At 37.6% G+C, this 72,089-nt stretch overlaps 4 protein-coding genes across 4 annotated transcripts in view; all 4 read left to right on the top strand.

Annotated features, from left to right (window-relative positions):
- The first annotated feature begins 34,507 nt into the window (after positions 1-34,507).
- On the top strand, positions 34,508-40,878 carry LOC104116594 (26S proteasome non-ATPase regulatory subunit 11 homolog). The gene is made up of 2 exons (XM_009627479.4): positions 34,508-34,643; positions 39,280-40,878. The coding sequence occupies exon 2, from the start codon at positions 39,305-39,307 to the stop codon at positions 40,628-40,630; it is 1,326 nt and encodes a 441-aa protein (XP_009625774.1). The 5' UTR covers positions 34,508-34,643; positions 39,280-39,304; the 3' UTR covers positions 40,631-40,878.
- A 9,209-nt stretch (positions 40,879-50,087) lies between these two features.
- LOC104116593 (ARF guanine-nucleotide exchange factor GNOM) lies at positions 50,088-57,783 on the top strand. Its single transcript, XM_009627478.4, has 3 exons — positions 50,088-50,238; positions 52,064-52,895; positions 53,711-57,783. The coding sequence occupies exons 2-3, from the start codon at positions 52,164-52,166 to the stop codon at positions 57,320-57,322; spliced, it is 4,344 nt and encodes a 1,447-aa protein (XP_009625773.1). The 5' UTR covers positions 50,088-50,238; positions 52,064-52,163; the 3' UTR covers positions 57,323-57,783.
- Positions 57,784-65,850: 8,067 nt separating this feature from the next.
- Positions 65,851-69,396, top strand: LOC104116592 (vesicle transport v-SNARE 12-like). Its single transcript, XM_009627477.3, has 6 exons — positions 65,851-66,028; positions 66,253-66,387; positions 67,730-67,788; positions 67,873-68,055; positions 68,720-68,890; positions 69,069-69,396. The coding sequence occupies exons 2-6, from the start codon at positions 66,291-66,293 to the stop codon at positions 69,222-69,224; spliced, it is 666 nt and encodes a 221-aa protein (XP_009625772.1). The 5' UTR covers positions 65,851-66,028; positions 66,253-66,290; the 3' UTR covers positions 69,225-69,396.
- Positions 69,397-70,405: 1,009 nt separating this feature from the next.
- The window catches only part of LOC104116591 (uncharacterized), a 7,004-nt gene continuing 5,320 nt past the window's right edge, over positions 70,406-72,089 (top strand). The window contains exon 1 of the mRNA XM_009627476.4: positions 70,406-70,946. Within this exon, the coding sequence (XP_009625771.1) occupies positions 70,580-70,946 (367 nt within the window). The 5' untranslated portion in view covers positions 70,406-70,579. The remainder of the gene's footprint in view (positions 70,947-72,089) is intronic.

The following is a 72,089-nucleotide window of genomic DNA, read 5'->3' as shown; positions in this document are numbered from 1 at the left end:
AGTTTAATGCTTTTCGATATTACTATGATTAGTTAAACTTTCTCATCTAGTTTTTGATGGAACATCTTGCAGGATGACTTTTAATTACATTTAATATAATTTCGCCTTTGAATTTCTCTACTTATTTAACTACATGCTTATTTCAGTTGATTGAATGGGCATCGATTGATTGTGCCTATTTGGTGTGTATTGCTTGAGAAAGGATACATCTTTAGGTAGTTGTTGAATAACATCACTCCTAACGTATGTGAGAAATCAATATGGAGGGTTTAAAGGTGGATTAGAGATAACGAAATATTAGTGTGATCTTAGTGAGCGATGAACTAGTGCCAACTAGCGTAGTTCGAGAGAATAGAGTATCGTTCCCACGAGGACTTATGATTAACTTTTGACTAATTCAAACTCAAATAGCTTATCGATTCAAGCAATTTCTTATAAAATAGATAATTGTCTAATTTACTACCTAAAGACTATCAAGTAATGGAATACCAGAAATCAACGCAACACTTAAATAGTTTTAAATAACAATCAATGGGAGATAATATTCCAGGGTCACGGGTTATTTAACAATCATGTTGCATTCTTAGCTTAAAATAACTAATTGATTTATCTGGATTATTGGTTCACAGGGTTGATATTACTCATAAGAGTCTGTCGAGCCCTTACTAGCCTATTCAAGCTAACTTAATACCTATATGTCTATGGAATTAAACTTAACAAGAACGCATTTACAATTCCTGTATTGCAACCGAGCAAGGTAATTAGGTATATGTCTATCCCAATTGCAAATCCTTTCCCCGATGCCCGGGTTTAAGAACTTGCTCTATTTAATTCTATATGCAATCTAGAGTTCCCACTTTCGAGTTCAACTCTAGATTCGTAAATAGTATTTCACTGTTAGCTACTCAGCAAAATAATTAAAAACAAAATTAAATAAACAACCCAATATGATAAAATCAACTTCGTCAAATTAAACTTCAAACATCAACATTCATGTATACCCATGACCCTAGAATAATAGAGTTCTTAGCCACTCATATTCAGGCAATCATCAACGATTTACAAGAGTGCATAAGAATCAATAAAAGAAAGAGAGAATAGGAACTCAAGACGAATTCTGTGGTTTTTGAACTTTTTCGTGTCTTTTTTCCTCTTTTCTAATATGTTCCCTGACCTAAAGGAGGCGTTTTTGGCTTATATATTGCGTATAAAAGTCGTGGGCCAAAGCTCTCCTATTCCTAGTCCAAATCGGCTTCAGGGATTGATGCTAAGGTGGATGCGACACATCCACCTCGTCCTCCATTTCAATTTTTCCTGCGAAGGTGGATGCGACGCATCCACCTTGTCCTCTATTTCTCAGCTTTGCATGCGAGGCGCATCCACCTCTAGTTCCTCCATCTCAGCTTTTTCCAGGTGCGGATGCTATGGGATGCCTTCACTGCTAAGGGTGCGCGAAATCTGATCTTTTTTTCTAGATTGGATGCGACGCATCCAATCTCCCTTCCTCTACCTAGAGCACCTTTTCTTCATATTTTTGCACTCCACACACCCTAATTCACCACACACAACTCAATTAGTCATAAAACCAATAATTAAATCATGTTGGGCATTTTAAAGATCAAATAACATCAAGAAGCGGTTAAAATATGGGTAAAGTCACATCAACACATATCGAAATATGCCAAACATCATAGTTGCTTGAGAGAGAATTACGACACCTGAAGTGCTCACGATCAGTAGAGGATAATTGGACGAAATTATAGAAAACGTAGCATGAATGATTCCGACAATTGGGGAAATCATAGCTCTAGATCTCCTTAATCTTGTCTCCAAAACCTTAGTATCTTTAGTTGTAAATGTACTATTTTAATTTGTTAGTTAATTAGTTAGACATAAGAATCTTAATATTTATAACTTTGAAATTGTTCGAGCTTGTATTTTTAGTGATATTGAACAGTTATAGCAAAACCGTAGTTCTCTGTGAAATTTAACTCCGGACTTTTAGACCAGATTATATTTGTAGCGACCGCTTATCCTTTTTAGGACTAGAGTTGGGCGTGATCACTTTATAAAGATAGGGTCTGACCAAAAACCTTCCCACTTATAAAGTTCAATTTTATCCCAAAAACGAGCTCTTGGCAGCTGCTCTATAAATTTGTTTATTTTTTCTTCATCATCTAATGGAGGGTTCGAATTGTTGAGAAATGGTCTGTTTTGTCGGTCATTTAGGAATGGAATATAAAATAGAGGGCTAGGGGGAGGGAAATAAAGGAGAGAATTTGTAGTGATTGTTCAAATGGTGTAATTGGCCAATGATAGATGTATATAGGAAGGGTTTATGTAACAACGCAGTCCACTAGTGATATTGTCCATTTTGGAGTTAGGTCAGTACGTCTTTAAAACACGTTATTAGGGTCCAAAACTTGTTTATTTATACACCCAACATCTATATGGAATTCGCCAGGAGTGTGTCACAATTTAAATTTTATATACCCAACATCTATATGGAATTTGCCGCGGGTGTCCCAGTTTAAATTTTGTGCACTATCACGGTAAAAATATTTACACAATTAGGTTACTTATTAGATAATTATAGACAAATCTTTATGTTCCGCATCAATAATAGTGTAAAAAGATTTATATTGACAATATATTGTATATAACTTATAACTCTTTGAACATAAAGTGATACCTAACGTTAGGGCGGTCTTTTGTTTTTGAACATAAAGAAAAGTAAAGAAATTAATAGATTTTGCCAATGCGCCAGTTAAAGTATTAATATACGATATTAAAAAGTATATTAAATTTACACAAGTAGAGTTGCTGAATCAACGCAATAATAACAGATCTATGCTCCCTGCTAGCTTAAGTATTTTTGCATTTTCCAACGTGCACCATTGGGTAAACAAAAAGATATGATATTATTGTTTGTTCATTAAATTTATTAAATTTACACAAATAGTTGTTAAAGCGACGCAATAAGAGATATATGCTACCTACTTAAGTATATATATATTTCATTTATTGATTCTAGCATACACGATAGGATAATCAAAAAGATAGTGTTTATAAAGACTTGAAAAATACTCCATCACGAGTAAATTTATGCTACAATTAGCAATTTTCCCCTGATGTAAATAATGCCATCCTAATTAATGTCCAATTGTAGCTCTACTCAAATAGGCATTTTATTCATCTTCAACAGATGAGGGAGTGCCAAAATCTACCAAACTCCCTAAGAAAGGTCTGACAGATAGACAACTCTATCTTTGATACAAGAGAAGAAGTGAATGCCATTGACACTATCATAGTTGAGACAAAATTCAGCAGACTATTTCACTAAGTAAAATCCTATCTTAAAGATTACCGCCAGAACACAATACGTTCAATCACGGCGGATCATAAACAATGTCTGTTTTTTTCTTGTTTGACATACGAAAATTAAGCAGATTCCATCTATCAACATTAAGGATCCCTCTAATGTGACTTGGGAGGGATGTAAAGCTCTGGAAGATTTAATTTTGAGACAAATTATAGCTCAAGGCAGCCATCCTGTCAGCAGCATGGTTAGCTTCCCTGAAGCAGTGTGTCAAGGTAAAGCCATTCTGTTCTTTATGTCTTCTTAATTCTTCCACATCTTGAGATATTCGCCAACGACTTCTGTACAATCCATTCACATAGTCTACTAACAATTTTGAATCACTTTCAGCTATACAATGATTCAACCTGTTAGTCATGCACCAATTAATACCAAATAACAGAGCTTGAACTTCTGCCCAGTTACTAGTTTCAGGCCCCAAAGGAAATCAGATGGCCATCATTGTTTCTAATCACACCTCCCCCTCCACAAATGCCATCTTTGCAACTTCTATCAGAGTTGATTTTCACATAACTACCTGTAGGTTTTATCCAGTTCACTAGGGTGATTTTCTTGAACAAAATGTTGCTTCCAAGTAAGTGAGATATGTTATCCCAAGTTGTATTCAAATGTACTCTGCTAAACTGAGCCATCACTAGATGAGAAATAGTAAAGGCTATTAAGGACAAGGATCTCTTAATACTAGTCCTTTCAATATTGTATTTTGCATTGCATCTGGACCTCCATATTTCCCAAGAAGCCACGGGTGGTAAACACTTAGCAATCATAGCTGAGACAGGATTTAAACATATTCTGCTCCACCAATTGATCAAAACTTGTCTATAGGATATGTTAGTATAAGAAATACCTAGAGGGCTACATAGAATTTTTCATAGTTCTTGTGCAAAGGTGCCACCACAAAACATATGTTCTACATCTTCAATACCAGGTATTTTGCAATATGAGCAACTGGATGGAATGGCAAAACGAAATCTGGTTACTCTGTTATCAGTAGGTATCCTGTCCCTGAGAGCTCTCCACAATATAAAGTTCATCTTGAATGGTACCTTTTCCTGCCAAGTCATAGTATCCACCCAAGTTCTGCTCTTCTTGTTCCTGAGGATTTGCCAAGCTGAGGAAATGGAGAAAATGCCTTTAGTATCTTCTGTCCACAGTGGCATGTCTACCCCTTCCGTGCTTAATTGAATTTGTAGGCTACTTATGGTATTCTTAACACTCTCTGGTAGGTAAATGTCCCAACCATTCTAACACCATTGTCCTTCAATTAAAATCTCCGATATCTTGAGGTTCTTTGGCTTAATTCCTTCAGGTAGAAAATTACTTAGCGGTCCTAAGTTGGTCCAATTGTCATACCACAATGATATATCACCTTTTTGCACTTTTCATAAAATATAATGATCCACTCTCCTTTTAATCTTGCACATAGTATTCCAAGATTGTGATTGCCCTGAATACCATTGCTTCACTAGAGGGTGCGACCTTTGACAGTATTTGGCCATAAGGAATTCCTTCCACAGTGACTGACTTGTTCTCAAATTCTACCATACTTTAGTAGTGAAAGCATTACATGTATCTTCTAATTTCCTGAAACCGACACCTCCTTCAGAGTATGGAAGGCATAATTTATCCCATGCTACCCAATGACATTTTTTCTTCTCAGTTGAGCCGCTCCAGAAAAATCTCGCCATCATTCTCTCAATTTGGTGGAGGACTCCTTTTGGTGGGTGAATGGCCGCTAACATGTGAGTTGGGAGTATTGTTAATACATGTTTGATCAAAATAGCCCTGCCACCAATAGAAAGAAGTTTAGCATGCCAACCGTTTATCCTATTTAGTACTTTAGTAATCATATCAGAAAAGATGAAAATTTTCTTCCTTCTAACATATATGGGACATCCTAGATATTTAAAAGGAAGAGTTTTATTTTCTATGACAGTAATTTCTTCCACTCTAGATATTTCTTCAGGTTGTTGGAGCTAGTATCACACAAGACTTGTTTTTGTTGATCAATTATCCAGACACCGCCTCATATATAGCTAGAGTCTCCATGAGCATCTTTAGAGAATTCCTGCATCTACTAGAAAATAAAATAATATCATCAGCAAATGCTAGGTGGTTAATCAAAGGACCTCTTTTATTCATATAGAAGCCTTTGAAATCCTCTCTACTAGCAATAGAATTCAGCTTTTAAGATAAAAACTCAAACAGATAAAACAAAGAGAGACGGAGATAAGGGATCCCCTTGTCTAAGACCTCTCTTTGATTTAAAGAACCCATGCCTTGTACCATTGACTATCAAAGAATACCAATTTTCTGATATGTTCCTGAAGATCATATCGATCTACCTTTCCTTAAACCCCATCTTCCTCATTAAAATACATAAATATGGCCATGAAACTCTATCATAGGCTTTGGCCATATCTAATTTCATAACCACATTACCATTGATATTTGGTTTACCAATGTCTTGAATAATCTCTTGAGTTAAAAGGATATTTTCAGTAATGGACCTTCCTTTTACAAATCCACTATGGTTCCTACTGATAAGATTGGGAAGCACTTTATTTAGCCTAGAGCTCAATAGTTTAGCAAAACTTTTGCTAATAATATTACACAAAATAATAGGTCTTATATCAGTGAAGTATTGTGGTGAATTGACATTGGGAAGCATCACTATGCATGTATGAAAAAAGTATTTAGGAATATTAGCTCCACAGAAGAAAGCTTGTATGGCTCTAGTCACATTGGAACCTATAAAGGTCCAAGTGGCTTGGAAGAACTTCGCTGTGTAACCATCGGGACCTGGAGCACTATTAGGATCCATAAAGAAGACACACTCCTTCATCTCTTCTTCAGATGGCATATTCTCTAAAAACTCATTGTTATCCGCCGAGACAACAGGAGCAACACTTTTCAGATCATAAAAATCATTGTATTCTGGAGTCTGGCAAAAAATGCCTTTGAAATATCTAATTGCAGCTTCAGAGACTTCTTTAGTGCCTTCCACCCATTGGTTAAACTCATTCTGAATCTTATTGATGCTCAACCTTCTTCTCCTATCTTTAATAACCCCATGAAAAAATGAAGTATTAGAGTCTCCATCGGTCAGCAAGTCTACTCTAGCTTTCTGCCTCAAGATATTGTCTTGAAACTTCAGATATTGAGTATATTCAGCCTTGGCTTTATTAAGATTGATTCGATTGTCCTCATTATTATCTTCCACCAGCAATTGTTCTAGGACATCAATTCTCTTTCCAGTCTTTTAGGATCCTCAAAAATATCCCCATAAGTTTTCCGTGACCAAGAACTTAATCTAGTAGAAACCTTCTTAAGTTTCTGATGCAGGGTCCACATAGGGTTTCCTAGATATTCCTCTTCCCAAATATTTTTGACCACATCCTGAAATTTTGCATGTTCAGTCCAGAAGTTTAAAAATTTAAAGTACTTAATATTGCTCTCATTGCCATTACCAAATTGGATGAGAAGTAGGTTATGGTCAGAACATGCCCTTGCCAAATGTGTGACAGTGGTTCTGCTATACTGATCAAACCATTCACAATTATGCAGAAATTTGTCCAGCCTCTTCCAAATAGTATTAGGGGCACCTCTATTATTACACCATGTAAAAATGTTTCCAGTAAAGCCAGCATCCTGCATACCCCAATCTCTCATACAAGAAATAAAGTCAAAAGTTTTATCAATTCTATAGGGTGTTCCTCCATTTTTCTCTTCGGGATCAGCTATAACATTAAAAAAATTTCCACCGACGGGACCGTGATGGTACCTAATATTTCACTTGCCAGGCAAGCCAACGTTAGAGAATCATTAAACTAATTCCTTATTTCCATTCATTAAATTACAATAATTAATTAAGATAAAATATAATAAGCGCAGAATATCATAAAACTGTATTAATTACTACCACCCAGATCTGGAGTCACAATTCACGAGCATTCTAGAATTTGCTACAAGTAATAGTCAAAAAGAAATACAACTGTCTGAATGAAAGAAATAGTAGAAGAGAAAAGATAGACGGGGACTTCAAGGTCTGTGAACGCTGACAGATCTACCTTGAGTCTCCTAACAGCGGACCAATAGCAAAATCTCGATCAACCCGAGCCGATATCAAAATTTGCATAGAAAATACAAAGTGCAGTATCAGTACAATCGACCTCATGTACTGGTAAGTATCGAGTCTAACCTCGACGAAGTAGTGACGAGGCTAAGGCAAGGCACCTACAAATTAACTTGTACAATTTAACAGTATATATGCAAATAACAGAAATGAAGAACTAAACAGGAAATGTCAGGAGGGGAACATACTGAGGGGAATACAAGATAAAGAACTACAACAAAATGATCACCGGAGCAGTCAATATACCATGAATCAACAGGAATACTGAATACAGTAAGGAAAAATGCACGGCATCACCCTTCGTGCTTTTACTCTCAATCTCACCATAAAATTAATAGAAATGGCACGGCATCACCCTTCGTGCATTAACTCTTATATCATGGCAGAACATCACCCTTCGTGCATTAACACTCACAATATGGCACGGCATCACCCTTCGTGCATTAACACTCATAATATGGCACGACATCACCCTTCGTGCATTAACACTCACAATATGGCACGGCATCACCCTTCGTGTATTAACACTGACAATATGGCACGACATCACCCTTCGTGCACTAACACTCTCCCTTACAATAATGCAATGCATAAATAACAACAGGAAGATAGAATAACAAGTACAAACCTTACTTCAATATTTGGTTCCAGAATATCAATCTCAACTTTGAAATAAAAACTCAACTATCACCAGAAAATTCGTAAACATGATAAGAATGATAAATTCAACAACATTAGTATAACACATAACAATTTGGCATAGGACTGAGACAATATAAGAAAAACAGAGAAACATGGAAAACAGGTAAATTGGCGGCACATAAGTACTCGTCACCTCACATATATGCCGCTCACATGAATTTCACTTAGCAAGTAATCTAAGGTTTCTAATTCCCTCAAGTTAGGGTTAGACACAACACTTACTAGTACATGGGGTCGGTTATACTGATACTGCACTCTACACTTTCTATGCAAATTTTGATACCAGCTCGGGTTGATCGAGATTTTACTATTGGTCTGCTGCCCGGAGACTCAAGGTAGATCTGTCGGCGTTCACAGACCTTGAAGTCCCCGTCTATCTTTTCTGTTCTACTGATTCTTTCATTCACATAGTTGTATTTCTTTCAGACTAACTTGTAGCAAATTCTAGAATGCTCATGAATTGTGACTCCAGATCCGGGTGGTAGTAATTAATACAGTTTTATGATATTCTGCGCTTATTATATTTCATCTTAGTTAATTATTGTTATTTACTGAATGGAAATAAGGAATTGGTTTAATGATTCTCTAACGTTGGCTTGCCTGGCAAGTGAAATGTTAGGCGACATCACGGTTCCGTCGGTGGGAAATTTTGGGTCGTGACAGTTGATATCAGAGCACTAGGTTACATAGGTCTCACAAGTCACGAGCAAGCTTAGTAGAGTCTGAAGAATCGGTACAGAGACGTCTGTACTTATCTCTCAGAGGCTATGAAGTTTAGGAACAATATCACCTCTTTCATTCCTTATCGTGCGGCATTGATTTTGCTTGAAACCTATATCTCACATTCCTTTGTATCTACTCGTGTATGACATTGCGCACTCGGTATCAGTTGTGCGTCGACGGTTCGTGATGTCGCAGATGAACTACGAGGGAGCCAGAGATGCGTAAACATTGCCTCAACGTGTGATTCTGACTGAAGATGCGGACGTATAAAGAGATCACCCAGTGAATAATGTGGGGGGGGGGGATGCAATATACCTTGGCATCTAGTTGATTTATACGAGTTGTGAAGGTTAATATTATGGACCATCGGATGTGGTGAACTATGACTTTGCGCCGAGTGGGGGAGTCCACTATCAATGAATGGATTGCGAGTCATGTGTTATATCAGTTTTGGCTTGAAATGTATATGTGTTACATGTGTTTAAGGCCTGAGATTTTGTAAAGGATAAGGTTGGGACTTGCGGTATGTCCGCCTCCGTAATAATTCTATACTTCAGTACCAAAGGAGTTAGAGAAATAACTTTAAATTTACAGAAGATCTACTCAGCGTGGACGTCATGGTTATGGATTTTGGGATGCATCGGAGGAAGTACAGTGGTTGACTAGATTCTGGACTATGTGGTTTGTGCCAAGATTTGTCTGTATGGAGCTATACTTTTGTGATCGTTGTGTATAAATAGGGGTAAAGGTTACATATGAGAAGAATCGAAGAGTATGTTAAGAAATGGGTCAGCTCAACAGTGTCGAGACAGCATAACAAAAGAATAAATTGGCCTTGGGAGAGATAATTCTCCATAGGTGTCTGTGGCAAGCCTATGAAGAGGGCAGACCAGCCAATACAACACTGCCCACTTGGCTCGGTTCTCAAAAATGCTTTTGAAAGAGTTTGTTTCGTGGACTCTCCGTAATGCATGGCGCATATGGTTTGAACGATTGCGTCAGGTCACCATGACGGTGTCATAATATGCCATCAGGTTCAATAAGTTAGCCCGTCATATTCCTACTTTGCTTCCTACATTCAGAGAGCGAGTCCACAGACTCATTAAAGGACTTATTATGATCGTAAAATTTTGTATGACTCGGGAGCTACAGGCTGATACTTCATTTCCACTAGGGGTAGAAATTGCCAAGATATTAGAACATGTTCGGGGTAAGGAAAAAAGGAAACTAAGGAGACCAAGACGTCTCGAGGTTCTGGGGGATTCAGTAGATTCTACTCTGCGAGTATAAATCATTATGGCGGGGGCTCGGGTAGTCGTCCAGCCCAGTTTGCACATTGGATTAATCGAGGTGCTCCAGTAAGTTCTTTTAATGTACCACTGACATAAGTGTCCTACAATGGTTATTCTAGTTATCTGGCACATACTCAGTATGAGCAGCCAAACTCGCAGATGGGTTGTTATGAATATGGAGATACTAGGCACATCATGAGAAAATTATCCCAAACTTGGGAGAGGAATATTTCATCAAAGCACTCAGGCTACGTGCCCCATTGCAGTTACTACACCACCCACACGATCAGTTAATGGTGGAGGACAAGCGGGTAGAAGGCGTCCTAGAGGTGGAGACCCAGCCATTGTTATATTTTTTTTATGGTATGATGGAGGTCGTTACATCAGATGGTGTCGTTATAGGTACGACCTCGATTTAAAATAAAGGAATAATTTCCTTAACTTGATTCAGTTATGAGAATTAAGACGAGTCCTCCTATTGTGCTCCACTTACGAGTGGGCTTCGTAATTCTATAATCTACTTATATGTTTACTTCTGTTGGGAGGTTTTATGGAGATAACTAAACCTATCATTCCATGATGGACTCTAATAAGATCTGTGAGGCTAAAGGTGCCTTTCTGGTACTTATTTCGGTATGTTTTGATGTATTTCCGGATAATTTATTTATAAATTGTGAATTATATGTCCTACCGGTGTGGGGTTCATTATGTGATGTGATTTTGTTTAACGAAAGTTACTTAAACGGAGAAAATGGAAAGTTTCAATTGACAAGATGTGCATATTACTTATGATTCAGAACGGAGGCCGAGGTCCTCATATTTTAAAATAATTGATATGTTTAAACCGGGCTATGAGCTACGGTGAAAGTTATATAAGGACAAGATCCTTGTAAAAAAAAATCTTGTGTTTAAATTCTCCCTTGTGAAATTTAATTTGTACGATAGTACTAATAGGGAGTCATGCCTGCTAGGCTTATTTAAAAATATTTGTATGAAATTCTCTGTGCATACTTGTCAAATTCGTGTTGTAATATTGAGTTGTAACCTACGAGGTAGGTGCCCGCCCAGGTGGCGTTAAATGCAACTCGTTAATTCGGGTAATAATTATGAGGTCTTCATGTCTCGCATCTCGTTATTAGTATTGTGAAGGTTTGAAATGAGATTTTTCTAACATGAAGTTAATTGACGATTCTGTAATTGATTATGGATAACTATTAAGACCAGATTGACCCAGAAGGGTGCCCCATTTAGATGGTCAGACGAGTGTGAGTTGAGCTTTCAGAAGCTCAAGACCGCTTTGACTACAATGCTAGTGTTGGTATTACCCACAGGTTCAGGATCGTATACGGTATATTGTGACGCCTCTCACATTGGGCTTGGTGCAGTATTAATGCAAGATGGTAAGGTAATTGCATATGCGTCGCGGCAATTGAAAGTTCACGAGAAGAATTATCTTATTCATGACTTAGAACTGGCAGCCATTGTTCATGCGCTGAAGATTTGGAGGTATTACCTCTACGGTATCTCGTGTGAGGTATTTACTGATCATCAATGCCTTCAGTACCTGTTAAAAAAAAAGATCTTAATTTGAGGCAGAGAAGATGGTTGGAGTTGTTGAAAGACTATGATATCACCATTTTGTATCACCCCAGAAAGGCCAATGTGGTGGCCGATGCTTTGAGTAGAAAGACTGTGAGTATGGGAAGTCTTGCGAATATTTCGGTTGGCGAGAGGCCATTAGCTGCATATGTTCAGACTTTGGCTAACCAATTCGTGAGGTTAGATGTTTCAGAACCCAGTCGAGATCTAGCTTGCACAGTGACTCGGTCTTCTTTATATGAGCGCATCAGAGAGAGGCAGTATAATGATCCTCGTTTACTTGTCCTTAAGGATACGGTGCGGAACGGTGATACCAAACAAGTTATTGTGGGGGAAGATGGAGTTCTGCGAATGCAGGGTCGTATTTGTGTGCCTAATGTGGATGTGCTTCGTGAATTAATTCTTGAAGAGGCACACAGTTTTAGGTATTCTATTCATCCATGTATCGCCAAAATGTATCAAGATTTGTGGCAACATTATTAGTGGAGGAGAATGAAAAAGGATATAGTTGCATATGTAGCTCGGTGTCTGAATTGTCAGCAAGTTAAGTACAAGCATCATAGATCTGGTAGGTTGCTTCAGAAGTTAGAAATTCCTGAATGGAAATGGGAGCGTATCTGTCACGACCCAAAACTAATCCCTTTCGTGATGGCGCATATCATGGAACTAGGCAAGCCGACTCATTTCCAAAACAAACCGATATTTTCAATTTAAAGATAATTTCAAGGTTATTTAACATAAACCTTTATTTAAAGAGTTCAAATCAAAGAAAAATAGAAGTGCGGAAAAGAAAAGCCCGACATCGGGATGTCACTAGTCATGAGCATCTACTATAATCTGTCTAACAATATCAAGGCTAACTCAGCCTGAAAAATAGCTAAATACTACTAGAGGAAGATAAGAGGGAGAAGAGCAGGGGCTGCGATCGCCAAACAGCTACCTTGCTATCTCCAAGAAAATCTGCAACCAGAACACTCAATAACCGCTACTGTATCCAGCTACACCTGGATCTGCACACAAGGTGCAAGGAGTAATGTGAGTACGCCAACTCAGTAAGTAACAACAATAAAAAAAAGACTGAGTAGTAGTGACGAGCAATAAAGCATATAACATTCATATCAGGAAATCTCAGTAAAATACCACATGCTTTTAAAAATCAGGATTTGAATCAAACATCTCGTTTAAACCCAGTTCCAGTAAAAATTATTTAAAGATATTTTTTCAACAATTTTTCAAACAAAGGCTCAATGCAAAGGTGAGCAAAAATGATGAAATCATAATGAGAAAATAAAAATGGCTCAGATAGCATCGTCGGCGCGGGGCATTGTCAGAGACACCAACATTACTCCGTGGGGCACTGTCAGAGGTGCCAACATTTTTCCGCGAGGCACTATCAGAGATGCCAATGACAGTGCCCTGGACAAAGCCGTGCACTGTCTATGGCCATGACTTTTCATTGCCTTGCACGTCTTCTTTTATTGCTCCATTTTGTAGTTTTGAGATACCATTTAGTAAAACTTTTCTCCACTTCATGTCCAAGCATTCATACTCATAAAATAAACTCTATTAAGCTCAATTGTCGCATAAATTAGCATCCAAACAATAAGTAATTAGGGTAAATAACGTCAAAATATATGAAATTATAGCACGACATCACAAAAGCAACCACGAATTTTGAGGCAACCTTCAAATCATATCCTAATGATATTCTCTTGGCATCTTCTATGAAAACAGATTTTAATTAATTTGTGTTTTACTTCATGCAAAATAGGATATATCACAAGGAATTAAGTTGCTTCATTTAAATATTTTTATAGCAATGGAGCAACAATTGTAATGTGTTGAAATTTTGGCATCCGACTCTTTTCTTTCGTGCTTCAGTTGTCGAGTATGATTTGGTATAGTTTTAATGGTTTGGTATAATTTTAAACTTTTAAGCTGAAACCTCACGTCATAGAATGAATATTTTGTTTACAAATCAGCTTCAAAGAATTGCCGGAAATTATCTTCATAAAAAAGAAAAGTCTTTGCTTGAAAATATATGATTTTCAATTGACTTGGCTTTAAGATCACAAGTTTCAAACCGGTCAGATCGGCAAGCGCGGTAATGTATTGATTAAAGTATTTTATGTTCTTGTGGAAAATTATTTGATAGATCATATTATATTATAAGTGTGAAAACTTTTGGGTGAAGTTATTTTACTAAAAATCCTTCAAAGCTTGAATGACCAAATTACCCAAATAAAATTACTTCTCATTAAATAATTATTTGCCACTATCAGTCATTTCCAAACTATTCTAAATCATGTACTTAATGGAAAGAGCATTTCACATGCTAATTAATTATTTTCAACCTCTTGAGATGTCAATTTCGTTTCCACCAATATAGTCATTAATTATTTTGCATAAATGCACAGAAAAGTAAGTTGGTTATTAAATTGGGAATCCTATTAAATGCTAAATAATAATTGTGGTAAACTATTAATTGAAAAAAATATTTTACCACAATCTAAGCCTTTTGACCTCCCAGCATTAACCAAATTAATAACTCTCCAGCCTCTCAAAATGTAAAGATTTTTTAGAAAATGAATAAGTATCCAACACACAAGGTTCATCTTCAAGATAGAATAATTTTATATTATCAATACCTTTTGTCATTAACTTTGAATAAATAAAAGGCACTGTAAATTCTTTGTGGCAGCTCACATCCAATGTAATTGCTCAAGAAGATGACAAGGACAGTCAACAGCTTGGTCCTTATTACAGACATGCGGTAAGATCATTGCATCAACTTTACTAATTTGATAGTTTTTTTAATTTAGCACAGAAAGGAATTATCATTGTGCTTGACGTATATGCAAAATGTAGGACACTGTTGTTGTTGCTATACTCGATTTTAAATGTCGCTTTTGTTGTTATGAAGTTGACAAGCCATCGCTCTGGAAAGATTTAGTCAAGTATCAGAAAAATGATTCTTAATTAGTATTTTTTGCGTAATGGTTACTCCGACTATTTGGAAGTAAAATGATCTCTTATTTTTCAGTTTTCTAGTTTTGCATTTTCTTTGATAGATTTGAGGACATCTAGAAATCATATGCTATGTTCCTTGTACTTGCAAAAAGATATGTGATTCATCAAGTCTCTTCAACCTCTTTGCAATTTGTTAATGAAGAAGTGCATCCCTAAAAGCATATTTTTCTTGATTCATTACTGTACACTGAGGCATGATTGCGCTTAATTCTTCTTTGGATTGTTTTCTTTCAATCTCGTAGTATGGCTATAAACTAGAAGATTCCTAATTAATTTATGCATATATTTTCGTGTGAACTGAACTTATGTAATAAGCTAAGAAAGTTGACGCAATAGAGATTAATAAGCACCCGGCCTGAGATTTCTTACGAAATATAATCTTTTCATAGATACTCAAGGAAAGAAATCACTACTTGAAAGCGAATGTGTTAGTGTAACGACCCGATCGGTCGTTTTGAGCTCTAGCGCATCGCCCGATGGTTTGAGGCCTTGAGTAACTTCACTTTATGCATTATGACTTGTATGTATGGTCGGAATTAAATTTTGGGAAGTTCGGAGTTATTTCGGAAGAAAAATTATTAATACGAAAGCCTTAAGTTGGAAGAGTTGACTAAGGTTTGACTTTTGAGTAAACGACCTCGGAATCGTAATTTGAAGGTTCCAATATGTTTGTATGATGATTTCGGACTTGGGTGTCTGTTCGGGTTGAGTATTGGGTTGTCCGAAAATATTTCGACGCTTAATATGGAAATTTGGCATTTTGAAAGTTTTAGAATTTTCTAAGTTTGGTTTGAAGTGGACTTTAATGTTATCGATATCCGTTTGGGGTTTCGAGCCTTGGAATAGGTTCGTATCATGATTTGTGACTTGTGCATAAAGTTTAGCGTCATTCCGGGATGTTTAAGTATGAATCGGATGCGTTCGTCGAAGTTTGAATGTTTGAAAGTTTGAAATTTTTCATAAGTTTGACCATGGTTTGACTTTAAGGCTATCGGGTTCGGATTTTGGGTTCGGGACTTGGAATATGTCTATTTTATCATTTGGAACTTGCCTGCAAAATTTGGTGTCATTCGGAGTTGATTTGATGTGGAGGAGTTTGTAGAGATTCAGCTGGTTCTAGCCCACTGTTCTCGCATTTACAAGGTTTTTATCGCATTTGAGATAGCCGCATTTGCGAGATAATTCTCGCTTTTGCGAAGATGTGTTGGGGCAAGGGAGTTCGCATTTGCGAACAAACTGTCGCTTTTGCAAAGTCACTGAGCTCGCATTTGCGACGCATACAGTGTTGGTCGGGCTTTGCATTTGTGACGCCAATTTCGCATTTGCGACCATCACATTTGCTAGCCTCTTGTCACAAATACGACATCTGAGGCTGTTATTAAGACTTCATTTCAGAACTTAGCCCATTGCTCTCATATTTTCATTTGGTTGGGCGATTTTTGGAGCTCTTGGAGGCAAGATTTTTATCATCTATTGCAAGGTAAGTAATTCCAAAATATTCTAAGTTAATTACAGGGATTCTATAAGGATTTAACATGAAAATTGTGGAAAATTATGAAATTTTTGAAGAAAAACCTAGAAATCGTATTTTTGGATTTTGAACGCGTCCAAAACTCATGCGTGCCCTCGGGGCTCCAAACCGAACATCCACACAAGTCTAAAACATAATGCGAACTTGCTCGCGCGCTCAAAATATCAAAATAACCTCTAGAATCATGAATCGGACGCCAAAACACATAAAAATCACAATGAACTTCAATAACTTCTAGAATTGCAACCACTAAATTAGACATGGAATTCGTAATGAATTATATATTTGAGTTCGTGGTATTATGTGTGATGTTTATCTTCGAAAATATTCGGAATCCGGGCATATAGGCCCGAGGGTTGACTTTGTTGACTTTTCGAGCGGAGTTAGAAATTGTTATAAATTTAGTTATGAGTATTAGAGTATATTTTTATTGGTTTGCACATTATTTGACTAGTTTCGGATCGATGGGCATCAGTTTGAGGTGTTAGAAAGGAGCTGGAGCCGGTTATGGAACTTCGGAGCGAGATAAGTCTCTTGTCTAACCTTGTGAGAGGGAATTGACCCCGTAGGTGTTATTCCTGTTATATGCTACATGTTGTGGTAGTTGCGCACGTATGAGGTGACGAGTGTCCGTACGTATGCTAGAATTTCTGATTATGTCCGGATACACCTATGTTCACGCCATGCTTTAATTGTAATAATTGAGTTATTCTTGCTTGTTTCATTCCTTTATTTCCCGTTACGACCTGAGACTAGGCTTGCGTAGAGTGACGGACACGCTATTGTAGAGATTTGACGAGCTACTTGATTAGCCGCGGAATAATTGTGTTTTTCCCTATGAATTTCTCCCGCGTTGTGCGTTTTCATCGATAGGCTTCCTTAAATTTCATAACTCACACGTATATTTATGAGTTGGGTCAAGGACCCGTTAAAGTATCATATTCTTATTGGATCGGGCCGTTCGCCTCGGCAGCATCATATTCTGGCCGTTCGCCTCAGCAGCATCATATTCTTATGGGATCGGACCGTTCTCCTCGGTAGTATCATATTCTTATGGGATCGGATCGTTTGCCTCGCTAGTATCATATTCTTATGGGATCGGGTCGTTCGCCTCGGCAGAATCAAGTATCATATTCTTATGGGATCGGGTCGTTCGCCTCGGTATTTTTATAAAATACTCTTATGGGATCGGGCTGTTCGCCTCGGTAGAATCGTGCGTAATATTTGACAAGAAGTCAGTGTATCCGTGAGTTTTTCTGATTTGAATTGTGACGATCTATCTGGTGGGGACTGTTTTATATATATACTCCATTTGAGAAGGTAATCGATAAATGGAGAGCTTGAGTTTACTGTTCAGAGGAGGATCGTACCACGTACCTATACTTGTTTACGTTATTTATTTACCATGCCTCATGCTTGTTTACTTTCTATTGTACTTGATTTATTAGACCACTCTCATCACTACTTCGCCTGGGTTAGGCTAGATACTTACTGGGTATGCGTTGATTTACGTACTCATGCTACACTTATGTACTTATTGTGCATGTATATATATTCCTGGTGGTCTTTTGGCGCAAAGACGCGGCTATTGCGGGGACTTTACGGTGAGCTGCATCCCATGTTATGATCCGCAGCATACAGAGTCTCCATCAGAATTATTTACATTTTTCCTGTCTAACTTGTAGTCCAGACAGATGTTGTATTGTTATTGTACCTTCTAGTAGATACTCATGCACTTGTGACACCGGGTTTTAGGGGTGTTCTAGAATTTGTTTATGGATTGTTTACATTGTTACACTTTTACTCACTATTTCAATTAAATTGAACGTAACTACGATTTATTTTAATGCACTGGCCTCTCTATCTAAATAGGATTCATGATTTTAAAAATAATAAAAATGAATAGTTAAGTGTTGGCTTGCTTAACAGTGATACTAATCGATTAGAAAAAAATATTAATAAAGAAAGATTTCTCCCTAGAATTTAACTTTCACAAACATGAGAATGAAAGATAATTCACATTTATTTGAAAATAGTTTCTAGATTCGTGCTTTGCAATTATAATAAATACCGATTGCTTAGGATCACTATTTATTAGTTTGAGCTTACATTTTGTCCTTTCAATTTTACATAACTCATTACATACATATGTTAATATTGTTTATACTATTTTAAAATATTTTTACTGATTAGCATGGGATTTACGTGCAAGGCACGTGTCCAGAAATTAGTATAGTAAATAGTTGGAAAATATTTATATATATTGTGCTCTTTCCTAAGAAGGGGTAAGATCTAGCAAAGACAGAAAAAGGGACTACTACTAGTCAAACTTTAACGGGTAACACAATGGAATTTCTATAACTCAAACAATTTTACATAATAAAGAATGTCAGATGACAATATTTCATAAATTAACTTAACTGAATGGGAGCAAATCCAAAAATGAAAAACTTTGAATAGCGTTGCCATCAAAGAAATTCTTTTTTCAATGTGTTCCCAAGTTTTTCACCAACCAATCGGAGATTTTTGAATAATTTCTTATAGTAGTTACGATAAGTTTGATATGTGATAAAATGCACTAAACAAATGAAGTTTAAAATTTTGCCTTGTACTTGGATCTGGGATTTATTAGACCACGATGTGCTCTGACAATGTCATTCTTATGGAAAAAACACAAATTAAATCTTAATCAGGCAAAGCTATGATTTTGATGAGGGAAAGCGGAAGGCTACAAACTTCTAGTATAAGATTGTAAATATATTACTAACATGTTTGTAGTTTACATAACATAACAATAAATGTCAAGTTGGTACGCTAAGCTCCTATTATATGCGGAATTAAGGGCAGAGCTAAACCACAATGGATCTATTGTGCAGAGTTTAATTACCTTGCATTTCAATAAAAGATTGTTTCCACACGTAATTTCTTGGTCATACAATATTACAATGTCAACTCCTATTAATGTGTCAAAGTTCCCTTTTAGAGTACTCCTAGTCAAGCTTAGCTTTCGGAAACACATAAAGAGAATTTTACATAACTCATGCATTGGAAAAACTTAAATGAATAGGAGCAAACATAATCTCCATTTTGTTAAAGTCTATAAAGAATGGAGTAAAAGATTTACAATAACAACAACCACGCTTTGGTCTCAAACAAAATTGAGATCATTTGAATTCTTTCTGACCATCTTCATCACAAACAATTACTCTACAATATTGATATAGAAGATTTACAATATTGAGGACAAATTTTCCACACAAAATAAACAACTACCCAAGCAAAAAAAAAAATTCTAAGTAGTTTTTTTTCATAGACTGCCTATAAGTGCAGAATGTCTAATATCAAACTCACCAACAAAATCCAAAGGCCTAAAAGTATCATTTCTAATCCTTTTGATATTAGGACTTGACAATCCTCTATGCCTAAAACTGTGATGACCCAAAAGGGTCATCTTATGTTTTACAACTCGAATCTGTGCTCTTAAGCCTTAAAATCTCATTTTTACCCTCCTCGATTTGCGTGCGCAGTCCGGGCAGGTTTCCGGAAAGCTTTTATGTTGAAAACTAATGAAAATAAGAATTTTTGTCTTAATCTTAATTTTAGTTGACTTCGTTCAACATTTTTGGTAAACGGGCCCGGATCCATATTTTGACGGTATCGGTGGGTCCGCATCGAATTATGGGACCTGGGCGTAAGCCTGGAATCGAATTCGGAGGTCCCTAACTCAAGTTATGAATTTTTGATAAAAATTAAAAGTCTAAAAATTAATCGTTTTTAAGAATTGATTGATGTTTGGCATTGTTAGTACCGGGTCCGTATTTTAGTTTCGAAACTCGGTACAGGTTCATTATGATATTTAAGACCTGTCTGAGAAATTTGGTGAGAAACGGAGTTGATTTGACGTGATTCGGATCTTCGGTTGAGAAAATAGAAATTTTAAAGTGTTCTTGAGAATTTTATTTGATTTGGTGCTAAATTCGTAGTTCTAGGTGTTATTTTGGCGATTTGATCGCGCGAGCAAATTCGTATGATATTTTTAGACTTGTGTGCATGTTTGGTTTGGAGCCCCGAGGGCTGGGTGAGTTTCAGATAGGCCACGGGATGTTTTGAACTTTGGAAACCTGGTTTTTCTGCAGAGTCTGTGATCTGGCATGTCCTTCTTCGCGTTCGTGATGGTACTCTCGCGAACACGAGATATGTCTCGCGAACACGAAGGCCAGGGGGAGTAATCATCGCGAGCGCGAGCTGGGTCTCGCGAACGCGAAGGCTTGGTGGCCAGTACCCTTGGTGAACGCGATAGTGCTCTCGCGAACGCGATGAACACTGTCGCCCAGCACTTAACAGAATCCAAAAACGGGATTTTAGCAAAAAAACTCATTTTCTCAAAAACCAAACGGTGAGAGGCGATTTTTCAAGAGTCATTTCTTCCCCAAATTGTTGGTAAGTGATTCTAAACCATTTTCTTTCAATTACCCATTATATTTCTTGAATTTTTAACCAAAAATCTAGAGTTTTCATGGTAGAATTAGGGATTAGGGTAGAAACTAGGAATTTCGGGAATTTGGGAATTTAGACCTCAATTTGGGGTCGAATTCCAAAATCAATTATATTCGGGCTCAGGGATGAATGGATAAAAGGATTTTGGTCTGAATCTCGAGTTTTGACCAAGCGGGCCCGGGGGTCGATTTTTAGACTTTTGGAGGAAAATTTGAGAAATTTAATTTATGAAATATAATTGATTCCTTTAGTAATATTTGATATCATTGAGTCATTTTTGAATAGATACGAGTGGTTTAGAGGTAAATTCTAAAGGAAAAGCTGTAATTGAGAATTAAGTGGCCTTCGAAGCGAGGTAAATGTTGTGTCTAACCTTGGCTTGAGGGAATAGGTATTGTGTGAGTATTTGCTAAGTGTTTTGTTGTTGAATACGACGTATAGTTGAGGTGACGAGCATTTATACGTTGTGGTCGAGTCATAGCATGCGAGTGAAATTCCATTTCTTGCAAATTTGTAGTCTTAAATCTTGTTATCCATGCTTATTGTTGTTGTTGAAATATTGAGAGACTTGTATCCGGCTCCACCAAGGTCGATAAAATTGTGAATATTAATTTGAGGTTGAGATGTTAAAGTGTGAAAGTAATCATTTATGAAATTTTGATTTCTTGTGAAACTTCTCTTTATCCGTTGTTATTGATTCTGTGAATTGTGAGAAAGAGTGTAAAGCACGAAGGGTGATGCCGTGCATGATTTATTTATATTCTAAGGAAGAGTGTAAAGCGCGGAGAGTGATACCGTGCATAATTTAATTATAATGTGAGGAAGAGTGTAAAGCATGAAGGGTGATGCCGTACATAATTTATTTATATTGTGAGGAAGAGTGTAAAGCACGAAGGTGATGCCGTGCATGAATTATTTATATTGTGAGGAAGAGAGTAAAAGCACGAAGGGTGATGCCGTGCAATCTTATTTGTTATTTGGTGAGGTTGAGAGTAAAAGCACGAAGGGTGATGCCGTGCAGTTTTCCTTTGCTGTCTTAATTGCTCAATTCATTTAAGGATTTTCTGTTTAATTCTGTCTTTTCATTATTCTCACTCTTCATGTTATATTCCTCCACTGTATGCCCCCTTCCCATTATTTCTGCGTTATTTCTTTATTTACTGTTGTTGCCACTAGCATGATTATATTGTTCATGTTATATGTGGGTGTCTTGTCCTAGCCTCGTCACTACTTCGCAAAGGTTAGGTTCGACACTTAGCAGTACATGGGGTCGGTTGTACTGATGCTGCACTCTGCACTTTCTGTGCAGATTTTGATACCGGCTCAGGTTGATCGAGATTTGCTACTGATATGCTGTTCGGAGACTTAAGGTAGATCTGTCGGTGTTCACAGACCTTGAAGTCCGTGTCTATCTTTATGTCCTACTGTTTTCTTTCATTCAGACAGTTGTATTTCTTTCAGACTATTACTAGTCGTAAATTCTAGAATGCTCGTGAATTGTGACTCCAGATCCAGGTGGTAGCAGTTAATATAGTTTTATGATATTCCGCACTTATTATATTTCATCTTAGTTAATTATTGTTAATTACTGAATGAAAATAAGGAATTGGTTAATGATTCTCTAACGTTGGCTTGCCTAGCAAGTGAAATGTTATGCGTCATCACGGTCCCGTCGGTGAAAAATTTCGGATCGTGACAAAAACCATACAACTTAAGCACTTGATTATCTGCAAAATTAAAAGCTCTCTCCATACTCTTCAAATACTTCTCAACCGGATAATCCCCATAACTCCCACAAGGCTTACAACTAACAAAATGTGACACAAATGGCCATCTCTCATCACCAAAACCTGGTTTGTATTTCTCGATCGTTTCCTCGTATCGATCAACTAAACCTGCCCAATATCCATGTAAATAATAAGACCTCTCAATAAACACCTTATCAATCTACTTATTGTTCCGCGAAATCAAAAGGCATATCAGTGCTGATTGATCATCTGCTTCAAAATTAGGCCTACCCTTTAAATTTGCTGTTAACATTTTTCCAGCATCGTCGCGAATTGTACCTTTTGGTCCCATTGGTGCCCAAGAATCAAGCAAATCTAAAGACCATTGACAATTTCTAAGTAGAAAACTCCCAGTCTCAACCCAAGATTTCTCATTTAACAATTCAGGGTATCCATGAATAATTAAATTTTTGCCATCATATTTAGATAATGGAATTTCAAATGTCATGTCTGTGAACATTGCATCACTATCCATCCACCAAATCCAACTGTGTGAGAAATCATTAGTTTCCTAATTAATGGCAATTTTGACCAGTATAGCTGATTATCCAAATGAGCTATGTTGTACACAATTTCTATGTTGTGAATTCTGCAATAATCAATCTTGTTCTTTATTGACTTTAACAAATAATGATCACCAATTGGATTGTCACAGGGATTTGGAGGTGAACCTGTTACCTGTTAGAAAATTAGAATAACAGAAAATAAGAAGAAAGACTTATGAGACGTGAGAACAACTTTTCTTAGTGATACCAACCAGGGTTGTGGTAGAGTGGTAAGTACTCTTTCATTCTTAACCAGATGTCTCGGGTTTGAGCTCTGGATACGGAGTCGCATTTGTTGGGGAGCGCTTTACCCCAATGTGAGACTTCCCGGCGCGAATCCGAATTTAGTCGGATCCCAATGCGAATACCGGACACCGGGCGACGAACCAAAAAAAAATCTTAGCGAGACTTTTAAGAAAAGTTCTTTCCGAATACAATTAAGCCACTATATACTGCAAATTAACTATTCAAAATAGTCATCAATTTCATGAACATACATGTTCTCTTAAAGTTAGTTAAAACTTAGATTTATGGTTATAATTCAATTCAAGTTTTAAATAAAATAGAAAATATACCAAGTCTTTTAACAAATAAAGACTTATATATTACTAATAATTAAGTGTCGAACATTACCAGCAAAACACGATGGGTGCCATTAACATAGCTAGGAAATCTTGGATTTTCATGGAGCCAAGCTTTTTGTAATATATGTGGCCTAGTTTTGGCCAATGATTATTAGCCTTGTTGGCTTCTTCATGGCTTTTCCTTAGTGACCCTCGTTGGACATATTATGTCCTCTCGTTCTAGGTCTTGTTGGCCAATTGTATACCAAGCAATTCCAATTCTTTTGACTATAAATTGAGCTGATTCTACCTCATTCCAAATACACCAACAAGATTTGAGTTCTTCATTTCTTGTTTCTTCTCCTCTTTTAGCAATTGAGAGTATTTGGCAAGAGAATTGAGTGTCGGAAAATACTTGTGTGAACCCTTCTTTGGAGTGATCTTGTGATGATATTCTCTAGGAATTTTTTGGGTTGATTAGAGTATTTACTATAATTTTGTACTCTCTTTTGTAATCTTGCTACTATAGTGAAATTGCTTTTCTCCGCTTGTGGACGTAGGTCATACTGACCGAACCACGTTAAATTGGTGCCTTCTTTATATGCTTTAATTCTCGTTGTTATCAACTTGCATTGTCTTTGTTATTATCATTATAACATTGTTTGGCTAAATTTCGCACTACCCGGGTTCCCGATCCTAAAAAATTAGTATTAGAGCCAGATCTAACCGGGTTAGTTTAAATAGCCAAAAATGACTCTAACAAAGTCTTATGTTGAGAAATTTGACCGGAATGCAAACTTCAGAATGTGGCAATCAAAGATGGAAGCTATCCTAATTCAGGATGGCTTAGATTTGGCACTCCAAGGAAATGAGAAGAAGCCGGATAAAATGACGGACGGGGAGTTTGCCGTCATAGACAAAAAGGCAAAAACAGGTATTATTTTAAATCTCTCAAATAAAGTTTTGCGTGAAGTTACAGCAGAAAGCTCAACCAAAGGCATATGGGAAAAGTTGAAAACCTTATATATGAAAAGAACAGTAGAAAACAGGTTTTACCTAAAGCAAAAACTCTACACTTTTCGTATGGATAAAGGTACATCTATACTTTCACATTTTGATACTTTTGAATCTCTTCTTATGGATTTAAGTAACATAGATGCTGAAATTAAATGAGGATTAAGTTGTGTTATTGCTTGTTTCCTTAACTACCCCCAGCCGTTTAAATATATAAGAGATACTATGCTTTATACAAAGGATAATATCGCTTACAAAGATATCAAATCTATTTTGAAATCAAAAAAACAAATAGATAGAGATATTACTGGAAAAATTAGTGTGAACCAAGGGGAAGGCTTATTCATAAGAGGTAGATCCAATAAGAAAGATTCAAGTAGTGAGAGACCTAAATCAAGGTCAAAATCCAGATACAGAAATGTCATGTGAAATATTGTCATAAGAAAGGTCACAGTATTTCTGAATGCTTTAAATTGAAAAACAAAGAAAAGCATACAGAAAAGAAAAATGAGCACAAAAATACTGACACTGCCGAAGCAAGTGTAGCCGCTGATGAGATTGAGGAAACTATTTTTTTAGCAACTAATAATAGTTTCAAATCTAACAATTAGTGGATTTTAGATTCGGATTGTTCTTATCATATGTATCTCAATCGGAATTTATTTACCACACATGAATCTATTGGAGGTGGTGTTGTTTTGATGGGCAACAATGTTGCCTGCAAAGTTATTGGAAAAGGTATAGTCCGAATCAAAATGCACGATGGTGTGATGAGAACTCTCACCGATGTTAGACATGTTCCTGACTTGAAGAAAAATCTCATCTCTTTGGGCACTCTAGAATCTCTTGGGTGCAAGTATACATGTGAAGGTGGAGTTCTAAAAGTTTCTCATGGTGCTCTTGTGATCATAAAAGCATGCAGATCTGGTACGTTGTATACTCTATTGGGATTTACTGTTACAGGTACTGCTGCAATTTCAACATCAGATAAATCAAATTCTAACATCACCAAATTGTGACATATGCGATTGGGGCATATTAGTGAAAAAGGTCTTTCCATCCTGAGCAAAAGAGGTCTCTTATGTGGCCAAAGTACCGGAAATATGGAGTTCTGTGAACATTGTGTGTTCGGGAAGCAGAAAAGAGTCAGCTTCAAATTTTCAATGATTCATAGAACAAAAGATACTTTGGATTACATTCATTCAGATCTTTGGGGTCCTTCACGTACCCCATCAAAAGGTGGTGTCAGGTATATGTTAACTTTCATTGATGATTATTCAAGGAAAGTTTGGGTTTATTTCCTGAAAAATAAAAGTGATGTTTTCTTAAATTTCAAACAATGGAAAGTTTTGATTGAGAAACAAACAGAAAAACAGGTTAAGCGGCTTAGAACAGATAATGACTTGAAATTTTGTAATGATGAATTCAACGAATTTTGCAAGAATGAAGGAATCGGTCGACATCGTACTGTGAGAATGACACCTCCGCAAAATGGTGTGGCAGAAAGGATGAATAGAACTCTTTTGGAAATGGCTCGTTGCATGATTTCAAATACTGGGTTGACAAATGCCTTTTGGGCAGAAGCTATCTCTACAACTTGTTATATTGTTAACCGAGCTCCTTCTGCATCTTTGAACTTTAAGACTCCAGAGGAAATATGATCAGGTACTCCTACTAATTATTGCGATTTAAAGTTATTTGGTTGCCCTGCATATATGCATGTAAATGATGAAAAATTAGAGTCAAGGGCTAAAAAGTGCATTTTCCTTGGGTATGTATCTATGGTGAAAGGATACCGACTATGGTATCCTGATCCCACGACACCCATGCCATGCAAGTGGAAGTTAGATAGAGTGCTATAATAGGAAATATAACCAGCTCATTTTACTTTTTTCTTTTCTTATTCCTTTCTATTTTCATCACATTGCTTGTGAATCGTGTCATTTTTTTTTTTTGTAGTTTTATTTTTAATGAGTTTCTATAAATACGATTATGAATTTAATTTATATATCTACTTATAATGTAAAAACAATTGCGCAATAGAAAATTATCTGTTTATTTTTCAGGCCGAGTTACTAATTTTACTAATTATCGGTAGTTAGGTGATATTACAGTGTAAAACAAGACTTTATATATACGCCATTGTATAGAAATTAGATCACCAACCTTTATTACACCATAGTTTTTAGGCATAAGTGTAATTTTTGTACGCGACTAATGCAGAAAAGTTCTTACAATATTATGTTGTAACTGCGTGACATAAGAGGGAGTGACTTCATGGTCAATGAAGTGATCATTTGAGAATTATGAGATTTCAGACTCAAATCTCATTTCTTTCTATTTGTCCAAATCTTGATGAACATAATTAATTACTTGATACATGTTTCTATTATAACATGTTAGAATACATTACTAATGTAATTTCTTTTTACACCATTAGTGTTTATAAGTTAAAACCTTTAGGCATTACTCTCTTTAGCATTTAATTTTCTCACACTAAAATATAATACTGTTGATCAGTTCTTCCACACAAACACCCACCCACCAAAGTACTCTTTGATATGAATCAAAATTTAACCCCAAAAAAAAAGCACCAAAATAACAATGTATGATCTTTAAGGGCAAGATTGGTCAAATTTTTAAAGAAAATTGACAATGAAGCATGAATTACAATAACTAAAAATGCAATAAAACATATGTGATGTGAATAAGGCAAGAGATACGATCTTAGTGTCACCAACAAAAAAAAATTGTGGTATTAATTGATTGAAGTGTAGCATAAAAAATCTGAGTCTCAATTTCGTAAAATAAAATATGAAGTTAAAAGCAGCTAAGCGTAAATGCAGTGAACTTCAGACATTTGTGTTTGAAGTTAGGCTTGGCTAGTTTTCAGCGTTAGACTTTTGGTTGAATGTTTTCATACGGCGGACATATGAAGTTGGGGATTGGAAGCCTAACTTCATACCCAAACTAATAGTTCCAACTTCAAACTAGTATGTCTAAATTTGAAACTTCAAACTTAAAATTTTTAACTTAGTCTCACGAGTTTGCAGTTGATTCTAAGGCGACTTAACTTTAAAAACTTTATAAATTTCAACTCTTCTTTAAATAGGGGTTTTAAAACGTGCTATTTTTGCACTTATATAAGAAGCTTAAAATTGTTAAAAATTTAAAAACATACTATTAAGGGGTCGTTTGGTAGGAAGTATAAGAATAATGTTGAATAAGGTGTATTAGTAATGCTGAAATTATTAATGCTGGCCTTAGTTATGCCGAGATTATTTTTTATCCACTATTTGGTTTAGTGTATTAAAGGGATTACATAATTTCTAAAAAAAATATTTGTTTATAAAAATACCCTCCACATTCTTAACTTTGTACACTATTTTTATTGCAGCTGTTTTATTACCCTACAAAATACTGATTATTTGCACAAGAAAAGCGAATTGTCAGCCGTTATGGATCAGGATTCTTACATAGAAGTCAATAATAGAAAATAAAAAGAAAATTGATTTTCTAAATAATAGTACTATAAGATAATTTTAATTAATGTTATCTTTAACCGTTTCGATTTAACATTTTCTTATGAGTTATTATGTATTGAAGAAGAATACATCTTCACCATATTTCATTAATGTTATCTGTTATGGATAGTATTTGGAATAGATTTTGAGGGATTTGAGGGGCAATTATGTCTTTAATCATATTTATGTAAGTTTTAAAAATATTTGCATTGTTAATATTATAGTTTGCTATGTATTAATTATATATAGCATAATACCAAATATGATATAGCTAGTATATGTATTAATTATACAAAGATTTAATGCACAAAACTAATTCTTGCATTATTTTTTCTAATACCTCGTGCCAAATGAACCCCAATTTTTCACCATACCTCCCAAGTCCAATTCGGAAAGAAAGAAAAAAAGTTACATACAAGTAAAAGAAATGTTATAAAATAAAGACAGTAAAGTAAAAACAAGTATAGAGAGAAACTAATATATTATTCAAACTTCAAATTTATGTACATAATGAACTGAATTCTCCTCTATTTATAGAAGAAAGGAAGTTGTTGTGTAAGCTGCTACTGCAAGTTGCTGTGTAAGCTAATACTACAAGCTGCTGTGTAAGCTGCTTGTAAGTTGTTGTGTAAGCTGCTTGTAAGCTACTACTCTAAGCTGTTGTGCCAGATATAGATAATCTTCTACCATGGGTAATATTTATCCATAACGGAGCACCGAAAGGATAAGCTTCTCCAGGAGGCTTATTTCCAATGGAGTACTAAATAGATAAACATATTTACGGCGGGGTCTCATATGGATAAGCTTCTTCAGGAAGCTTATTTACAACAGAGTACTAAATGAACATCCATAATATAATATATTTATAACACTTCCCCTTGGATATTCATTAAAAGATAATGTGCCTCATTAAAACCTTATAAGGAAAACCCTGTGGAAAAAATATTAGTAAGGAAAAAAGAGTACATCGCGTATTTTACTCCCCCTAATAAAAACCTTGTTTCAAATATTTGAGTCTCCGCATTCCAATCTTGTATACCATCTTCTCAAAAGTTGAAGTTGGTAAAGATTTAGTGAATAAATCTGCCAGATTACCACTTGAACGGATTTGTTGCACATCAATGCCACCATTTTTCTGAAGATCGTGTCTGTAGAATAATTTTGGTGAAATGTGTTTCGTTCTATCTCCTTTTATAAATCCTCCCTTCAATTGGGCTATGCATGCAGCATTGTCTTCGTATAAAATTATGGGTCTTTTCTCACATTTCAAACCATATTTTTCTCGAATAAAATGAATTATTGATCTCAACCATACGCATTCCCTACTTGCTTCATGAATAGCTATTATTTCAGCATGATTTGAAGAAGTAGCAATAATAGATTGCTTTGTGGAGCGTCATGATATGATAGTACCTCCACATGTAAAAACGTACTCGGTTTGAGATCTAGCTTTATGGGGATCAGATAAATAACCTGCACCTGTATAACCAACAAGATCTACACTATCTTTGTTAGCATACAACAAACCCATATCAAGAGTTCCCTTTAAATATCGCAATATATGTTTAATCCCGTTCCAATGTCTCCGTGTATGAGAAGAACTATATCTTGCTAGTAAACTAACAGAAAATGTTATGTCAGGCCTTGTAGCATTAGCAAGATACATTAGTGCACCAATTGCACTGAGATAGGGTACTTCGGGACCAAGGAGCTACTCATCCTCTTCTGGAGGTCGGAATAAATCTTTATTCACTTCAAGTGATCGAACAACCATTGGTGTACTCAATGGGTGCGCTTTGTCTATGTAAAAGCGTTTTAAGACCCTTTCTGTATAGGCAGAATGATGGATAAAGATCACGTCTGCTAAATGTTCAATTTGCAGACCAAGACAAAGTTTTGTCTTTCCAAGATCTTTCATCTTAAATTCTTTCTTAAGATATTCAATTGCTTTTTGAAGCTCTTCTGAAGTTCCAACAAGATTTATGCCATCAACATAAACAGCAAGTATAACAAATTCTGAAGCCATTTTCTTTATAAAAATATATGGACAAATAACATCATTTATGTAACCCTCTTTCAGCAAATATTCACTGAGGCGATTATACCACATGCGCCCAGATTGCTTTAAACCGTACAAAGATCTTTGTAATCTGATTGAGTACATTTACCGAGATTTTGAATATGCTTCAGGCATTTTAAATCCTTCAGGGATTTTCATATAAATTTCATTATCAAGTGACCCGTACAGATAAGTTGTAACCACATCCATTAGATGTATTTCAAGCCTTTCACGTAAGGCTAAACTGATGAGATATCGAAATATTATGGCATTTATAATTGGTGAATATGTTTCTTCATAATCGACTCCAGGTCGTTGTGAGAATCCTTGTGCAACAAGGCGAGCCTTGTATCTTTCAACTTTATTTTTATCATTCATTTTTCGCACAAAAACCCATTTATGACCAACTGGCTTTATACCAGCTGGTGTTTGGACTACTTGTCCAAAGACCTCTCTTTTAGCAAGTGACTTCAATTTCGATTGAATTGACTCTTGCCATTTTGGCCAATCAGATCTTTGTCGACATTCTTCGACAGATCAAGGTTCAAGATTCTCACTATCTTGCATAATGTTAAGTGCAACATTATATGCAAAAATTTTATCCACCACTATTTCAGATCGATTTAAATTAATCCCATCACCAGTAGAACTTATTAAAAGTTCCTCACTCACTTGAGTCTCGGGTTCATTGATTTCTTCAGGAATCTAAGAACTAATCATATCTTGGGTCTTTTCAGGAGATCCCTTCATAATATCATTTTGATCATTTGTCGATTTTCTTTTTCTAGGACTTCAAACCTTAGAACCCAAAGGTCTACCACGCTTCAGGCGTGCTTTAGGTTCACTAGCTCTCATGCTAGTAGATGGTCCTGCTAGGACATCAATTCGGATAGGCACATTCTCTGCAGGGATATGCGACTTAGTTATCCTTTTCAAATCAGTAAATGCATATGGCATTTGATTTGCTATATTCTGTAAATGGATGTTCTTCTGGACCTCCTGATTACATATAGGGGTACGTGGATCAAAGTGAGATAATGATAAAACTTTTCACACAATTTCTCTTTTGATTTCCTTTTTCTCTCCCCCTAATTATGGGAAATTTATTTCATCAAATCGACAATCTGCAAATCGAGTAGTAAATAAATCTCCCGTCAATGGTTCAAGATAGCGAATAATAGAGGGTGATTCAAACCTAATATATATTCATAACCTTCTTTGGAGGCCCATCTTACTGCGCTGTGGTGGTGCTACTGGCACATATACAACACATCCAAAAATTCATAGATGGGCAATATTTGGTTCATGACCAAAAATTAATTGTGAAGGAGAATATTTATTATAATGTATTGGTCTGAGACGGATAAGTGATGTTGCGTGCAAGATAGCATGGCCCCAAACAGTAGTGGGCAATTTTGTTTTCATAAGTAGTGGTCTTGCTATCAATTACAGTCGTTTAATAAATGACTTTGCAAGGCCATTTTGAGTATGAACATAAGCTACAAGATGTTCAACTTTTATTCCAACTGATAGACAGTAATTATCAAAAGCTTGAGATGAAAATTCTCCAGCATTATCAAGGCGAATAGACTTTATAGGATAATCTGAGAATTGTGCCCTTAATCGAATTATTTGGGCTAATAACTTTGCAAACGCCAGGTTGCGAGATGATAGTAGGCACACATGAGACCATCTTGAAGATGCATCTATTAGGACCATAAAATATCTAAACAGCCCACTTGGTGGGTGAATAGGTCCACATATATCCCCATGTATACGTTCTAAAAAGGCAGGGGACTCAATGCCAGCCTTCATTGGTGATGGTCTAGTGATCATTTTGCCTTGATAACAAGCATTACAAGAAAAATCATCATTTGTAAGCATCTTCAGGTTCTTTAATGGAAGCCCACTCGAATTTTCAGTAATTCGTTTCATCATTATTGATCCAGGATGGCCCAAACGGCCATGCCAAAGCACAAAAGTATTTGAATCAGTAAACTTCTGGTTTACGATGGAGTGTGCTTCAACTGTACTAATCTTTGAATAGTATAAGTCAGAAGATAAAGTTGGTAACTTTTCTACAATGCATTTCTGGCCAGAAATATTCATTGTAATACAAAGATATTCCACGTTCATTTCATCTATTGTCTCAACATGATACCCATTTCGGCGGATATCTATAAAACTCAACAAGTTTCTTCAGGACTTTGAGGAGAACAATGCATTGTCGATAATAAGTTTTGTTCCCTTAGACAGAAATACAGTAGCTCTTTCGGAGCCTTCAATCAAACTTATATTATTAGAAATTGTTGAAACATTTACTTTTTTCTTATGTAAATAAGAAAAGTATTTTTTATCTTTGAATATGGCATGAGTTGTTCCACTATCAATTACACAAATATCTTCATGATTGGTCTTTGATCCAAACATAATTTGAGGATTATCCATATTCTTCAGAATGACATAAACAAAATAAATATGATAGTAAACATTATTTTCAAAGAATAACTTTTATTTATGTACAACAATTACATAACCATACTATCTACTGCAAGCAACAAAAATTAAAATATTTATATTTCTACAGATTCACTACCGATCACATGACTTGTTTCTCCTTCTGGGAGTGCAAAGTAATTAGCTACATCCAAATGCATGAAGTCTAAATTATCTTCAGAAATAAAATTTGCTTCAGCATTTTTCTCTGTCTTCTTCAGGGAGGCTTGATATAGCTCAACCAGGTGCTTTGGTGTAGACATGTACGTGACTAGGGCCCTTTTCCTCCACATCTATAGCATGCATTTTTTGGCTTTGCTGCTTGCATCACTTCATGCTTTTGTTCCTTCCTTTTCTATTGCTGGTGGTGAAGAGGGTTCTTTGGTGCATTGTTATTACCACGATTAGAGTTTCCTCCCCGACCACGGCCATGACCATGACTGGGGCCACGTCCTCTTCCACACTTAGCTTGGTGGAAGTTCGTCTCATTCACTTCAGGGAATGGACAAGAACCAGTAGGTCGGCTTTCATGGTTTTTCATTAATAGCTCATTATGTTGCTCGGCTACAAGAAGATGTGAGATAAGTTCAGAATACTTTTTGAATCCCATCTCTCGATATTGCTGTTGCAGGAGCATATTCGGGGCATGAAAAGTGGTGAAAGTTTTCTCTAACATATCATGATCAGTAATATTATCACCATCACCACATAGTTTCAATTGGAAAATAATTCTGAACATAGCAGAATTATACTCACTGATAAATTTAAAATCTTGTAGCCTTAGATGAGTCCAATCATAGCGTGCATGTGGAAGAATGACCATCTTCAGGTGGTCATATCTATCTTTCAAATTATTCCACAATATGACTGGATCTTTAGCAGTAAGATATTCCATTTTCAGGCCTCATCAAGGTGATGGCGTAATAATATCATTGCTTTGGAACAGTCTTGGTTTGATGTCTGATTTTTATCTTTGATGGTGTCTGCCAGACCCATCGCATCAAGATGAATTTCGGCATCAAGCACCCAAGACATGTAGCTTTTGCCCGATATATCCAGGGCTACAAACTCAAGTTTAGAAAGATTTGAGATTATTTAGAAAAAGAAAGTTCGTACCTCTGATACTTTCAAAGTATTTTCTCGAGATGGCAGAGTCTCATGCTGATAACGTGTTATAAAATAAAGAGAGTAAAGTAAAGACAAGTATAGAGAGAAACTGATATATTATTCAAACTTCAAACTTATGTACATAATGAATTGAATTCTCCTCTATTTATAGAAGAAAGGAAGCTGCTGTGTAAGCTGCTACTACAAGCTGCTGTGTAAACTACTACTGCAAGCTGCTGCTGCAAGCTGCTATGTAAGCTGCTTGTAAGCTGTTGTGTTAACTGCTTGTAAGCTGCTACTCTAAGCTGTTGTGCCAGATATAGATAATCTTCTACTATGGATAATATTTATCCATAACGGAGTACCGAAAAGATAAGCTTTTTCATAAAACTTATTTCCAATTGAGTATTAAATAGATAAACATATTTACGGCATAATCTCATATGGATAAGCTTCTTTAGGAAGCTCAACATCCATTATATAATATATTTATAACAAGAAAAAGAATTTAAAAAAAAAAAATGTATACAAACAAAAATCTGCACTTATTAATTCGCACAGCTCTATCAAAGGTTTAATTACTGTGCACGCCAACTACGATTCCCAGCTCCATTCCCCATCTCCTTCGCCGGCGATCTCTTCCTTCAGCAAAATCTCTGTGTAAGTTCTTTTTTTTGTCTTTTTCTTATGCTCTCTCCCTCCTTTTACTTCATCCTCTTTAAGAAGTGAAAAAAACCCTAACCCCTTTTCGCAGCAAGTTAAAAAAATAAGAACTTTGTTGTGGGTTTTACAATGCCTTTGTGAATTATGTCTGTTCACACTACATACATGTGTGTTGCGATATTGGAATTAAGTTTAGTCATAAGGTCCAGTTATTGCCCGTAGTTTTTTTTAGTTTTTTTAGAGATCTGTATGTCCTTAGAGAATGTAGAGAAAACCCCATTAGTGTTGAAGTAATTTGTGAATGGGATGGATATTGAGGATTCATAAGGCGGACTCCAACTAATTTAGGGTTGAGGAGTTATTGTTGTTTTTATTAGTAGAATAATTTTACCGAGTGTGAATGGAATGGATATTGAGGATTCATAAGGCCAACTTTAACTAGTTTAGGATTGATGAGTTATTATTGTTTTTAGGATGATGGCAGTGTTCGAGCACACTAACTTGACCACACCTCGACTATTCCTCTGGGTACCTGCTGCCTCCCATCAACATAGGTACTGGGTAACTCTGCATACCAATTCTTAGGTAGATGGGAGGAAATCACCTAGTGTTTTTTGTTCCACTAGGACTTGAGCCAGAGGCCACATGGTTCTCCTCCAACTTTAATGATCACTAGGACACAACCTTATATGCCAAGGACTTATTGTTATTCTTTTGTATAACAAGGAAAAAAGAGAAAGGGACGAAAAAGATATAGAACTTTTGTCATCAGATTCTGCTTCTCAACACTGGGATGTTAGGTTTAGTTAACGGGGTTCAATTTCAAGAATTTCATGAATGCTTGAATATGTTGACTGCCTATTATACGGTCTTATGAAACCTCAAGTTTTCATCAGTGTAGGTGGTCATTTCCCATTTACTCTCTGGAAGTTGTGAAACTTTTATTCAGCTGATGGAATTGTTGATTGTTTGCGATGCTTAATTTTAGTCTGATTTTGTTGAAGTCGTGCTTGAAGTCCTTGACTAGGTGTAGAATGTAGATGGTTAGTGCTTATTATAATCTTAGTAGAATACATAGACAACAATGCTATCAAAGGCGAAAAGCGCAAAAAAGCTCTAAGCTCCTTTGGGGCTTTAACCGCAAAGCGCAAATAAAGCATGAGCTTTAATGAAAAAAGGCACAACTGGAGAAAAAGTAAAAATATGCATATTTAGTCTAAGAACAATAATTATAAGCATGAATAACAAATATATGAACAAAGAAACTGAAAAAAAAAAAGATTACGATAAAGTGAAATATCAATTATTTAGTGTCGCCTTTTCAGGATTACGCTCATTGGCAAGTAAAAGTATGACTTAGAGCCTTAATGCGACACTGAAGCGCCCACAAAGCGAGGCGAAACGCTCAACATGTTTTGAGCCTCGCTTCAGGGCTTAAGCGCGCCTTTGACAACACTGATAGACAAACATCTAAACTTGCTAAAAAAATTCATTTAGGCACCTCAACTAAACGTGTGACATGATGAACACCTGAGTTGGTACAAAATGTGCCAATTGAACACAACAAGCTGACATAGCACAACGCGTCATCCTCACTTGAATTTAAGCGCGTGAATTGACTAATTTCTACTGACATGACGAAGATAACACCCAACATCATCATCTCTCTCACACCACCGTCTTCCTGTCTCAAGTGGCCATTTTTGGCCATGCTCATACACTGCTTCTTCTCCATTTTTGGCCTTGTTCCCTAATGTAGCAGCTCATTATCTTTTTCCACCAACCAGACAACACCTACATAGATCAACCGATTCACCCATCGCCACAGCTATACAGTAGAGACTCCTTCACACGCTAGAATCACACGACTCCATTCTCATAAAGAACTCTGGTGAGGCGTTGAGTGTGTACCTCAGGATTCGGCTTGTATGTATGTTTGTTGTGGGGGGGGGGGGGGGGGAGGATTGGAGTTCGAGGGATATAAGGATCCTTGGCAATGTAGTGGTGGCTGTTTGGAGGATGAGGAAAGTGACTAAGGAGGTGCTGATGGTGTTTGGGCGGTAGTTGAATGACTGAAGGTGATGCTGCATGTATGGTTATGGTGGTTTGTGGTGAATTTTTTGGAGCTTGGCAGTGTATGTTTGTGTGTAGGAAATGAGGCTTGAAGGTGAGGTTTAATGGTTTATCTGCTGAGACTGGTCTGATTCGTTCATGGAGGAGAGGTAATTTGCTCTTGGTGGCTGCCATGGTTATGGAGTTATTATAGATGGTATCTGTGTAATTAATGATGAGGGCCTGTATGAGTGTTTGGTAGAGATGGTTATCCTTAGAGTTCTATATTTTAAATGGTCTGAAAAGGCCAGCTAGGATAGTTTTTTTTTTGGGGGGGGGTGTCATCATCTCATTTGCTCAATTGTCATGTGTCATCATCTCATTTTCTCAATTGCCACGTCTTCCACGTTTTTGGGTTTCACACTCTTGGTGATGGTTGATGCTGTGTTTAGTAGGAACATTTTGCACGTGCATCAGATGCTCAATAGATTACATACTTAGTCGAGGTGTCTAAATAAGAAATTTTGGCAAGTTTTTATTTTTCGGGACCGGTAAGTAAGAATTTCATTGATGAAGCAACAAAGCACCAGGATGGTGCTTTTGTGGAAAGATAGTGTGGCAACCCACTATACAAAAAGAAAGAAAGAAGAGTTCTCAGCTGCGCAGATCACTGATACGAGTTAATAAAATCTGACATGCTATCTTCATCCTTTACATTTGTACTTCAGCTGCTGTACAGGAATCACTTCCCATCTGAACCACCTGGAATTTCTGCGCCCCCCCCCCCCCCCCAAAAAAAAAAACAAATTCAAATTCCAACAGACACTCTCTGGGATAGTGTTCCACCATCTTTTTTTCTATAAGGTAATGAATTTCATTGAAGGCATCAGAAGATGCAAATTCACATTGTTCCACAATATTAATCCTGGCAAGTTCAGATGGCCATCTATGTGTTATGCCTACTATCTTTCTCCTTCTGTCCATCAGTGTGTGCGTTGAGTATTTTGCAGAAATCGAGGCGTCCTCTAGAATTTTAGTTATAACCCTAGGGATTGCGTCGATGATCAATTTCCCTTGCCATCTGAAAAGGATTTTTTTATCTGTGCCATTTCAAAGAGATTTTTACATGTGATATTTATATGAACAAATGAGGGTTTTATGTTGATCTCATGAATCTTGGTCTCTGTTTTTGCTCTTATTTTATTCAGCTTTACTTCTCACATATTGCTTTAGTACTTCAATGCATTTGGTGGATATTGGCTATAATAGACAATGGGTAATCACTTGTCACCAATGATGACTCACCATTCTGAGTTTTCAAGAACGCTGAGGATGGTGTTGTTATATTGCTTTTTAAATGTGTTGGTGTCGGAGCTTTTAAAGTTTCGTGCTGGTTTTACGTCCGTGTCCAGTGCTTTGTCGGGATTTTGATTCACAAATATATCTGTACTGTTTTCATCCCAGCTCAATGGATGTGGGGGGCCGTGGATTAACAACACCATCCTTAGCCGATTCTGCCCCTGCAGCAGCGGCCATCGTAGAGGGGCACATGTCACTAGAGCTCGGTGAAGGAGTGCCACTGTGTGAAGCACCATGGCCAGAGGAAGGAGGAACGATTGTTCCCATATGCTTAGGAGCCTTATCATGCGCAGCTTGAAATAAACCGGGCCCCTTAGGATCAATTCTAATGGAATTGGGGAAAGTTGCTGGGCCCATGTGAGGAGGCCCAGGCCTATACTTGCTGAAAACTTGCCCGGCCCTATGATAAGTAGAAGAGGATCGTCCCATTCTGCCTTTTCAGCCCCATCACTGACCCATTCACGTCTTCTCCTCCTGTTAAAATTTTGTCTTCCTCCCCCAATTTCAAACCTCCCGTCTCTTCTCGATCTAACGTCTGATTCCGGCTTAATCCAGTGATCCGGTGAGCCCTCCCCTCCCCTCAGAGACTGATTTCCCCTCCCCTCCCTTCTATTTGACCTTCCCTTTTCTTTCGTTGCTATCACAAGCATAAAGATGCTAGCTCCCTTACTCTTGACTAGCCTCTTTGAGGTATATCTTCTTGTTATTGGCTAGCTCCAAGATCCCATAATAACATCTTGTAATGGAGCTAGCATCTTTATTTTTGTAATCACTGCATCTGCTTGATGCCTTTCAATGAAGCAACTTAATTTATAAAAAAAGAAGAAGATTAGTTGTGATACACCTTCTAGGCTGATCCTTCAAGTGAAAATAGAGGAGGATCATTTGAAGGTGAGGTTAAATTGCTTGTATTGTGCCTAATAATTTCTTCAATCACTTGTAAAGTTTCATCATGTAAGGAGTATTTTTTTTTATATTCTCAAAGGGTTGGTATTTGTAGTTTTGCCATAGTACTCTTTTGCAGTTGTTTACATATTAGAGAATTTTTGCTTTCTATGTTAAAGTGGCTGGCATAGCTTAATGCAGTTTCTTCATTTTAACTACTCTTACATCTTTAGCTACTAATTGCAAAATTGAGTCTGTAAAGACAACTTGACTAAGTGTTCCAAATGCTGCCTCTCTGCTTGTACATATCTAATTTCCTTGTTGACTAAAAATGCAGGACTTAAATTCTGCTAGCTGTAACCATGTCGTCTTCGTATCTACCTGCAACCTCAGATTCACTAGCCCAGGCTTCTGAGGCTAAAACGCCATCTGAGGCTATCTCCATTCTCTACCGCATCCTTGAGAATCCTTCATCATCTTCCGAGGCCCTAAGGATCAAAGAGCAGGCAATTTTCAATCTGTGTGACCTCCTAAGTCAGGAGAATAGGGCTGAGGATCTCAAAAACCTTCTCAGCCAGTTGCGTCCCTTCTTCTCTTTAATACCCAAGGCAAAAACAGCCAAAATTGTTAATAAAGGAATTGTTGACGCAATGGCTAAAATACCGGGTACATCTGATCTTCAGATTACTTTTTGCAAAGAGATAGTTCAGTGGACCCATTCAGAGAAACGAACTTTCCTTCGTCAGCGAATTGAGTCAAAACTTGCAGCTCTTCTGATGGAAAACAAAGAGTATTCTGAAGCATTGACACTCCTTTCAGGACTGATCAAGGAGGTGAGAAGATTGGATGACAAGCTGCTTCTTCTGGAGATTGACTTGACGGAGAGCAAGCTCCACTATTCTTTGAGAAATCTTCCCAAAGCCAAGGCTGCACTTACAGCTGCTCGAACAGCAGCCAATGCTATTTATGTTCCTCCAGATCAGCAAGGTGACATTGATTTGCAGAGTGGGATACTTCATGCAGAAGAGAGAGATTATAAAACTGCCTACAGCTATTTCTATGAGGCATTTGAGGCATTTAATGCCCTTGCTACTAATGATTCCAAGGACGCTTCATCAAAAAAAGATCCGAAGGCCAAGGCAAAGTACATAGCCAAGGCCATATACAGCCTCAAGTATATGTTGCTATGCAAAATCATGGTCAACCAGGCTGATGATGTTGCGGGAATAATATCTTCACGTGGACTGAATTATCAGGGGCCAGAACTTGATGCTATGAAAGCTGTTGCCGATGCTCACTCCAAGCGATCTTTGCAGCTCTTTGAGATTGCTCTTCAGAACTTTAAGGCTCAGCTTGATGAAGATCCTATCGTCCATAGGCACCTCTCTTCGCTCTACGACACTTTAATGGAGCAGAATCTTTGCAGGTTGATTGAGCCTTTCTCAAGGGTCGAGATTGCTCATATTGCTGAGTTGATTGAATTGCCAGCTGACCATGTCGAGAAGAAGTTATCTCAAATGATATTAGATAAGAAGTTCGCTGGGACTCTGGACCAGGGTGCTGGATGCCTTGTAATTTTTGAGGACCCTAAGCAAGATGCAATTTACCCGGCTTCATTGGAAACCGTTTCGAATATGGGGAAGGTTGTTGACAGTCTCTTTGTAAGATCTACAAAGATAATGGCTTGAGTTTCAAATCCTTCATCTTAAGACTTGTATTTCTTGAGCTGCAGGCAGTATCTGTTTTCAGCGGCTGCTTATGCTTCCTTTCCCAATGCATTCTGAACTTAGTTTAAACCTTACATTGCTGGAGTGACAGATGAGCTAACTCAACTTAATTCCTTTAGATTTTTTATGACTTTATCAGTGCCATGAGATGTTTGGACCATCTAATTGCAAGCTTTATTTATTATGATGATTGATTCTTTGTTTTTTTATCTATCTGTTACAGTACCTGATACTGGGCCCGTTTTTATTAATTGGTTTAAATCCTTGGGGTATTATTACTTTTAGCTCGTGCCTATATGTTATATACAAAAATTATATAAATTTTATATATTTTTTGGGCTATTATTTTTACAGCGGTTGTACAGTAGTGTCATTTTCTCTAGATCTCGATCCTTGCAATATTAGGAGTCTTGTGTGAGTATTTGATGAACTCTATCTGGTCAAAGGATGAAAGATCAAACTCCAGGAACCAATGGGAAAAAGAAAGTCTCTCTGAAATGATATACTCTAGAAAAATAAAAGATAAAGCAATTCTTTTAATTTAAGAATATCAGGAAAAATATTGATGTTTTCACTGTGAACCTTTTCTATATGAGATGAATATGGAGTATCCACCTACCTATGATAAGCATGTACTAAATCAATAAATGAATGAACATATGGTTGTATATAAACTGTTATCACTTAATTATGATAAATTATGAAGTATTAAATTACCTATAGTAAATGAATTATGGGTAAATTATTATGATTTGAGGTATACATTGAGTATAATTAAGTATTTTTACTTATTTTATTTTCTCCATTTCAAATTCACCGACTGAAACCTATAAATCTAAACAGAGGGCTATTTTAATCTCCTTTTCTTTTTTAGTCCTTTCTTTCTTTTTCTCTGCTATTTAATCTTATTGTAATAAGTTGTTCTTTCTTTTTCTTTCTTTTGTCCCCTTGCGTCACAATCATTTGAAGCTCCTTTCATTTTCTTTGGTAAACCCTTTTGTGCCCATTCCTTTATCTTCATTCATACATATTCACAACAATCGAGATTCGAGAGTTTTGTTCATTTGTGAAAAATTGATAAGGAGTTTGACCGTTTTGTGAAATTTTTCCATATTTATAACAAATCTAGCAGTTAAAACAAGAAAACGAAAAAATACTCCAAAAGTAGAAAGTTATATTTTTTTCTTTTCAAACGGTTAATATAATTTATATTTTGGGGGCATCTAGTGGCTATCTTCTTCTTGTTATATTTTGTATCCTCTATCAGTCTATGAGATTGGATTGTCAAGTGTGATCCATTTCTTGTCATGGATTTATCGCCCAAACAAGATAAGTAAACAAATAGAAAAGTCTATTTGTTAGATTAAAATTTGGTTTAACTTATGTATATTAGCAATATATTTTATCTTACATTATCAGTATATTTTAACATATCGTAAACTTATCCTCGACCTCATAGATGTCCTTCCAAAACTCTAACATATGATGTATGATATGCCGAGTTTATTACTGACTTTACCATGATCGATTAAGTGAAATGATTTTTCAAAATCTGACAGCGTTTTAAAAAAAAATTACACATAAAATTAAAACTCTTTACAATCAAAATTATAATTTTGCCCTTATCAAAAGGTGCAAATGATAATTCTCACGTGCGTTTACTTAACGCCTGAAATTAACATATCTGTTACGCGGCGCCTTCCTGAAGTTCCTTGGAAGGGCGACGTAAGGCTAAGCAACCGATGTCAGTACGGTTGTTGTCCGCCAACTGAGGTCCCCTCCGTACGCTAGACTAGATTGTCAGTGCCGTACGGGAAAACCAATGTCATGAGCAATTGAAAGAGAGCAAAAAAGAGAATTGAGAATGAAAGAAAGCTTGATTGCATTGAATGAAAGCTATTACAGAAAACAAGACGGTGTCGGGGGGGGGGGGAGGGAGAGATACCAGTACAGAGAATTGTTTGCTTGCTTGAAAGTTTTGATTGCTTGGTCCCCCTTAATAATGCTTAAAAAAATAAACCAAAGTTACATGACTAGATCTATGAAAGCTGGAAAATCACACTTAAAGAAAATGCAGCAAAACTACTCTATATTTACAATGAAAAGGACTTAGTCTTCTACAAAGCAGCAACAAGTCCGTTGGCAGCAACTTTGTCTTTAGCATCAGGGTCTGCGCGCGCGGCATTGTCTACGCGCGCGGCGCTGTTGGCATCTGCCTGTGGCTGGGCGCTGGCGATGGCTATCGGTGGGGCGATAGAGGCACATGCGCGCTTGTCACTTGGAGCTGCCGAGACCACGGGGCCGACCGTGGCGACGGGCGTTGGGAGGCTGGCCAGGACGCCACGGGGCGCGTCCAAGGGGTCATGGGGCATGGTTGGAAAGCCGCCCATGACATTCTCCCCCACCTGAGTTGGCGACGTCCTCGGCGCCTTCCTTGCAAGGTAATCATCAATCAGGCTCTTGTAGGCTTTGAGGTTTGTTCCCCTCTCCCAAGTATTCTCCTCTGCATCACATCCCTGCCATTTCACCAAGAACTCCTGGTGATCTTTTCTTGAGGCGTGAATCACTCGATCATCAAGAATAGCTTCAGCACGCCTTTTCCCGGTTGAATTGGGGCCTCGAATACTTGGTATTGTGAGTTGGCTTCATGAAGGATCCTCCATATCTTCCCGAAAAGGTTTCAGGAGACTGACATAGAAAACATGATGGATTTTCCACCAAGCTGGGGTATCCACCCGGTATGCAACTTTCCCAATGCGCCTTTCAATGGACAAGGGTCCAATATATTTTTGCAATAGGCGAGGGTCATGGACCCCTACAAACAAGTACCGCTTTGGGATTTTGACCATCACTTTGTCTCCCACCTGGTATTCAATAAAGCGGCGATTCTGATCAGCATGCCTCTTCATCCGCTTTTGGGCTTTGACAATATAGCTCCGCACTATCTCCAAATTTTGCTTCCATTCTTTTGAGAAGCTAGCAGCCCGAGGAGATTTTGACATGTTTGGTGCGTTCACTGTGTGTGGGAGTAGCGGTTGCTGTCCGGTAACAATTTCAAAAGCGCTTTTGTTGGTACTTGAGCTCTTTTGTGAATTGAAACACAGTTGAGCAGCATCCAGAAGCTTCACCCAATTCTTCTGCGATCCGGTCACAAAGTGCCGGAGATATTCCTCTAGCATGCCATTGAATCGCTCCGTCTGGCCATCAGATTGCGGATGAAAACTTGAGCTATGACTCAATTTTGACCCGAGGCACTTAAAGAGTTGGGTCCAAAAATTGCTAGTGAAGCGTGAGTCGCGATCACTAACAATGTCTTTAGGTAAGCCCCAATACTTGACGACATGAGAGAAGAATAGTCGAGCTGTATCTTCTGCTGATATATATTGTGGGGCTGCTATAAAGGTAGCATACTTGGAAAACCGATCCACCACAACCAAGATAGTTGTGAGATCTCCGACCTTGGGCAATCCGGTGATGAAGTCCAGGGAAACGCTTTCCCAAGGTCTTTTTGGTACAGCTAGTGGTTCCAAGAGCCCTGCCTGCGTCAAGCGGTCTGACTTATCTTTTTGGCATACTAGACAAGTCTTCACATACTGAGCGACGTCATCGACCATTTGAGGCCAATAATATGCACGGCGAAGTAATGCCATGGTGCGTTCCTCGCCGGGATGACCGGCCCACAAAGTATCGTGGCATTCTGCAAGAAGAGTCCGTCGCAGATCTCCTCCTTTAGGAACATAAAGTCGGTTCCCTTTCACCTTCAGGAACCCATCTTCGGTGTAGAACTGGCGAGTCTTGCCCTGTCCTACCAAATCAACCAAATACTGTGCAGCAGGATCCTTGATGAGTAGATCCTGTATCTGGTCTTTTATGGTGGTGGTTACTTCGCTTCCCTTTAGGGCGGCGAGTACACACATCGATGCTAGATCAGCTCTCCGACTGAGTGCATCAGCAACATGATTGGTCTTTCCACTTCGGTACTCCAGGTTGAAGTGAAATTTCGGTAGGAGTTCCTGCCACCTAGCCTGTCGACCGTTCAGCTTTGGCTGGGTCATGAAATGGCTAACGGATGTGTTGTCTGTCTTGACCACGAATGGGGCTCCCAGTAGATAATGCCTCCAAAGGCGTAAGCAATGAACGACAGCCAGTAATTCTTTCTCATGGGCGGCATAGCGCCGCTCTGCATCCTTCAGTTTCCGGCTCTCGTACGCTACGGGATGCCCTTCTTGTAGCAATAGTCCACCAAGTGCATAGTCGGAGGCATCCATTTGTACTTCGAATGGCTTGGCCAAGTCAGGGAGGGCCAAGACTGGGCTACTAGACATAGCCATCTTCAATGCGTCGAAGGCCTCTGCCCGCTTGAGGCCCCAATCCCACGGGGTGGCCTTCTTGAGAAGTTCTATCAGCGGCACTGTAATGAGGGAGTAAGTTTTCACAAAACGCCGATAGAAGTTGCATAGACCAAGGAACGGCCTCAAGGCATGTATATCCTTAGGAGGCGGCCATTCTGTAATGGCCTGAATCTTTTGCTGGTCCATCTTGATCCTCCCTTCCTTGATGACATGTCCGAGGAAGTCAATTTGTTTCTGAGCAAAGGAGCACTTGGATAGCTTCGCATATAATTCGTGCTCCCGCAATCGGGCTAGGACCTTCCGCAAATGCTCCAGGTGTTCTTCCAGTGTCTGGCTATATACCACAATGTCATCCAAATAAACCACGACGAATTCATCAATGTATTCTCGGAAGACTTGGTTCATCAAGGTGCAAAATGTGGTTGGCGCGTTAGTCAAGCCAAAGGGCATAACCAGGAAGTCATACGACCCATATCTTGTCACACAGGTCGTCTTGTGCTCATCACCATCTGCAATCCGAACTTGCCAATAACCTGTCCTCAGGTCTATTTTGGTGAATACCGTCGCACCACCCAGTCTATCAAACAAGTCTGCCATTAGCGGAATAGGATACTTGTTTTTCACGGTGATTTTGTTTAGAGCCCGGTAATCCACACAGAGTCGTAAACTACCATCATGTTTCTTTTGGAATAGCACAGGGGACCCGTATGGGGAATTGGAGGGCACGATGATCCCTGTGTCTAGCATTTTCGTCAATTGTCTCCGAAGCTCGGAGAGTTCGGGTTGTGACATTCTGTACGGTGCCCAGGCAGGTGGCTTCGCACCCGGCACCAACTCAATCTCATGGTCCACAGTTCGCCTAGGCGGAAGGCGCTTTGGCATATCTTGTGGCATGATGTCTTCAAATTCCAGAAGTAACTCCTTCACGGTGCAGGAATGGGACCCGAGGAACGTTCTATATCTTCCATGCAGAGGGTAGCTAGGAACGTGGGTTCATGTCTTTTTACCCCCTTCTTCAACTGCAAGGCCGAGATGTTCTCGGCTGCCATCTTCATGGGAATGCACGGAATAATGCAGGGCTTGGCCCCATTTGCTCCCATCATCAGTAGCATGTCTGCATACGGTGCGGGCATGGTATTGGTCTGTCTCAGGAATTCCAACCCCACTATTAACTCAAAGTTATATATGATCACTACGCGCAGGTTGAACTTTCCTTCATAAGGGCCAAGCTTCACTGGTACTTCTTTGTCTATTCCACCCACTGGTTGAGGTGGTGAGTTGATAGCCTTCACACGACCTTTTCCCTTTCCTACAACTAGTCCAAGACGCTCCACCCGAGTCAAGGCTAAGTAGTTGTGGGTGGCACCCGTATCTATCATTGCCCGAATGAGCTTGCCATTTACCTTCATGTCAACGAACATTAAGGTCCTCTCTTGATGAGGAGGAGTCCTCAAATTCGCCTTCTTATTTCCTTTCCTGGCAATTGGACAGGGGTCCTTCTTCTTGCGGATACCGGCACTGGTTCCCGCTAAGGGCTCAGAAATGGAGCCAACAATTGCATTGAATGCACCTACTGGCTCGGTCTGGTCCGCATCATCGGCATCGTCGTCCGTCCCATCCTCAAAAGCTTGATGGGCGTTCATCTGTGTATGTGGGCATTCATTATTCCAATGTGGTCCGCCGCAATGACGACATCCTGAGGGGGGCTTCCTCCCCCGATCATTGTTTTTAGATGTAGCACTAGTACTGCCGGAAGAGGGAGCCTTGGATTTGGGTGCACTCCGGTCTCCTCCACTTCTGCTAGGGCCACCAGTGTTTGGTTGGCCCCCTTTGTATCCTCCTCGGACAGGCTATTGAGGCCTATCCTTCCGGGCTTCCACTTGGTAATCCCCAAGACACTCTGCTGCTTGGATTGCCTTAGGCAACGTGTCTACCCTTTGTCTCTGCAACTCTATCCGGGCATAAGGTTTCAACCCTTCCAGAAAGGTGAAGAGTTTGTCTTTGTCCCCCATGTCACGGATGTTTAGCATGAGCGCGGAGAATTCCCGCACGTAATCTCGCACTGATTTGGTCTGGCGGAGCTCCCGCAACTTTCTCCTGGCATTGTACTCAACATTTTCGGGGAAGAACTGTAGGCGTATGGCTGCCTTCAGTTCCGCCCATGTCTCGAGGGCATCTTCACCAGCCTTGATGGCTTCGTACTTCACCCGCCACCAGAGTTTGGCATCACCCTGAAGATACATGGCAGCAGTTGCTACCTTCTTAGCTTCTTCTAGGCCTCCCACGGCATTGAAGTATTGCTCGATGTCGAAAATAAAATTTTCCACTTCTTTGGCATTCCGAGCTCCACTGTATGGCTTTGGCTCAGGAATTTTCAGCTTTTGTGCCATATGGGCGAGGTTCACACCACCCCCAAATTAGTTTCCGCCTCCTCGAAGTAGGCCTTGTAAAGCAGCATTAACAACATTGAGTTGGCCTGTCAAGTTGTCTATAGTTTGTTGCATGGCAGTCACCCTGTCTGCCTCTTGTTCCCTGTTGGCTAAATCCTCGGCACGCTCCTGCTGGAGGACCTCAAATTTACCAAAAATTTTAGGTGCCTCTGTGGGTGCTGTTTGCCGGTCTCCTTTAGAGTCGTGACTGATGTTTTCTATGTCAACTTCGGCCTGGATGAGTCTGCGGCCCAGGTCGTCCAACCTTTGCACTAGGCTGGTCTTTAGATCGGGCACCATTTTCACGATGGGCCGTAATGCGTCAACCGTTCCCTCAAGGGTCGCGATGCGATCCCCATAATTCACCATGGTCAGAAATGGTGGTAATTGTAATATAATCCCTCGTCCGATGTCGAGCCTAGGCTCTGATACCGACTGTTACGTGACGCCTTCCTGAAGTTCCTTGGAAGGGCGACGTAAGGCTAAGCAACCGATATCAGTACGGTTGCTGTCCGCCAACTGAGGTCCCCTCCGTACGCTAGACTAGATTGTCAGTACCGTACGAGAAAACCAATGTCATGAGCAATTGAAAGAGAGCAGAAAAGAGAATTGAGAATGAAAGAAAGCTTGATTGCATTGAATGGAAGCTATTACAGAAAACAAGACGGTGTCGGGGGAGAGACACCAGTACAGAGAATTGTTTGCTTGCTTGAAAGTTTTGATTGCTTGGTCCCCCTTAATAATGCTTAAAAAAAATAAACCAAAGTTACATGACTAGATCTATAAAAGCTGGAAAATCACACTTAAAGAAAATGCAGCAAAACTACTCTATATTTACAATGAAAAGGACTTAGTCTTCTACAAAGCAGCAACAAGTCCGTTGGCAGCAACTTTGTCTTTAGCATCAGGGTCTGCGCGCGCGGCATTGTCTACGCGCGCGGTGCTGTTGGCATCTGCCTGTGGCTGGGCGCTGGCGATGGCTATCGGTGGGGCGACAGAGGCACATGCGCGCTTGTCACTTGGAGCTGCCGAGACCACGGGGCCGACCGTGGCGACGGGCGTTGGGAGGCTGGCCAGGACGCCACGGGGCGCGTCCAAGGGATCATGGGGCATGGCTGGAAAGCCGCCCATGACATATCTTATGATTCTGCTAACGGAAGGAGAAGTCAAGTTGGAAATCATAAATAAAAAAGAGTGCAAATTTTATATATCGATTATGCAAACGAATATGCAGCATTATATCAGTTAAAACATAATTGCCGATAATTCTTTATACAAATATTAGAAGCAATTGTCAAAGAGTAAATTGCATGGGTGGTCATTTAGCTTTGTGTTCTTACCTTAAAGTCACTTTTCTATTTTTGGTTACGTAAAAATCATTCAACCTTGTGTTCATTACCCAAAAGTCACTTTTCTTTCTTATGTTACACAAAAATTATTTTATTATGCTCTAGTTATCACAATAGTCAATTTGATCAGATTTTATAAAACTCACCTGAAAAATCTATTATGCCCTTGACATTATAAATCCTCTGAGTATATAATACCTTTTATATATATATATATATATATATATATATACCTAGATATTTTACCTATAGTTAAAATAACTTTTTATAATATATTCATATATTTAATTTTGTCATGACACTCAATTTGTTTAGTTATATTCAAACATGAACATATATTGAAACATAAAAATGACAAAAAAATATATTTTAAATAACAAATGATCGTTTTTATAGTCAGTAAAACTTTCAAAAAAATTCAAAGATATTTGTGTTTGATATTAAGTCTTTTAAAGCTTTTATCTGTTAATATTTTTTTTTTGAAAGTATTAATTTGATGTATCAATGTGCTAAATGTGGGTATTTTGTTTATTTGATTAACGAATACGGCTTGACTAATAAATCTGTGAGCTTTAATTTTATAATTTTTGTCAAAAATATTTCATTATGTATGGTTAAGAATATTGACTTGAGATTTATTCATAGTAATGTTACTAACAAATTTAATAATGCTATCTCTATATCTTGAAAATTAATGTTAAGGGAAAATTAAATGTTGAATTATTATAAAAATAATAAATCAAATAATATTAAGTTATTTTAATTATAAGTAAAATACCTAGGTAAAAATATATTATACAGTATATAATATAGAAGGTATTACATAAATGAGGGATTTATAATGTCAAGGGTATAATAGATTTTCATGTGAAAGTTTTATAAAATTTGGTCAAAGTGACTATTGTGATAACTAGAACATAGTAAAATAATTTTTGTGTAACAAAACTACAAAAGAAAGAAAAGTTACTTTTGGCTAATGAACACAAAGTTGAATTATTTCTATATAACGCAAAAAAAGAAAAGAAAAGTGACTTCAGGGTAATTAACACAAAATTGAATGACTATCCATAAAATTTACTCTAATAATTGGTCAATCTTTTATAAAAGTTGTGAGTCTTAAAAACATGGAAAGCAATCTTTTATAATTGGTCAAAATAATTGATAATATGAAAAAAACTTTATAATATCCGTGCATACATATATTAACTCAAGATTTTTTTTAAAATTTAAGGTATAAATACTTAACTTGTTATAAATACTTTTTACCGTTTAATTTATAGAGCTTAGAATGTGAAGTCAAAATTATGAAGGAATACGAGATTTTCTCTTCACGGAAAAACTCCATTTTCTCTCACTAGTCTTCTCTTTTTTTTCTGGATTTTCTTCGTCACTCTCTCGGGGGTCTCTCTAGTCATCTTCAGCTATAGATCCAAACTGAGGTAAAGCATTTTTCACTTGATCTTACTTAGTTTCGCTCTTCTTTACTTTCTATTCTTCAATTGTTCACATTTTTACTAAAATATTCCTTTTGATGATCAATTATCGACAGAACATTGTGAATATAGTTTTTGTTTTTAGTTTATATCAATTTCATTCACAGAAAAGAATAAAATGCTTAGAGTTGTTGACAAGTTGTTGAGTTGTTTGTAGTAATCAATTTTGGATAATTTGATATGTTTTGGTGTTACAATTAGTGGTTTGGATCTCCAACATTTTAGTTGTTGATCTTAAGTTTAAGATATTATTTCCATCTAGTTAAGATTTGAAAATTGAGGGTTTTTAGGGTACATAATCCGACCCTGTAACTTTGGCTCAGACCTTGTATATGTGTTCTAAAATTCGTTGGATAAGTATAAATAATAGATTTTTAACGTAGTAAATCAAATGTGCTGTGGTAGCATTTCGAATTCAAACCCACAAAGTTCAAATCCTGGATCACCTTGCTGAATGAATTGTTATTCTTTCGCGTTGTGCATGTCTTCTTCTTTATTTTTATCCCAAAAGAATGTCAATTAGTTTTCAGGAGTCTTACTTGTTCTAGTTAGCTGTGGTAGTTCATGGAACATTTGTGGGACTGTAGTACCCTTTTTTCGTTTTTCTTTTCTCTTTGTGAGTTTTTCTGACCAAGGGAAGGTGTGGAAGTACTTCAAATGTTTATTTGTGTTACTTTTCTATTTTTGGCAAACAATGTGATATCTAATTAGGGTGATGAAGAAATGCACTGCATAATGAGTACCTGTGTAACATGGAATTACCATTTGCCTAAATGTACCTGTGTAAAATGGGAATGACATGGGCTTGCTACTTTCAATAGATTGTTCAAAACGTACTAATTACCTACTGATAAGTGGATATACCAATGCCAGATTCATATCCAAAGTCAAATTCACAATCCAGTCCTTGTAATAGGTGAGTAGTCTGTAGTCGTTTAGGAATCTTGTTGCCTCACTGTAGAAAATTCCTACTTGTGATAGCAGCCAGCAAAATAGGTAAATCGACTTACAATATAATGTTATGCTTACATGCTGGATTTAGAGGGCAGAAAGTTTTCTGCTTCTATGCATGGGCATCAACTTAATTATCCTTTTTGCAAAAACAGTCTTTCGGAAAGACAATTGGGCAACAACCTGATTAGGCATTGTATCTCTGAGTCTTGATGACTCTCTTATTAATTAATCACATTATATTAGCATATTTCAGCTTTACATCTGGAATCTGGCAGCACCATAAGATGGTATATCTTCATCCTCTCTACCTTCCAGAGGGACAATTCCTTTTACTAATCCAAGCTCCGTGTTGTTTGGTGCCATAATTGAGAGTACCAAGATGTAAAATTGTGGTAGTACCAGTGCTCTTTTGCTGCATAATATTTGGCACGAGTATAGAATGCAAGCAGAATGAGGGAAAATGTGGTGTGGTGGCGGCAGTAAAGCAAATATGGGACTAAGATGTAGTTACAATGATATCCATAAATTATGCTGTTGTGTATCATGTTGCTATGTTTCAATCTTTTGATCAAATAACTTTAAGATTGAAAGGGATGAGTTTTCTATACCGTTACTATTGTTTTATCTCCTGCAATTAAAGATAGTATAAAAGCAGACCTTGGCTTTTTTCTATGCCTCTACCTTTGAGAACTATGAAAATTACATGGCATTTATGTTGCAGAATTATTCAGAATGCATTTGGTACCTCAATACTCTTTCATAGAAGTTAACAAAGATTTAATATAACAACATTCAATTCTACTGTTGTCCTTTACAGATCACGAGGGGTATGACTTGACTTCCTTCTAGAACAACCCCCGCGAAGAAGGTTAGTGAATACAGAGCCAGAAGACAATCCAGTTTATTATTTTTCTGAAATGGGGCGTTTAAGGCTACAATCTAGTATCAAAGCAATTGAAGAAGAACCAGAAGATTGTGAGACTTCTTCCAACAAAACTGCTATAGCTTGTATGATTAATTCTGAAGTAAGTGCTGTTTTAGCAGTCATGAGAAGAAACGTGAGGTGGGGTGGTCGTTATGTTTCAGGAGATGATCAGCTAGAACACTCTCTAATCCAGTCTCTTAAGACATTGCGTAAGCAGATATTTTCATGGCAGCATTCAGGGCAAGCCATCAGTCCAGCCTTATATCTCCAGCCATTTCTGGATGTTATTCGGTCTGATGAAACTGGGGCACCAATCACTAGTGTTGCATTGTCTTCTGTTTTCAAGATTTTGACCCTCGATATTTTTGATATTAATACTGTCAATATTGAAGATGCAATGCACTCTGTTGTGGATGCTGTGACTAGTTGCAGATTTGAGGTGACAGATCCTGCATCAGAAGAAGTTGTATTGATGAAGATACTTAGAGTTCTTTTGGCGTGCATGAGAAGTAAAGCATCGGTTGTGTTGAGTAATCAGCATGTTTGCACCATCGTCAACACATGCTTCAGAGTAGTTCATCAAGCTGGAACAAAAAGTGAGCTCTTACAGCGGATAGCACGTCACACCATGCATGAACTCGTGAGATGTATTTTTGCGCACCTTCCAAAAGTTGACAACATGCAACATTCCATAGTTAGACGGCGCAGTTCTACCAAAAGCGAGGTATAGGTGCACATTCTTTTTAATCCCTGAAAGCTATCCTTTGCTGGAGTCTCTAACATTATTTTTCCCAGCTATTGAAGTCAATCTATCAAAGTTTCCACAATCTTCTGTCCTTGGACCCCAAAATCAATAAAAAATGCGAAACATATTATAATTTAGTAGTGTTAACATTTTTCCCATGAACCATTTCCGAGGGGGAGATTGAGTAGTTAAGGAATAGGAGTAACAGTCCGGAGATCCCAGATTTGGATTTTAGCTAAAACACTCGGTGCTCTGGTCCAGCCTTAGCGGATAGGTTTATCCAGTACATGTGCTTGTGGAATGTAGTAAGTTACCCCTTGGATAAGTCAAAGTGCATGCAAGCTGGCCCGAACTAAAAAAAAGAATCTTCTCATTGACCAATCTTGCCTCATGGGCATCATCAGAAGAGCAAAGAAAATGGGAGCTTTTCTTTTCTGTTGACTAAGTTCATCCTTCGAGCTTACTTTGCCTTTTCATTTTGTCCGCACATGCATCTCTTTTTTTTCCGCCCAGGGGTGGGTTGTGCAGTAGGATAATTGAAGTTAGTAGGGTTGCTATGCAGGTACCATAAATATGTTAGCACTAAAATTAGGATCTTGACTCAATGAGCTGCTGTTTAAATATGTTCAACTGGTTTAAATAGGCATGAATACAGTGCATTATATGTTGTCTCCTTTTTGCTCAGCAGTCCAGATTTGATCGAGTATTTCCTGTGAATTAATATTTTGCTTTTTCTTCTTATTCTTCTACCCAAATGTGTTTGGAGCATTATATGTTAATTTCTTTTTACGTAGGTTGCTGCTAATGATAATGAGTACAGTTTCAGTAGCAAGTCGGGAAATGGTACTGGTACCTCCGAATATAATAGCCTACCACCTTCTGGAGGTTTCACTTCTTCTGTTTCCACAGGTCTGCTTAGCACAGATGAAGGCATGGTCATGGGTGATAACGGGAAGGATAACATTCCTTATGACCTACATTTGATGACAGAGCCATATGGTGTCCCATGCATGGTCGAGATATTTCACTTCTTGTGCTCTTTGTTGAATGTTGTCGAACATGTAGGGATGGGTCCTAGAGCAAATACTATGGCATTTGATGAAGATGTTCCACTATTTGCCCTTGGTTTGATTAACTCAGCCATTGAACTGGGAGGCCCTGCTATTTGCAGTCACCCCAGATTGTTGAGTTTAGTCCAGGATGAATTATTCCGTAATCTAATGCAGTTTGGTTTGTCAATTAGTCCATTGATTCTTTCAATGGTCTGCAGTATTGTACTAAATCTATATCAGCACTTGCGTACTGAACTGAAACTACAGCTTGAGGCTTTCTTTTCCTGTGTGGTCTTGAGACTTGCACAAAGTCGTTATGGGGCTTCATACCAGCAGCAGGAAGTAGCAATGGAGGCTCTTGTTGACTTTTGCAGACAAAAATCCTTCATGGTAGAAATGTATGCAAATTTAGATTGCGATATCACCTGCAGTAACATTTTTGAAGACCTTGCGAACTTATTATCTAAGAGTGCATTTCCGGTGAACTCTCCATTGTCTGCCATGCACATTCTTGCTTTGGATGGTCTGATTGCTGTAATCCAGGGAATGGCTGAGAGGATAGGCAATGGATCCTATGATTCGGAATACACTCCAATAAATCTAGAGGAGTATACTCCATTCTGGATGGTTAAGTGTGAGAACTATAGTGATCCTGATCATTGGGTACCATTCGTACGTCGCCGGAAGTACATCAAGAGAAGGTTAATGATTGGAGCTGATCACTTTAATAGGGACCCAAAGAAAGGGCTGGAGTTTCTTCAAGGAACACATCTATTGCCGGAAAAACTTGATCCGCAGAGTGTGGCTTGCTTTTTTAGGTTCACAGCTGGGCTAGATAAGAATCTTGTTGGGGATTTTCTTGGAAATCATGATGAATTTTGTGTCCAGGTGCTTCATGAGTTTGCTGGAACATTTGATTTCCAAGACATGAATCTAGATACCGCATTGAGGCTTTTTTTGGAAACTTTCCGATTGCCTGGGGAATCTCAAAAGATAGCAAGGGTGCTTGAGGCATTTTCAGAGAGATACTATGAGCAATCTCCGCAGATTCTAGCTAATAAAGATGCTGCTCTGTTGTTATCGTATTCTATAATAATGCTCAACACTGACCAGCACAATGTTCAGGTAAAGAAGAAGATGACAGAGGAGGATTTCATCCGTAATAATCGGCACATTAATGGAGGTAATGATCTTCCTCGTGAATTTCTATCTGAATTGTACCATTCAATCTGCAACAATGAGATCCGGACAACACCAGAACAAGGTGCTGGTTTTGCTGAAATGAACCCAAGCCGTTGGATTGATTTGATGCACAAATCTAAAAAAACATCTCCATACATCATGTGTGATTCTAAAGCCTACCTTGACCATGATATGTTTGCAATAATGTCGGGCCCTACTATTGCTGCTATCTCTGTGGTGTTTGATCATGCTGAACATGAGGATGTCTACCAAACTTGTATAGATGGTTTCTTGGCTGTTGCAAAGATTTCAGCTTGCCATCATCTTGAAGATGTTTTGGATGATCTAGTAGTATCTCTATGTAAGTTCACAACTCTCTTGAATCCCTCAATGGTGGAGGAACCTGTTTTAGCCTTTGGCGATGATGCAAAAGCAAGGATGGCAACTGTTACAGTTTTCAATATAGCAAACGAATATGGTGATTTTATCCGTACTGGCTGGAGAAATATCTTGGATTGCATCTTAAGACTGCACAAGCTTGGCCTTCTTCCTGCTCGTGTGGCCAGTGATGCAGCTGATGATTCAGAGGCTTGTTCTGATCCAGGACATGGGAAACCCCTCACAAATTCATTGTCTGCTGCTCATATGCAATCCCTAGGTACTCCCAGAAGATCTTCAGGACTTATGGGCCGGTTTAGTCAACTCCTATCTCTAGATACAGAAGAGCCTAGGTCTCAACCTACTGAGCAACAACTTGCGGCTCATCAGCGCACACTGCAGACAATTCAGAAATGCCATATCGATACCATCTTCACAGGAAGTAAGTTTCTCCTAGCTGATTCTTTGTTGCAGTTGGCAAGGGCCCTCATATGGGCTGCAGGGAGACCTCAGAAGGGTAGTAGTTCCCCAGAGGATGAAGATACCGCAGTGTTCTGCTTGGAATTGCTGATTGCAATCACCTTGAACAATAGAGATAGAATAGAACTTCTTTGGCAAGGAGTTTATGAACATAGTGCTAATATTGTACACTCAACAATAATGCCTTGTGCTCTAATTGAGAAAGCTGTTTTTGGACTACTGCGCATCTGCCAGAGGCTTCTTCCTTATAAAGAGAACTTCGCAGATGAACTTCTAAAGTCGCTACATCTTGTTCTCAAGCTTGATGCCCGGGTAGCTGATGCATATTGCGAACAAATTACGCAGGAAGTGAGTCGGCTGGTTAAAGCAAATGCTCCACATATCCGATCTCAAATGGGATGGCGAAATATTACTCAATTACTTTCTTTTACAGCTCGACATACAGAAGCTTCGGAACCAGGATTTGATGCCCTATGTTTCATCATGTCTGAGGGAGCCCATTTGTCTTCAGCTAATTATGTTCTTTGCAATGATGCAGCAAGAAATTTTGCAGAATCCCGTACTGGACCAGCTGATAGACCTGCTTGTGCGGTGGATCTTATGGCAGGTTCTGTTGCTTGTTTAGCACGCTGGTCCAAAGATGCCAGGGAAGCGATGGCGGAGGCAGAAGCTTTGAAGCTGTCTCAGGATATAGGGGAAATGTGGCTGAGGCTTGTACAGGGTCTAAGGAAAGTTTGTCTGGATCAGAGAGAAGTTAGGAATCATGCTCTTTCATCCCTACAAATGTGCTTGACAGGAGTAGATGAAATTTACCTTCCACATGGTCTCTGGTTGCAGTGCTTTGATATTGTCATTTTCACAATGCTGGACGACTTGATTGAGCTCACATCACAGAAAGATTATCGAAACATGGAAGAGACGCTTGTTCTTGCCTTGAAGCTTTTAAGTAAGGTGTTTTTACAGTTGCTTCACGAGCTATCTCAATTGACCACCTTCTGTAAACTCTGGCTTGGAGTCCTCAACCGGATGGAGAAATACATGAAGGTGAAGCTCAGAGGTAAGAAAAGTGAAAAGCTTCAGGAGCTAGTCCCTGAACTTCTTAAGAACACCTTGGTTGTAATGAAATCTAAGGGGGTACTTGTTCAGAGGGGTGCTCTCGGCGGAGATAGCTTGTGGGAACTGACATGGTTGCACGTGAATAATATCGTTCCTTCTCTGCAATCTGAGGTGTTCCCTGATAATGAGTCAGGACACTTGGACTCTGACCAGACAGACATAGGTAGAAATGCATATGATGAAACTGGTCCGAGTTGAGAAACTACTGAAGCTTATCTTTGAGTCTCTTAGATGAGAGTTACATTTGTGTCCAAATTTGCACTATGTGAGGCAAAGGATTTGCATATTTTTGCTGTGATATAGAATATATAGAAATGAATATCTGCTCACTTCTCCCTGAGGAATTGGAACATGATCTTTCCCAGATATTGTATTAGATTGAGCATATTGTACAGAATGTAGAGTTCTAACGTAGTTTTTACCCTGTCGTTGTATTAGACTTGTGCAGCTTCGTCACATGAAAATTTGAAATGTCTACTGTTTGACACGTTACCATTTGTGTAATGTTGGTCATGGAGAGTGTTTTTGCTAAAAAGTTTCAGTACTAAGTTTGTTAAGAACCTCTGGTGATGAACGGCAAAGTGGTCTTTGTATCTTGCTCTTTCAGGCTTTGCTGTAATTAATATGGATTTGTAGTAGTCGTTTTCCACTTTTGGTCAGTGCGACTCGAACCTTCGACCTTCTGGAGATGGAGATTGCTTAGTCCTGAGCTAACCCTTTTCGTCCCTTTACTTTCTTTTGTTTTACTAGTATTTTAGCATTATCTTGTGGTCTGGTTCTCGTTTCTAAACCAACTATTTTTCTCTGCACAATCTGAAGAAGATTGAAAATTTTGCTATGTTTGCTGTGTTTATTGCAATGTTGGGAGTCAAAGGCCCTAATTCCTAACTTGCGTCTGATTGACATAATGCTAGAAAGCATTGGCATTGGCATTGGAGCAAAAGCTTAGGAGAATTCTACATATTCACTTTTTGTGATTGCTTGCTAGAACCTAGGAATACCAAAATTTAGATAGTGTGTATTAATTGCAATACTTGAGTTCTTTACAAGTCAAATTACCAATCCATGATCCGTGTTAGCAGCATTTTGATTTAGTTTTTACAACTTTTTTTTTATTATCAAGAAATTTATGAGGATCAGCGAAACACGATTTAAACATCGGTGGATAATGAAGTGACAAGTTTGTAAACATCTTCTATAGCCATGTTGTTCCATTTGGATTTATCTCATTCCACACGCAACACTTTCAAATTAATTTATTTAATTTATACTATATTTCATGAAAAGACTGTGATTTTCTACAAGTACAATGAAGAAATACATGTGCATTTTTCTCAAAACATACAATATTATTCAACTAATAACATGTATGTCGGTTCCCTACATTATGGCGATTAAGGACATATATGATGGGGCTAAGACTCGGGTTAGGACAGTAGGAGGCGACTCTGAGTATTTTTCGATTGTAATGGGGTTACACCAAGGTTCTGCGGTCCGTTCTTATTCGCCCTGGTGATGGACGCGTTAACACACCATATTCAAGGGGATGTGCCATGGTGCATGCTATTCGCTGATGACATAATTCTGATTGATGAGTCGCGAGCCGGTGTTAACGAGAGGCTGGAGGTTTGGAGACAGGCTCTTGAGTCTAAGGGTTTCAAGCTGAGCAGGACGAAGACGGAATACCTGGAGTGTAAGTTCAGCGCTGAGCCAGGGGAAGTGGGCGTGGATGTGAGGCTTGATTCACAGGTCATCCCGAGTAGAGGCAACTTCAAGTACCTTGGTTATCCAGGGGGGAGGGGAGATCGACGAGGATGTCACCCACCGTATTGGGGTAGGATGGATGAAGTGGAGGTTAGTATCTAGAGTTCTGTGTGACAAGAGAGTGACACCGATACTCAAAGGTAAGTTCTATAAAGCGGCGGTTAGACCAACCATGATGTATGGGGCTGAGTGTTGGCCCGTTAAAAACTCACATATCCAGAAGATGAAAGTAGCAGAAATGAGGATGTTGCGGTGGATGTGCGGGCACACTATGATAGATAAGATTAGGAATGATGATATTCGGGAGAAGGTGCATGTGGCTCCCATTGATGACAAGATGCGGGAAGCGAGGCTAAGATGATTCGGACATATTCAGAGGAGAAGCCCAGATGCTCCGGTACGGAGGTGTGAGTGGCTGGTTGTGGAGGGCACAAGAAGAGGTAGAGAGCGGCCTAAGAAGTATTGGGGAGAGGTGATCAGGCAGGATAAGGCGAGGCTCCAGATTTCCGAGGACATGACACTTGATAGGAAGATGTGAAGGTCGAGTATTAGGACTATAGGTTAGGAGATAGTTGAGTCGTGTCTTACTTCGTACTATTGTGGGACTAGCCATGTAGGGTTTTTATCTAAGATAGCTAGTGACAATGTTGTGTCTTACTATTTCGCTTTTCAGTGCAGTTCCTATTTACTAGCTATCGCTTTTGCTTTGCATCTTTCTTCTAGATTTCATGGTGTTCTTATTTTTCTTATGATTGTTGTGGTGATACTAATATTGTCTCCCTTTGCTTTGCATCTTTCTTCTGGATTTCATGGTGTTCCTATTTTTCCTATGATTGTTGTTGTGATACTGATATTGTCTCCTTTTTGTCCTTTTATCTTTTTGTTTTTTGAGCCGAGGGTCTTTCGGAAACAACCTCTCTACTCCTTCGGGGTAGGGGTAAGGTCTGCGTACACACTACCCTCCCCAGATCCCATTAATGAATTTTACTGGGTTGTTGTTGTTGTTGTTTTATGAAACTGATTTTTAAAAATTACTTTAATTTTTTTTATGACAAGTCGAATTACATTGCATTACATGTCTAGCTGATACTGTCATATAAATTGTAGACTTGGTATACAATAAGTAAAAGAAAATTTAAATTGTTATAAAATAAAGACAGTAAAGTAAAGACAAGTACAGAGAAAAACTGATATATTATTCAAACTTCAAACTTATGTACATAATGAACTGAATTCTCCTCTATTTATAGAAGAAAGGAAGCTGTTGTGTAAGCTGCTACTGCAAGCTGCTTGTAAGCTGTTGCTGTTGTGTAAGCTGCTTGTAAGCTGCTGTGTAAGCTGCTACTCTAAGCTGTTGTGCCAGATATAGATAATCTTCTACCATGGATAATATTTATCCATAACGGAGTACCGAAATGATAAGTTTCTTCAGGAGGCTTATTTTCAATGGAGTACTAAATAGATAAACATATTTACGGCGGAGTCTCATATGGATAAGCTTCTTCAGAAAGCTTATTTACAACGAAGTACTAAATGAACATCCATAATATAATATATTTATAACACTCCCCCTTAAATATTCATTAAAAGATAATGTGCCTCATTAAAACCTTACTAGAAAAAAATCCTATGGGAAAAAATCCTAGTGAAAGAAAAAGAGTACACATAATTAGTAATAAATATTGCTAGCTGCCTTATTAAAAACCTTATAAGGAAAACTCTATGGGAAAAAACCTTAGTAAGGAAAAAAGAGTACATCGCTTATTTTACTCCCCCTGATGAAAACCTTGTTTCAAATATTTAAGTCTCCGCATTCCAATCTTGTATACCATCTTCTCAAAAGTTGAAGTTGGTAAAGATTTAGTGAATAAATCTGCCGGATTGTCACTTGAACGGATTTGTTGCACATCAATGTCACCATTTTTTTGAAGATCATGTGTGTAGAATAATTTTGGTGAAATGTGTTTCATTCTATCTCCTTTTATAAATCCTCCCTTCAATTGGGCTATGCATGCAGCATTGTTATATTCGTATAAAATTGTGGGCCTTTTCTCACATTCCAAACCATATTTTTCTCGAATAAAATAAATTATTGATCTCAACCATACGCATTCCCTACTTGCTTCATGAATAGCTATTATTTCAGCATGATTTGAAGAACAATAGATTGCTTTGTGGAGCGCCATGATATGATAGTACCTCCACATGTAAAAATGTACCCGGTTTGAGATCTAGCTTTATGGGAATCAGATAAATAACCTGCATCTGCATAACCAACAAGATCTGCACTATCTTTGTTAGCATAAAACAAACTCATATCAAGAGTTCCCTTTAAATATCGCAATATATGCTTAATCTCGTTCCAATGTCTCCGTGTATGAGAAGAACTATATCTTGCTAGTAAATTAATAGAAAATGCTATGTCAGGCCTTGTAGCATTAGCAAGATACATTAGTGCACCAATTGCACTGAGATAGGGTACTTCGGGACCAAGGAGTTCCTCATCCTCTTCTGGAGGTCGGAACAAATCTTTATTCACTTCAAGTGATCGAACAACCATTGGTGTACTCAATGGGTACGCTTTGTCCATGTAAAAGTGTTTTAAGACCCTTTCTGTATAGGCAGATTGATGGATAAAGATCTCGTCTGCTAAATGTTCAATTTGCAGACCTAGACAAAGTTTTGTCTTTCCAAGATCTTTCATCTCAAATTCTTTCTTAAGATATTCAATTGCCTTTTGGAGCTCTTCTGAAGTTCCAACAAGATTTATGTCATCAACATAAACAGCAAGTATAACAAATTCTGAAGCCATTTTCTTTATAAAAATATATGGACAAATAACATCATTTATGTAACCCTCTTTCAGCAAATATTCACCGAGGCGATTATACCACATGCACCAAGATTGCTTTAAATCGTACAAAGATCTTTGTAATCTGATTGAGTATATTTTTCGAGATTTTGAATATGCTTCAAGCATTTTAAATCTTTCAGGGATTTTCATGTAAATTTCATTATCAAGTAACCCATACGGATAAGTTGTAACCACATCCATTAGATGTATTTTAAGCCTTTCACGTAAAGCTAAACGGATGAGATATCGAAATGTTATGGCATCCATAACTGGTGAATATGTTTCTTCATAATCGACTCCAGGTCGTTGTGAGAATCCTTGTGCAACAAGGCGAACCTTGTATCTTTCAACTTCATTTTTATCATTCCTTTTTCGCACAAAAACCCATTTATGACTAACTGGCTTTATACCAGCAGGTGTTTGAACTACTGGTCCAAAGACCTCTCTTTTAGCAAGTGACTTCAATTCCGATTGAATTGACTCTTGCAATTTTGGCCAATCAGATCTTTGTCGACATTTTTCGACAGATCGGGGTTCAAGATTCTCACTATCTTGCATAATGTTAAGTGTAACATTATATGCAAAAATATTATCCACCATTATTTCAGATCGATTTAAATTAATCCCATCACTAGTAGAACTTATTAAAAGTTCCTCACTCACTTGAGTCTCGGGTTCATTGATTTCTTCAGGAATCTCAGAACTAATCAGATCTTGGGTCTCTTCAGGAGATCCCTTCATAATATCATTTTTATCATTTGTCGATTTTCTTTTTCTAGGATTTCGATCCTTAGAACCCAAAGGTCTACCACGCTTCAGGCGTGCTTTAGGTTCACTAGCTCTCATGCTAGTAGATGGTCTTGCTGGGACATAAATTCGGATAGGCACATTCTCTGCAGGGATATGCGATTTAGTTATCCTTTTCAAATCAGTAAATGCATCTGGCATTTGATTTGCTATATTCTGTAAATGGATGATCTTCTGGACCTCCTGATTACATATAGGGGTACGTGGATCAAAGTGAGATAATGATGAAACTTTTCACACAATTTCTCTTTTGATTTTCTTTTTCTCTCCCCCTAATTGTGGGAAATTTATTTCATCAAATCGACAATCTGCAAATCGAGCAGTAAATAAATCTCCCATCAATGGTTCAAGATAGCGAATAATAGAGGATGATTCAAACCCAATATATATTCCTAACCTTCTTTGGGGACCCATCTTACTGCGCTGTGGTGGTGCTACTGGCACATATACAGCACATCCAAAAACTCGTAGATGGGCAATATTTGGTTCATGACCAAAAATTAATTATGACGGAGAATATTTATTATAATTTGTTGATCTGAGATGGATAAGTGATGCTGCGTGCAAGATAGCATGGCCCCAAACAGTAGTGGGCAATTTTATTTTCATAAGTAGTGGTCTTACTATCAATTCCAGTCGTTTAATAAATGACTCTGCAAGGCCATATTGAGTATGAACATAAGCTACAGGATGTTCAAATTTTGTTCCAACTGATAGACAGTAATTATCAAAAGCTTGAGATGAGAATTCTCCAGCATTATCAAGGCGAATAGCCTTTATATGATAATATGAGAATTGTGCCCTTAATCGAATTATTTGGGCTAATAACTTTACAAACGTCAGGTTGCGAGATGATAGTAGGCACACATGAGACCATCTAGAAGATGCATCTATTAGGACCATAAAATATCTAAACAGCCCACTTGGTGGGTGAATAAGTCCATATATATCCCCATGTATACGTTCTAAAAAGGCAGGGGACTCAATGCCAACCTTCATTGGTGATGGTCTAGTGATCATTTTGCCTTGATAACAAGCATCACAAGAAAATTCATCATTTGTAAGAATCTTCAGGTTCTTTAATTGATGTCCACTCGAATTTTCAGTAATTCGTCTCATCATTATTGATCCAGGATGGCCCAAACGGCCATGCCAAAGAACAAAAGTATTTGAATTAGTAAACTTCTGGTTTACGATAGAGTGTGCTTCAACTGTACTAATCTTTGAATAGTATAAGCCAGAAGATAAAGTTGGTAACTTTTCTACAATGCATTTCTGGCCAGAAATATTCTTTGTAATACAAAGATATTCCACGTTCATTTAATCTATTGTCTCAACATGATACCTATTTCGGCGGATATCTATAAAACTCAATAATTTTCTTTGGGACTTTGAGGAGAACAATGCATTATCGATAATAAGTTTTGTTCTCTTAGACAGAAATACAGTAGCTCTTCCGGAGCCTTCAATCAAACTTATATTACCAGAAATTGTTGAAACATTTACTTTTTCCTTATGCAAATAAGAAAAGTATTTCTCATCTTTGAATATGGCATGGGTTGTTCCACTATCAATTACACAAATATCTTCATGATTGGTTTTTGATCCAAACATAATTTGAGGATTATCCATATTCTTCAAAATGACATAAACAAAATAAATATGATAGTAAACATCATTTTCAAAGCATAACTTTTATTTATGTACAACAATTACATAACCATACTATCTACTGCAAAAAACAAAAATTAAAATATTTACATTTCTACAGATTCACTGCCGAACACATGACTTGTTTCTCCTTCTGGGAGTGCAAAGTAATCAGCTACATCCAAATGCATGAAGTCTAAATTATCTTCAGAAATAAAATTTGCTTTAGTATTTTTCTCTGTCTTCTTCGGGAAGGCTTGATACAGCTCAACCAGGTGCTTTGGCGTACGACATGTACGTGACCAGTGCCCTTTTCCTCCACATCTATAGCATGTATTTTCTAGCTTTGCTGCTTGCACCGCTTCATGCTTTTGTTCCTTCCTTTTCCACTGCTGGTGGTGAGGAGGATTCTTTGGTGCATTGTTATTACCACGATTAGAGTTTCCTCCCCGACTACGGCCATGATCACGACTGGGGCCACGTCCTCTTCCACGCTTAACTTGGTGGAAGTTCGTCTCATTCACTTCAGGGAATGGACAAGAACCAGTAGGTCGGCTTTCATGGTTTTTCATTAATAGCCCATTATGTTGCTCGGCTACAAGAAGATGTGAGATAAGTTCAGAATACTTTTTGAATCCCATCTCTCGATATTTCTGTTGCAGGAGCATATTCGAGGCATGAAAAGTGGTGAAAGTTTTCTCCAACATATCATGATCGGTAATATTATCACCACATAGTTTCAATTGGGAAATAATTCTGAACATAGCAGAATTATACTCACTGATAGATTTAAAATCTTGTAGCCTTAGATGAGTCCAATCATAACGTGCCTGTGGAAGAACGACCATCTTCAGGTGGTCATATCTATCTTTCAAATTATTTCACAGTATGACTGGATCTTTAACAGTAAGATATTCTATTTTCAGGCCCTCATCAAGGTGATGGCGTAGGAATATCATTGCTTTGGCACGGTTTTGGTTTGATGCCTGATTTTTATCTTTGATGGTGTCTGCCAGACCCATCGCATCAAGATGAATTTCAACATCAAGCATCCAAGACATATAGCTTTTGCTCGATATATCTAGGGCTACAAACTCAAGTTTAGAAAGATTTGACATTATTTAGAAAAAGAAAGTTCGTACCTCTAATACTTTCAAAGTATTTTCTCGAGATGGCAGAGTCTCGTGCTGATAACGTGTTATAAAATAAAGACAGTAAAGTAAAGACAAGTATAGGGAGAAACTGATATATTATTCAAACTTATGTACATAATGAACTGAATTCTCCTCTATTTATAGAAGAAAGGAAGTTGTTGTGTAAGCTGCTACTGCAAGCTGCTTGTAAGCTGTTGTGTAAGCTGCTACTCTAAGCTGTTGTGCAAGATATAGATAATCTTATACCATGAGTAATATTTATCCATAACAGAGTACCGAAAGAATAAGCTTCTTCAGGAGGCTTATTTCCAATGGAAACTAAATAGATAAACATATTTACAGCGGAGTCTAATAAACTTCTTCAGGAAACTTATTTACAACGGAGTATTAAATGAACATCTATAATATAATATATATATATATATATATATATATATATATATATATATATATATATATATATATATATATATATATATATAACTTATAATCTCATTATTTTTCCAAAGCTGGAGGACTTTTTAGGAAAAAAGAAAATCTGTGAGTACACGCAAGTCTCCGGAGTGTAACAACCATTTCTATGAAAATTCATTTTCTCCTAACAGAGCTCTGATCCGAGTCTACTCAGTCTTAACTCGTCGTGACTCAACGTACATCTCCGTCTGCGATCATAACGTACGTAGTACGCTTTCTTTCATTACTGTGTATATTTGGCCTATACATACACATGTATCTACTTATTTATTGTGGATCGATTGTGTTTTTGTTTCATTTTGTTTGGGTTTGTTGAAAACCTAGGGTTTGTGAATTGGAAGTGTTGTAGCTAGTACCAAATTATGAAGTTTGAGTTGAATTTTGAACTTGATTCAATCCTTTGTTTGATTTGTCTTTTTTTACAGGTTGAATTTGTGTTTTGAGCGGAGATTTTTTAGGGAAGATGAGTGAAGTTTTTGAGGGATATGAGAGGCAGTACTGTGAACTCTCTGTCAATTTGTCTCACAAATGCACTTCCGCTGCTCTTTTACCTGATGGAGGTAACTGACTCACTTGAATTCTTTCTTATTCCAAGTTTTAGTTTATGTGAACCTTTTTCGCTTTTCGAGAGTCAGTTTAACTAACCTTTGAAGCTAAATTGGATTAGATTAACTCGATGTTTTAAAGTTAAAATTTATTTTTTGAGAAGGAAAAGTTAAAAATTTATATATTCAAAATTAAAAGAAAAGTACTAAGTTGCAATTCCTCTCATGTCAATATGATGAAAAAATGCATTTCAAAAGGTTGATCAAAGCTCACAATGTTTGAATCTCGAAAAGCGAAAAGGTTCACATATATTGGTATGGAGGAAGTATGAATTTTGGGGATCAATGCGGAAATATCAATTCGGGATTTATGCTGACTTAGCTAATAGGTGATATCAATTAGTTAGGACTAAGACTTAGTTTGTGTGCTCTTACATCATTCATTTAAGACTGGTGAAAGAATTTTATGTTAGTGTAGGGATAAGTGTGAGATTCACTTTACTGCTGCAATATTCCTTATAGGAAAAATGGATAAGTGTGAGATTTAGAGAAGCTTTAGTTTTGGAGAACTCCTATTTTGCTTTAAAAGACAAATTATTTTCCAGTATAATTGAAATTAGCCCATATAGATTGGAATATGATTCATATAGCCGACCAGAGGCAGATCCAGGATTTGAACATAATGGGTTTGAGTTCAGAATTCTACCACAGCCCATTGAGTTATTGGATTCGAAATCTATTATTTGTACTTATTTAATGAACTTTAGCACATCTACAGGGTCTGAGCTAAAAGCTAATGGGTTTGGATGAAGGCCATAAGTTGTTATCTAGATCTGCCCATGTAGCCGACCCCAACTAAGAGGGAGTTCTTTGATTGATTTGCTTTATATAAATTCTGCATTCTTATCTATATAGATTTGTTACGCTTCCAATGTTCGCCAAGAACCTTTTAAGTTTGGTTTGAGCTTTGTATATTAGTGTAGAGATAAGTGTGAGATTTTAAGAATCTTTAGGTTTGGAGAACCCTTATTTGCCTTAACAGACAAATTATTCACCAATATTGAAATAAAATGGGCCTGTACAAAGTGGAATAAAAAATGATGATTCATATAGCTACCCAACTAGTGCGGGATTGAGATGTCGTTGTTTGATTGATTGTTTGTCTTTATACAAATTCTGATTTTTATGTATGGTAGTATGCATTTTCCCTAATTTATTTAGTTTATTCTGCTTGAATAAACAACAAAACAACCTTCTAATTTCCTTTTTTGTGTTAAGGCTTTCGTAAGTTGTTAAATGTTTTCTGTTACCACTATCTGATGGATGATGATTATAACTTTGCAACTTCAATAAGCAGAGCCAAAAAAGCAACAGACATCCGAACTTAAAGTGGGATTGGATGATGCAGATGTGTTGGTAAGTCATTGAATTTTAGCTTTTATGCCTCTGGAAAAAGTTCCTTTTTTTTAGAACTGAAGATGAATGCTGGTCTGCGCTTAGATACGAAAAATGGATCTTGAGGCAAGAAGTTTGCAGCCAAGTTTAAAAGCAGCACTACTTGCTAAACTAAGGGAATACAAATCAGATTTGAATAAACTGAAGAAAGAAGTTAATAAACTAGCCTTGACTGGTGCTAATCAAGCTGCCCATGATTTAGAGTCTGGAATGATGGATCCACATGCAGTATGTATAGTAAAACATCCCTTTTCTCCTTTTTTTCTTCTTGTTATTATTTTCATGGATTTCACTATGTCATACATGCTCTCATATCATTTGACTTGAATGATGTATTAGCATTTGCCATAGACACGTGTGGTGATGTTCAACTATGTGGCAGTAGTCTCGAAGTTATATGACTTTGACTTGAATGATATATTAGCATCCATTATATCCAACTCTCTCGTAGAGAAGCTAGATGTGGTTCTATATATAGTGGTCATTCTTGGTTGTTGATATCAGAGACGGTCAAATCAATTTCTAAGAGGAACTATTTACTTAGGTTGACTTACATTGACATCCCCATCTATTGGTTTTACTTCGTATGGTTAGTGATCATTGTTGGTCAAGCCTCATCACTAATCGATGAAATTCCATGTCTCCAAGCGTAGAAAAGGTTCAGCATATATTACCTGCTTACCAGTTCAATTCCTTCTCTTTCTTATGCGAGCATAGTTGAAGCATTTGATGTGCAGCATGGCTAAAGACAAGGCTGCTAATGTTTGTTTGGTGCAATTTTCAAGAAATAGATGGTAGAAATAACATATTGTCTTAGTCGAAGTATGTGGCTAGTTGAATTTATCTTTGCATTTCTTGGGTGGATTTTTTTCACTCGTCCTAATTTTCACAGGCTTCTGCAAATCAAAGGGAACGCTTAGCAATGACAACAGAGAGGCTAGATCAGTCAAGTGACAGAATCAGGGAGAGCCGGAGGGCTGCCCTGGAGACTGAAGACCTTGGTGTCTCAATCCTTGGGGAGTTGCAACAACAGCGTGAATCACTGCTAAATTCACATCATAGGGTATGAGACCTTTGTTTAGTGTAATTAGTTATACTTTATTTGGAGTAACTTTTTAACTTTCTTTCTGGTTCTGTTAGCCCTTTACTTTTTACCTCGCTCTCTATTTGAGCAGCTTCAACAGTTCTGGTTAGTGTAGCTACCCGAGTGGCTATGTTTAATTTTCTTGGTTTTCTTTCAGCTTCATGGTGTGGATGATGCCATTGACAAGAGCAAGAAGGTCTTGACTTCTATGTCTAGAAGGATTAGCCGAAACAAGTGGATTATGGGCTCTGTAATTGGAGCCCTTATCCTGGCAATCATTATTATCCTGTATTTCAAGCTTTTTCACCATTGAGTACCCATGTAATTCATTGGGAGCTTGGATGTAAATCTAGTTTGTTTTCTTTTATCTGGCTTTTATGCTCTACGGGTTTACTTTCAGTTGCATTTTAATGTATATCCTGAATTATTAAACCGTTTGATACTCTCTAGGGAAAATAAACACTTGATTGTCAGATTACCAGTTATCCCGCTTTCGACCTGGCATTTTGTACAGTTGCCTGCTGGCTCTCGTAGTTGATTGTGAGTGTCATTTGGCGGTTATTAATGTGGCATTGAACATCAATATAATTGTGTAAATGGTATGCATTGTAGCTAGTGAAATGGGAAATTCACGTTTATGCGATTGTCAAATAAGAAAGTGACGTATTTGTGCTTTCTAAATATCCTATACATGCTCATGTTGATCACTATTTTATTTCTAACTGGGGATGTCTTTGTCTAAGAAAGTGCTGAGAACTCCGAGATTATGAGATGTCTCGGCTCAGCTGCAAGAGAGTTTCTAAATGTGTGTGCTCTCATACCTCTCTGTAACAACTATTCACTATAAAAATCAAATTTTACTTAGAACCGATTTTTATAATATATGTCGTCTTCTATAACAAAATTTTCTATAGTAGTAAAAAAATATCGAAATAAATAAAGCTGTTACATATAGATACAATTTAACTTAAAATTTTGAGAAAGATTCAACAAAATATTTTCGTTTTGTAAAAACTGAAAAAAAAAAAAAAAAATTGTAAAAACTGGAAAACAAAAAGAAGACTTTCCTAAAATAGTGGACTACATGTGCATTAGTTTTAAAAAAACGAAAATATTTTGTTGAATTTTTTTTTTCAATTTTTTACAAAAAAATTGATTTAGAACAAAAGATGCTAAGTTTATTCTCGGGTGAAAATTGGGTCGGGTGGTAGGTTTTTTAAAATGGATCAGGTAAACAAAAAGAAATGGCCGTTTTCATCTGGTGCTGCCACGTGATAGTCCATCCAAAATAAGGGTATTTTTATTCTAAAGTATGATGGTAAGAGTATAAATAACTCAATAATATAACAAAAGTTATTCTTATATAATTTTCGAAATTACACGTGTATATTTGGCCCTTTACATTTTATATTTGGTACCGTGTTTGACGCGAGCTCCACTGGGTCCCATACTCCCATCCTTGAATTACAGCGGAAAAAAAAATCTGCAAAACACACCAAAGATTCACAAAACTCTCTGGCTGCTTACACAAAACATCTTCCTTTTCTTCTCTTCCCTTCCAACTTCCATTTCTCTTCTCCTTCACGCACAGAACTCTCTATTTCTATCCTAATTTTCTCACACAGTTTAAATCGAATCGTATCAAAGACGTAACTGCTGATCAAACTCATGGATTCTCTCTCATCAGTTCCTCCGTCGATCGTTCTTCCTCCTGGAAAGCTTCTCCGTCACCACCACCATCAGCGGCGAATCTCCGCTCTTTCTTCTCACGCCAAGCCAAAATCGCCGTTTCCTCAATTCCGGATACCTAGAAGTTGTAATAGAATGAGGTCTATGGCTGTTTGTTGCAAATTGACTAGCGGAGGAGACAAAGAAGAAGAGGAAAGTTCTAGAAGAGATGAGGAAGTGGAGAGAGCGCTTCGTATGGATGGGACTATTCCAGGAACTCCTAACGAGTTTGTAGAGCATGTCTCATCACGTGCCTATGACATGCGTAGGCATCTTCAACAGAGTTTCGATAGCAGCAGCTATGACGGTAAACCTCATTTCTCTCGTCTATTTCAGTTTCTCTTACTGTTTACATTTCGTTTGACTTATTTCTTACCCCCTTCCTCCCAATTTAGTTGTACGAAGTTTAAGAAAGAATGAATTTTAAAACTTGTGATCGAAAATATGTCATAAAAGTTTTGTGGCTATAAATCATAAAATTAATTGTTAAATTAGAAGTTTAAAGTTAGATTTTTTAAAAAAAAATATAGAACGGAAAAGGTCCAACTATGCGAACTATGTGAAATTGAGCGGATTTGCTCGCCGTTAATACTTTGGCACAAACATGTCACTATTGTCCCATAATTGCTTCAAATATACCTTTATTTTAGACGGCCCCATATGGAGGGCATATTTGGTCCCACACGCATACTTTGAGGGCATATTTGACCCATTAACAGCTTGTTGGATGGTTGTTAACTGTTGTATCGTATCGTATTGTTACTTTAAATACGATATTTATTTTGATTGTTACTTAAATTTTATTGTATCGTATCGTTAATTCTGTCGTTACGTAACGATGAAATGTGTCACTTTATGTAACGACATTTGGTGTGGTCGCGTCTTTACCTTGTCTTTTTCTCTTAATCTCACCCTTAATTATTGTTAAATAATTTTATTTTATCATTTATCCTACTTTTTTGTATAATAATTTTACCCTGTATCATAATTTTTCTTTATAATATTGCAAGTTTATTATTCATATTGCTGGTGCATGATATCATGAAACGACGGCAAACGACACAATCTATCCAAACATTATATTCATCAAACGATACGGTACAATACAATGCGATACGATACATTATAAAATGATATGTAACAACCATCCAAACAAGCTATAAAGTTCTTAAGTTTTTATGTTATTGAGTTTTCTTGTTTGGTTCATGACATTATATGGAAGTTTGTAATAATAAAATCCTCCTCTAAATCGATTGATTTTCTTAACTAAATTTTAAATACAAACAAAGTAAAGCAAAGTATTCAAAAACCTAAACCATTTGTTGGAACACCTATATCAATAATATGTCTCCACGGCCTCCTATGCCTCAAAACACCATTAATAGCCACTCTCGGCATCACAACAATAAAAACTAATACAATAGACAAGTCTAGCCACCATAGGCAATAA

Source organism: Nicotiana tomentosiformis, chromosome 10 (genome assembly GCF_000390325.3).
Source record: "Nicotiana tomentosiformis chromosome 10, ASM39032v3, whole genome shotgun sequence".
Lineage (NCBI taxonomy): Eukaryota > Viridiplantae > Streptophyta > Magnoliopsida > Solanales > Solanaceae > Nicotiana > Nicotiana tomentosiformis.
This window is presented reverse-complemented; position numbering and strand designations above follow the sequence as displayed.

Excerpts from the sequence above, each read along its gene's own strand:
- LOC104116592 (XM_009627477.3), top strand. The coding sequence starts at position 66,291 with ATGAGTGAAGTTTTTGAGGGATATGAGAGGCAGTACTGTGAACTCTCT. Across the intron at positions 66,388-67,729 it reads TGCTCTTTTACCTGATGGAG|AGCCAAAAAAGCAACAGACA; the intron begins GTAACTGACTCA and ends TTCAATAAGCAG. Across the intron at positions 68,056-68,719 it reads GAATGATGGATCCACATGCA|GCTTCTGCAAATCAAAGGGA; the intron begins GTATGTATAGTA and ends TAATTTTCACAG.
- LOC104116593 (XM_009627478.4), top strand. The coding sequence starts at position 52,164 with ATGGGGCGTTTAAGGCTACAATCTAGTATCAAAGCAATTGAAGAAGAA. Across the intron at positions 52,896-53,710 it reads GCAGTTCTACCAAAAGCGAG|GTTGCTGCTAATGATAATGA; the intron begins GTATAGGTGCAC and ends CTTTTTACGTAG.
- LOC104116594 (XM_009627479.4), top strand. The coding sequence starts at position 39,305 with ATGTCGTCTTCGTATCTACCTGCAACCTCAGATTCACTAGCCCAGGCT.